General features: G+C 41.1%; 3 protein-coding genes across 3 annotated transcripts in view; 2 read left to right on the plus strand and 1 right to left on the minus strand.

The window, feature by feature from the left end:
- The first annotated feature begins 10859 nt into the window (after positions 1-10859).
- On the plus strand, positions 10860-20947 carry IL1A (interleukin 1 alpha). Its single transcript, XM_063079038.1, has 6 exons — positions 10860-10906; positions 12041-12089; positions 13416-13638; positions 15220-15393; positions 16767-16891; positions 20753-20947. The coding sequence occupies exons 1-6, from the start codon at positions 10860-10862 to the stop codon at positions 20945-20947; spliced, it is 813 nt and encodes a 270-aa protein (XP_062935108.1).
- Positions 20948-29775: 8828 nt separating this feature from the next.
- CKAP2L (cytoskeleton associated protein 2 like) lies at positions 29776-60449 on the plus strand. Its single transcript, XM_063077570.1, has 9 exons — positions 29776-29806; positions 31484-31550; positions 34074-34125; positions 42615-43864; positions 47187-47394; positions 53596-53751; positions 57180-57243; positions 58603-58792; positions 60224-60449. Exons 1-9 carry the CDS (start codon positions 29776-29778, stop codon positions 60447-60449), a joined length of 2244 nt encoding a protein of 747 aa, XP_062933640.1.
- A 7905-nt stretch (positions 60450-68354) lies between these two features.
- NT5DC4 (5'-nucleotidase domain containing 4) overlaps positions 68355-72089 on the minus strand; it is a 7910-nt gene continuing 4175 nt past the window's right edge. Inside the window, 3 exon segments of the mRNA XM_063077811.1 lie at positions 68355-68522; positions 71327-71387; positions 71713-71764. Coding sequence (XP_062933881.1) covers positions 68355-68522; positions 71327-71387; positions 71713-71764 — 281 coding nt within the window.

Genomic DNA, 72089 nt, shown 5'->3' on the forward strand with positions numbered 1-72089 from the left:
TCTATAAACCAGGTAACAGGTCTTCATCCAACACAGAATCTGGCAGCACCTGGATCTTGGACTTCCCAGCCTCCAGAACTGTAAGACATAAATTTCTGCTGTTAGTAAGCCACCCAGTGCATGGTATTTTGTTATAGCAGCCTGAACAAACTCAGACACCACCACAACCACCACCTGTGTATACTACACATGCAAGATATAATCATATGAGGTTAGGAACCATGTGTGTCTTATTTACCACTCAGTCCTCAGTTCCGAGCATATTCCTGAATCAAACATCCCCATCTTCTATGAATGAATATATAAAATTATATCCCTTGATAACTGTTCCAGCCTATTATACCTTCTACAGACAAGCTTGCATTCTACTTGGAATTCCTTCAACTGTACCTTGGTGTTTGGCTAGACATATTTGACATTCCCTGCAGTAAATCTAAGCTTTCCATCTTATGTCAAGGAGGAGCCTGGACTAGCAGAGTAAAGAAAAGTCTAACTTCTCTGGGTAGAGGAAAAAGAATAGATTCCAAAGGGAGAACAGACTCAGAAAAGATGTAGAGATGGAAGAATGCTGGACATTTGAAGAAAAGGGAGAGGAAGGCAACACTAGACTGAACACTCTCACAAACACAATGCCACTTAATCCCTCCAAAACCCTATGAAGTAAGAACTGCTATCCCAGTTTTACAGATGAGGCAACCGTGGGTATACAAGTTACGTAACTTGCCCAAGGCCACACAGTAGGAGACGCAGGCATAAAATGTACGCCCTACACCTTTACTCACCCTATTTCCTCAGCCTGGAATATCCTGTCTCCCCTATGCAAATCTGACTCTTCAAGCTAAAGCACAGCTAAATGCAGCCTCCATGAAGGCGTCCCTGCATTAACACTCCATGTCAGCCTCAGCCACTCCCTCACCTCTCTCTGCTCCTGTCTCTACTATAGCACTTCTTTTATTCTGTTTGCATAAAAGTCATCTTCACATGTCTCCCCGACAAGTTAAAGGCTTGTAAAGGGTACATAGCATTCTTTGCTACTTCTTTCCCCATTTCTTCTGATACAATGCCTCATGCATGACAGAGTCGTAAAGCAGGTTACCGAGCTGGCTCCAGGCAGGTTTGCACGGATGGGCCCTGGTTCCTGCTCCTGAGTCCGGCCTCTCTCATTCTGTCCTTTCTCTCTCAGGGTAGTCACAGTACAGTGCCTTTGAGCAACCCTGCAGAGGACAGAATGGCCTATTGGGCACAGCACAAAGACTCCACGGAAGGAAGAGTGCAAAAAAGGGAGAGTTAAGATCATATATTTTTCCTCGGATGTTCATTTTCTTATCAAAATGTTCCAAAGCTTGTCTAGACTTTCAGACTCAGAAACCTAAACTTCCTTTTGTTAAGGGTAATCAAGGGCACAGATTGTCCTTCACATATATCAAGCTTTCTAGAAAACAAGGCTGAGTCATCATCACTTAACTGATGTTGTAAAATGTCCGTTTCCTTCTAATTTATTGCAACTGTTACATATTTCTGGACTAGAAAAAGAACTTATTTCTATTTATACTCAGAGTGACAAATCAAATTTGCCATTGAAGTAATGAAGAAAAGCAGAAAGAGTTTAGCATGTATCTATTTGCAACTCAACTGTGCATGGGATAAAGATTCTATAAAAGGATAGTAAGGAATGAATCTAGTGTGAGTCCTATGTACCAAACACAGTATTTCAAGAGCATGGGAGTGCCGTGGTCATGTTCAGGAGAGTCATAAAATCTGGAATGGATAGCCAGGTCTGGAAGAGCCCAAGCTGTCAGCCAGTCTGATCTCCTTCCTTTATAGATAAGGAAAGCCTAGAGATATGTGGGAATTGCCAAAGGTCACACAGCTGATTAGTATCGGAGCCAGGATGAGGATCCAAGCCTATTTCCTCTCCAGCCGCACTGTATGTCATGCCAGTCTCTCCCTGCCCTACACCACAATTGCTCTAATCAGGGGCCCGTCTTCCCCTGAAGCCAGAAGTTCACACGAAAGGAGGAAAAAGAGAACTGTGCACTGGGCAGAGGACCTTTGCTATTGACTATTTGCAAGCATAAAAGTCAACTTCTCATCAAATTAAATGCTTATATTTATGTTTATAAAAAATGCTTTGAAAAACTGTAAAGAACCGTATAATTGTTAGATTATTAATGTAATTATTAAATGATTGGTTTTTGAGATATTTAACTCAACAGGACCAGCTTTATTATTGGCCTTTTTTTTTTCTTTCTATTGTAACAAAGTTGATTGTACATATCTGTGAGGTATAGAGTTGAACATCAACACCCACATGCAAAAGGTGATGCTCACATCAGAATAATTATCATATTCAATAATATATACTATTGTTGCTATTTGTGGCCTTTTGCCCATTCCTCCTTCCCCCCTCCCTTCCTTCTTCTAGTAACCCCAGTTGTCCTTTTGAAAGTCCAATGTATTATTGGGAATGCTGTATCTTTCTTTCTTTCATTTATATGTTTATAATTTCAGCCCCCACTTATGAGTGAAAACATGGTATTTCTCTTTCTGTGCATGGTTTATTTCACTTAATATGATTTTCTCTAAGTTCATCCATGTTGCTGCGAATGGCAATATTTCATTCTTTTTTATAGCTGAGTAATATTCCATTGTGTATATATACCACATTTTCCTTATCCAGTCATCTGATGATGGACATTTAGGTTGGTTCCAACTCTTGGCTATTGTAAAAAGAGCTGCAGTAAACATGGGAGTGCAGGTATCTCTTCAACTTGAAGCTTTCCATTCCTTTGGGTATGTACCCAGCAGTGGGATTGCTGGATCATGTGGCAGTTCTATCTGAAGTTGTTTAAGGACTCTCCATACCATTTTCCATAATGGCTGCACTAACTTATAGTCCCACCAACAGCGTAGGAGGGTTTCCCTTTCTCTGCATCCTCCCCAGCATTTGTCATTCTCTGTCTTTTTGATGATAGCCAGTCTAACTGGGGTGAGATGGTAGCTTAATGTGGTTTTGATTTGCATTTCCCTGATGCTGAGTGATGTTGAGCATTTTTTCATGTGTCTGTTGGCCATTTGTGTGTCTTCCTTGAAGAGAGGCCTATTCAGTTCCTTTGCCTGTTTTTTAATTGGGTTATTTGGTTTTTTACTGTTAAGTTGTTTGAGTTCCTTGTATTACTATGGATATTAATCCTTTGTCAGATGCATAGTTTGCAAATATTTTCTCCCACTCTGTGGGTTGTCTTTTTGCTCTGTTGTTTCTTTTGCTGTGCAGAAGTTTTGTAGTTTGATATAATCCCATTTGTTTGTTTTCCTTTTGTTGTCTGTGCTTTGGGGTCATATTCATAAAATCTTTGCCCAGTCCTACTTCCTGAAGTGTTTCCCCTGCATTTTCTTTTAGGAGCTTTATAGTTTCCAGTCTTACATTTAAGTTTTAATCCATTTTGAGTTGATTTTGGTGTATAGTGAGAGGTGCAGGTCTAGTTTCATTCTTCTACATATGGATGTCCAGTTTTCCCAGCACCATTTGTTGAAGAGGCAGTCTTTTCCCCAATATATTTTCTTTTTGCCTTTGTCAAGGATCCATTGGCTGTAGGTTTGTGGGTTGATTTCTGGGTTCTCTATTCTGTTCCATTGGTCTGAGTTTCTGTTTTTATGCCAGTACCATGCTGTTTTGGTAACTATAGCCTTGTAGTATAGTTCAAAGTCAGGTAGTGTTATGCCTCCAGCTTTATTTTTTTTGCTCAAGATTTCCTTGGCTATTCGGGGTCTTTTGTTGCTCCATATGAACATTAGGGTTGTTTTTCTATTTCTGTGAAGAATGTCATTGGTATTTTGATGGGTACTGTAATGAATCTGTAGATTGCTTTGGGAAGTATGGACATTTTCACAATGTTGATTCTTCCAATCCAGGAGCAAGGAACATCTTTCTATCTTTTCATGTCCTCTTTAATTTCTTTCAACAGTGATCTGTAGTTTTCATTGTAGAGATCTTTCACCTCCTTGGTTAAGTTGAGTCCTAAGTATTTTGTGTGTGTGTGTGTGTGTGTGTGTGTGTGTGTGTGTGTGTGTGTGTGGTTACTATTGTAAATGGGCTTGCTTCCTTGATTTCTTTTTCTGCTAATTCATTGTTAGAGTATAAAAACATTACTGATTTGGCCATTTTATTTTCACAGCTAATTTATATTTTATTTCTGGAATTCAAATTTGGCCAAAATGAAAGCATCTAATTAGGTACTTGATTTGTCTTATTGAAAAATTCATCTACCAAAGGGTAGAGAATATGACAAGAGGAATGCTAATCTAGACACAATTCTGTCCAAGAAGAAATTGATTGTGTGAAAGAGGAATTTTGAGATACAGTGTATATCATCTTGGGGTTTGTGATAAAGAAGGGAAGGAGAATCATACATGGTATTAGTCAGAATAGGTTAGGTTATACCGCAGTAACAAATGAACTCTGAAATCTCAGTGACTCACCACAATTAAAGTCTTATTTTTCACTCTTGCAAAGTCTAATACAGGTTGTTCTATTCTCATGCAGTTGCAGCCACACCACCTGGAACACTTGCCTTCCAAAGTTGCTGCATCAGGGGAAGTCACACATGACACAGGCACACACTGGCCCTTGACTGCAACAGCTGAAAAGTGCAACACATCACACATCACTTCCTGCTCACAGTTCATTGGCCAAAACAAACCACATGTCCCCAGTCTAACTGCAAGGGAGACTGGGAAGTGAAGACAAACATTAATTGAGTAATTTGACAGATATTAAATGAGAAGATGGACATTTGGTGAGCACATATATGTTCCCTAGATTTCAGGAAAGCAAATATCAAAAAAGTTCAGAGTATCCCAATTGTTTAAACACAGATTATATACACCTTGAAAAAAGAAAGACTGAAAGGAAATACACTAAAATAATAAAAGTGATTATCTCTAGTTATTAAATTGTTTGTGGATTTTATTTTCTTCTTTATATTTTTTATATTTCCCCAGCAATACTTAATAAGCATGCTTTAGAACCAAAAAAGTATAACAAGTTATTTTTTGAAATTGAGAAACAAGTTCAGACCAGAGATAACCATGACTCTCAGTGAGGAAAATGACTCAAAAGAAAAGGAAATTCCTCAGAAATGCACTTCTGATTAGACAGTCACAATTGGTCAATAAAAAGAAGAGTGAGAGACAGACGCAGACGTTGATTGTTGCCACACAGGAAGCTGTCTGACCATCTCTGATTTTTAAAGAGCATCAATGAGAGACGAAAAGAAGGGCTGGAATGGAAGGGAGACGGCAAGGACGAGGCACAGCCTCTGAATCACCATCTCAAGAGAAGAGAGAAAGGGAACATAGAGACGAAAAGCACAGAAATTAGAGAAAAAATGAACTCAGGCAAAGAGGGGATCACAGCTAAATGGGGATCTGCTGTCCCTTATAATGCAGGCTTCTGCCAACTTGAATTTCTACATCTCCTCCAAGCCACAGCCTCCCCTCTGATGTCTGTGTTTCCAGAGCACCTGCTGTCTTTGTCACACAGTTTGAGTTAAGGCAGCAAGACCGGTTTTTACGCACACTTTATGGAAGCAGTTTCATTTCTCTATATAATCTCTGTTCTTTGTCTACTTGCTTTACAACCTAGACATTGTTTTCAAACGCAAAGGTGATCATTTAAAAGTACAAAGCTGATTACATCACGAACATATATGATCCTTAATGGCTTCCCATTAAACTTTGGGTAAAGACCTTGTGGGGTCCACATGAGGCCCAGCCCATCCGGCTCTTGCTTTCTTTGCCATCCTCATCTCGCCAACCCATCCCCCTGCCCCCGCCTCTCTGAGCTCCAGCCTCAGCAATCTAGTTCGGCTTATTTGGCCTCGTGGCCTTTGTTCAGCCTGGAATGTTCCCTCTCCCACCCCCATTGAACTACCCACTCCCAGTCTAAGACTAGCACCTCTGTTACATGCCTTTCCTGTACTTATCTCGGTTGGTAACTATAAACTTATTTAGGGGATCACTGATGAAGGTCTTCACTGTCAGCTTTCAGGGAGCAGGAAACATAGCTGGTTTTGCTCACTTAATGAATGGAGTTTCGTTCTTTGTAACTCCTTTTTTTACTTACAGGTGAGAAGCCACAGGAGAGGTTATTTTTTGAAGAGCCAGTGTCACTAAGTAGTAAGATATTTTGAACTAGAATTCAAGAAACAGTGGGCTTTAATTTCACTTCCCACTCTCATATGAATTCTCCATGTGACCTTGGGGCCATATTTTCCCTGTAGCCTGTTTCCTCTTTTATAAAAGAGTTTAAACTAAATGGTCTTTGAGGTGCATCTTTCTCTAACATATGATTCTAGGACCTTCGATAGACTAAGACAGAGCAGAAGAATAAAAATTAATTTAAAAGAGCACAAGAGGGGAAGGGGCCACACTACAGAAAAGAGAAGCCCTCGTGGTTGATCGAGTGCACACTCTGGTGTTTGGATCCCATTTAGGCAACTTGGTAACTTTGCATCTTTGGGCACATTGCTTAATCTCTCTAGGTCTTGACTTCCTCTTCTGTAAAACATGACAAGAATACCTACCTCACAGGTCTGATGAGTGGATTAGATGAGATTATGTATTATAACACCTGGAACATGATAGGCTATTATGCAGTCATTTTTTCCTTCTCCTTAACTGTCAATGGAATTTAAAAGCAGATTATAACTCAATAGGGCATGAGTTGAGACTAAAAGGCTCAGTAATCTCTGCATGTGATGGCTTATGTATGCTTTATTTATTTATTTATTTTTTTTTTTTTTGAAGAGGCTTTATACCACCTGAAAAGAAATCATTGCATTCTCTTGAAAATTCACGGGAAAGAGTTGTGCTTTTCTCTACATTCAAATGATTCTGTCAGGTCCAACTAGATGCTACAGTTTTAGAGTTGGTTCCAAAGATGTTTACAAATGTATTCTGTCTTCATGATACAATGGCAAGACCACAACTAAAGTTCACATCCAGACTCCACCACTGACCATGTCCTCTGTTACATTAGTCACTTTCATCCTGTTCCTATACATCATAGAATAAAATGAGATTTCTCTAAAGGAGAAGAAGAGAGAGAGGGGAGATATTTCAAACCTATTCTTTTTTATTTTATTGTATTGTTTGAGGATCCTAGAATCACTGAATGATAGAGTGTTTGATGTGGTAAAGCCCGTAAGGATGGTCTAATTCAGCCCTGTCACTTGGCGTTGGTGGTGATAAGAGACTCAAGCATCTATATGCAGTAGAGTGAGAAGATTGGACTTGAAATCAGAAACTGAGTTCAAGTGCTGTCTCTGCCAGTTCTGTGACCTTACATTGGTCACTTAACCTCTTCAAAGGTCCTCAACTATGAAAGGGGATAGTAATAGCTACCTCTTGTAAGTACAGTGAGGAGCCAATGAGATAGTACATGGGAGAACTTTTTGTGAATTATAAAGCTATTTTCACATGAAAAGCATCACCATGATTCTTTGGACCTACAACCTCCAAGTTTATAAAGCATATCCACTCACCTACCAACATATATTGTCTCATCTTGCATACCTAATTTTGTGGATCATTAAAAAAAAAATGCTGATGCCTGGCAAAACCCATGGCACAGAATAAGTGCACAATAACTTTTTTTCTGAGTGACTTAGATGTCAGTGACTCAGGAAGCGGTTTTTGAGGCCTTCTCAGAGTCAAGAAGTGGGTGCACAGCCACAGGTGTAAAGTCACAGGACAGCCACCCCCCCAAATACCCCAGGCCCCATACAGCCCTGAGCAGTGCCTTCCTCTCTCCCTTCCCTAGAAGAGAGGTCTGGTCAACCTTTGTTCACACTCACAGAAAAGCAGGCTCCCAGAACAATGCAAGGACCTCTCACTCTCTGAACCTCACCTACCCTGTTCTTCCTTTAAAAACCAGGTTCCAAGAAGGTCACCTGAAGGAAGAGGTTGGGTGATAGTCTAACCTGAATTGGCTGTGTAGAGAAAACCAAACTCTCCTTGAGAAATTTAACAACCACTTTTGGGGAATTCTCTACAACACAGGGGAGAGGATGGGGAAAGAATGACATTTACACTAGACTTTCCATCAGTGATGCTAGATGCAAGAAAACATTGGAACAGTATCTTCAAAGGGCTTAGGGAAAGTAAGTTGTACCTCAGAAACCTATACCAGATAAATTATTAATAAGAAAATGGGGGGTTAAGGTATCTGCAGAGAAATAGTGATCTAGAAAGGTATTGCCACTGATGGGGCACCAAGGGCGGGTGTTGTCACTGATGGTGGAACCGAGGGTGTTTCCTGGAGTACCAAAAAGGTGCTATGCATTGCTCCCAGAAATTAAATATCTTCGGGGTTTCAATGGTGGCCTTCACCTGAAAATTTCCTCCCTGATGAAGTTTTCAAACCATTATTTTCATAAGAACTATATTTTGATCTTCAGTGAACTAAGGTGTTATGATGACTGTGCAGGTTCCCAAGTGACTGAAGCCTTCATTAGTAGTGTTGTTATTTTTGTTTAGCTGCATCTCCATAGCAGCCCACATTCACAATGTGTATTGCAATTGTTTCTTAGTAATAGCCCTCACAAAATCCCCAGGAGGCAGAGGGGGTGACCAAGATTAGCATTTCTGTGCTGCCTGAAGGGGAACCAAGGTCAGCAGAAATGTGGAGAGCAAGCTGCCATCACTGCTCATATAGGATCCGTCCTCAGACACTCAAGCTTCTGCCCCAGTCTGTTCCCACACTCACATTGCCTGCATCCAGGATGCCGGTTACTTCTGCATCTCTTGTTTATAACGATGTGACACCAGGTCTATAACCAGGAGAAACCATACTGGGCAACAGAATCACAATCAGAGATTCTGCACCTGGAGTAAACTTTCACAGTCATCTAACCAACCCCATTAGTTACGGTTTAGCAAGACCAGAAAGAAAGCTTTATCCTCCTCATACAAGCCACTTTACTCCCAGTTCTATGTTTTTTATGCATGTTTCTATGCCTCGCCTTTCTCTCTTTACCTTTTTTCTCTCCTATGCCCTCTTCTTCCACCCATTTCCTTTATTTAAAATTTACATGGCTTAAATTCCAACTAGGAAACCTGAAACATTCATTTGCTGAGTCTGGTATTCTACCACCTGAACTGGACTGGCCCCAGGAGACTGAAAAAGTCTTTAATAATAACAACCAGGCAACCCTGATGCAGTGTCATATGTAAGGATCCATGCCTTCCTCCCTGCCGACTTCTGTTCCCGAACTCAGCCCCTGGCTACTAGCTGGGGCTTGCCAATACCTCCCAAAGTCTGCAGCTATCCCACGTTCCATGGGTTTATCCAAGAGAAGACCAGATTTCTCTTGGTGCTCTGATGAAGGGCCACTTTACAGCAGCATGGCTAGGTCTGAGAGTTATCTACTTAAGCTCTGCCACCTACCTCTCTAGGAAATGTGTTGACAATATTCAGAGGAGTAAGAGGATCAAGACTTTTGTGGTCAAATATCACATTTCTTTCCTCCACCCTGCCCTAACCAGGAGGCTGTCTCCCTATACTTAAAGAGTGATTTATGCTTTACTCAAGCAAACCTCCCTCTTTAGAAAAGTTGGCTCATTTTTCCCTCAAATGCCACCCCTTAGCTGACAGAGGCTGCCAAATACTCCACCAATTCACACTCAGCCCTGGGGCACAGTAAACAAATTAAGCCAAAACTCAAACTACAGCTAATAAGCTCCTCCCAACTCTAGCCATCTATAATTCTGATTTCAGGATTTCTTCCTTCCTCTCCCACATATATTTTTAGAAACTTGATAAGTTTCCTGCTCTTCTTCCCTTTTTCTAAGACTATGTGGTTTATAATTGTACAGAACAAAGCAATAAATGAACAAATCAAGGCAATAACTCCTGGAATCTCTGCAAACAACCATATTATCTAGTATAACGTCTGTCATTATTTTAGCCAGTACCAAACTGGAAGAACATAGAAAACTTCAAGTATAACTCTTCCCTGTAAATTCCCCTGACGCACCCTGGCCACGCCCACTCAAGAGAAGACAAATTACAAAAGGCGAAGGCGCCTGACTCAGGCTTACACTTCCAGGCAGAGAGGGAGTCATTTCATTGGCGCTTCAGTCAGCAAAGGTATTGTCCTTATCACATCTCTAGCTTTTAAAATATTTTTGTTTTTTTCCTTGGCTGTTTTCTCTCCGACTGCCTTCTCTAAAGCTAAAGCCTATTCCTTCTTTCTTGTCCCTCTCTGCTGTGGTGTGTGAGCTAGAATCACAGTCCTGAGAAAATGACGCCCTCATTTTACTGATGGGGAGCCAAGGGACAGCAGAACTGGCTTCATATGAGGGCGACGATGGATACAACTGAGCCTTCCCCTGGGAGGGTATCTCTACTGCCAAAAGCTATTAACAGAAAACTGAAAATTTCCAGCTCTGTCTCTCTTTTGCATCTGTGTAAGGCAAATACCTCATTCTTGTGGGGTTTTTCTTTAACTTATCCAAACTTGCATTGAATGTCTATGTGCCGTGCATTGGGTTGGGCACATAAAGAATACAAGATAAATACGACATTCTAAAAGTTTACAATCTAGGAGAGGACACAGATGCATATAAAAATCTATTGATTAAACTGAGATTGCATTAACAAGCAGACAGACATTTTAGGAAAATGATATAAAAATAATCCCAAGGAAAGAGAAGAGCGGAGAAAATGCTGAATGTGGGCTAAGCTGTTCAGTGAAGTTTCTTAAGAAGCCAAAACAGAGGTGCTCCCCCTTGCAGTCGTGTGGTTCAGAGGCTGGCTGAGCTGACAGCCACCGGTGTTCTCTGTTGCAGAAGTCAACATGGCCGAAGTCACTGACCTATTTGAAGACCTGAAGAACTGTTACAGGTAAGGAATAGATTCTCTCCCTTGTTATTTAATGAGGGATTCAAAGCTCACTAGAATCCAGCAAGGAATTTCACTGGGGCCAGGCTGGCAGAGGATACAGAGAAGCAGACTAGCCCTGAAGTCAGGGCAGGTCCAAAGAAGACCCAGGAAAACCAAGAATCCTGCATATTAACTGAGATTACATTGACAGGGAGACGGACATGTCAGAAGAATTATTTTTGAGGTCTGCTGTGTTCTCCATGAACTTCACCCTTGACTTAGACACAGCCTCCGTAGAGTTCACACACTCTGATAGAGAAATGGGAAGGGCTGGCTGGTTAGTTCACTTGGTACAGCATGGTGCTGATAACACCAAGGTCAGGGGTTTGGATCCCCGTACCAGCCAGCTGCCAATATATATATATATACATATATATAAATATTTATATATGTATGTTTGATACAGTAATGGGTTTTAATGGACTGTCTGAGAGAATCCATTCTCAAGAGAACTTGATCTACATCGGGATCAAGCTCCACAGCACTTTAAGCTTGAGGATGCACATGCACAGTCAAACCTCATTCAGACCTAAAAGCAAGGTAAATGAACAAAAAGTTAAAACTATAGAACATTTTAAGCTAACATGATGATAGTTAAACATCATTTAAGCTAATGATGTTCCCATTACCTGTAATAAATACTGACACAAACTAGGCTATCAAAATGCTGCCTGTAAAAATTTGCCAAGTAAAAATTATTAAATCTGTTTTAGTGAATATATGAAAGCAATATGTAATGTATAATTTATTTGGTTAAAATAAAAAATGAGGTGCTTCAAAAATATTTCTTTTCTCTTAAGGAGCTTAACATTTTCCCCTGAAATTCAATTAAAGCTCTTCAATTTGTTAGCCAAGCCCAATTTTTATAAATAAAGCACAGGTAAAGTTTAGGACCTGTCCTGATGATTACTACATCCCAATTAGTGAGGTATGAATTACTATATGTATGTGTCGAAGTCCTTAATTTTGAAGATGACAGTAATGGCTGTGTGTGTGCGTGTTACCCAAAGCTAATGTGCTCATTAAAATAGGTTGCCCAGTGACCACAGTGAAATAACAAACAGAATTTACATTCCCATCCTCTTATTTTGACAGTGAGAATGAAGAATACAGTTCTGCCATTGAGCATCTCTCTCTGAATCAGGTAAACGAACGACTGTAATTTTTATGGACTTGCTATTCTCACACAGTAGTTTCTCCACTAGAAGAGAACAGCAGTGGCTTCTATCTTAGAAGTTTTTGTTTTACCCTCACTAGAGGTCCAGAGACCTGTACTTCTTCATTATAATGAGACTAATATTTGATGGCATTCTTTATGTTCACTGGTTTTTACCAGAACAGAGCAGGACTATCCTGAAACCCTCGGAACTGGATCAGGCTTCATTAGGATGTTAATTATGCCATTCTGAGACAGCTCCTTCAGGCCACTTCACCAGGGGTCTGTCTCCTAGCACAATGTGTGTAGAGCTAGGGCTAGGTCTCACAGACCCCTTGAGCCCATTCGCAAACCCTTCACACGCAGGTCTATGAGCTGGGTAACAGGAAAAGGTCCTTGGGGCCTTGGTTGAAGTAGGAGTAGTCTTTATTCAGCACACACACATCTAAGAGTTAGGCAGTCCAAAGAGAAACTCAGAAACTCAGAAACTCAACTGCTACTGGCAAAGTCCAAAGAAAAACTGAGCAGCTGCCAGCAAAGTAAACATGCTCTATTTTTAGACATGAGCTCTGACTTCTGGCGCTGGTAACAAACTCCAGAACACACAATAGCAACAAACTAAAAAAGATACATGGGTGCACATGCACACTAACTCCACCCACACACAACTTGTTTACAAAGAATGTGCTGTACCACCCCCAACCAGACCTGAGACAAGGGGGCCTGACTAAACTAGTCTATTTTCCTCACAATGTGCTGTGGTTATCTTCTCTGACACCAGCACCAGAGGTTAGACATAACTCTCTAAACGTAATAGCCCTTGAAGCTGAGGTAGAGGAAGCAGGCCAATTCCGTGTGAGAAATCAGCTGCCACTCATCAATCTGTGCTTTTTTTGTTTGGAGACCACAAATAGACAGTATAAGTATTGCCTTGTATGTCTCTGGTTTTAAAAAGTGTTTTAGAGGAGTATTTCTTAAATAATTTGAGCACCATCAAGTAGTTGTTTTACCTCTTAAGGGGGAGCTTAATTGGAAAGCTATCACTCACTAAGATCACTTGTTGATCTATTTAGTTACAACATCTCATTTTTGAGCCTGCATATCGATGAAAACAGTCTTCACAAGAAATCACTTCCTTTTTTCCAGGAAAGAAGGAAAAGGGAGATAGGGAGGAGGGGAAGACTGATAAAATGTGGGCTATCCAAGACCAAAATGGAGAACCTTCTTACAAAGTCTGTTGGATACAGTTCCTACTGAAAAGAGTTTCATTTCATGGCCATGGACAGCCTCTGTTTCCATGTTTCTTCCTCACAGAAATCCTTCTATGATGCAAGCTATGGCCCACTTCATGAGGACTGCACAGATCAATTTGTGTCTCTGAGTACCTCTGAAACCTCCAAGACATCCAGCTCTACCTTCAAGGAGAGTGTGGTGGTCGTGGCAGCCAGTGGGAAGATTCTGAAGAAGAGACGGTTGAGTTTAAATCACCCCATCAGTGATGATGATCTGGAGGCCATTGCCAATGATCTAGAAGAAGGTAAGGGGTCAAGCACAGTAAGGTCTAAGTAGACAGGGACAATAGGGCAAAACAAAACCTGGGGTCATTAACAAGAGGCAACCAGGCATTAGTCTGGTAACTATAAGGAAAGAAAATTAAATTTTGTCCTTCTCCAGAGGGGAGAGATTAGGAGTGGCCTGAGTCTAGAATACTTGTTCATGGGCTCATTTTCTAGCCATAATGGTCATGTGACTTTTTGTGTTTCAGGAGAAAGCAGTTATATATTATTAGTGGCTGACCACTAACAAGCTATGATCCTCTACGATTAACTCTACCTGCTTCACTTATTTGATCTTCCTTGCTTTAGTTCCTCTACTGTGAAAACAGAGATCATCAGAGACCCCACCTCACTGAATTGGTGTGAAGATTAAATGAGTCAGTACTCCCAAACTTCTAGACTAATGTCTGGCACATAGTAAGCACCCAGTAAATGTTAGCTGTTGTTATTATTATTATTGCTACTACTACTATTATGCATACCACCTTTATTAATACTACCAACACTACTAACTTATTAATGGCTGCATTATCTCTAAACCTCATGACAACCCTACATTCTCATTTAACATATGAGGAAACTAAGCTTGTTAAGATAAGTAACCTGCACAAAGCCACACAGTCTGTAAATGGGAGAGCCTCAAATCTGATTCAGTTCTATCTTATTATAAAAATCACGGTTTTTCTCCTGTACCTTTACTGTACAAGCCTCCACATGAAACATGAGCCCAATATTTCTGTTGTTAAGATAGCACTTAAACAATAATATGTGTTCACCTAGAAGGTTTAAAAATACAAGAAAATATAAAAAAGAAAATAAAAAGTACTCATATTGTGACTCAGAGTTTACCACTGCCAGCACTATGGTACATTTCCTTAAAGTCTTTTCTATATACATACACATACATGAATAAACATATTCAACATTATTAGGATCACACTATATTCAATTTTATATCCAGCTTCTTTCACTTAGCAATATATCAAGGGCATTTTAGAGTGCCAACTTTTTACCACTATAAGTAATGCAACAGTAAATATCTATATCAATAAATCTTCATTTCTATCACCATTTATTTCCTTAGAATAGATTCATAAAAGTAGAATTATTCAGAGCCATGAGGATTTGTGAAATTATTAATAGATAACACTTTCCAGAGAGGTGGTAGACCTGCAACCTCTGTGACACATAATTTTTAAAATGTATTTATGTTTTTCTCAGACTGTATTCATTTGAAAATATAGGTGGGGAATACTGGTAGTCTTCCTGGTCACTTAGAAACCTCTAATCAAAAATAAAGTTTTTATTCCTTTTTTTTAAAAATCCCTTTTAAAAAATGACAAAACTATTGCCTGAGAAATTAAAGTTTAAAAAGAAGCAAATCAGTAACCACTAGAATCAACTCTACTGCTGACTGGGTGATTTCCCTTTTCTCTGTCCTCACTTAGATTGGAATATTTCTAATGTCCCTTTCAGAGCTACTTTCTAAACTTGTATTAGAGTGTTTAGATCATTTGTGTCTGTACCTAGACATTAATCTGAACTTGTGATAATGGTTCTAGCAATCATCAAGCCCAGGTCAGCACCTTCCGTCTTCCAGAGCAATGTGAAATACAGCTTCATGAGGACCATCAAACACCAGTGCACCCTGAATGACGCCCTCAATCAAAGTGTAATTCGAGACAATTCGGGTCAATACCTCAGGGCTTTTGCAATACAGAATCTGGATGATGCAGGTAAATGGACGATTCTGTCATCCTTCCCTCCTTTTACTTCCTTAGTTCTTTCAAACTTCCTGCTTTCAAAGAATGAACCTCTCCAGATTCCTACTTTTGCACAATTCTTGCAGAATAGGATGAAGCATTCACATCACCACTGGTAAAATCCCAGGGAAGGACAGAAGTGTCAGCCAAATCTGGAAGTTCTGCAAGAGCTAAGTTTCTTATCTTTGGGAGCACTAAGTGTAGCACAAAGCTCTCTGATGTCCTGTCTCCTTGGTTCGTTTTTCTCTGAATAACGACTTACTCAGACTTACCCAGAAGCCCATGAGGAGCAATCATTCTCCATGAGAAAACCTGATGATCAGACTTATAAATAACGCCAAACTAGGAAGATCTTTGTTATTTTTGATAACATAATTGTGAGGCAAAACAGCCAATAAGCTGCAGATTATCATCTGAAGCATAAAATTTAGTGTCCAAAAAATTTTGTCACACAGGTCCAATTTCCATTGTGGACATGTTTTAGCTCAGGACATGTCACCAGTACACAAAATTATTTTTAAATATACAAAGAGACAACTTCGCAATAAACAAGCATGACTTTCTGATTGGACGTGGTTCAGCTAACATGCTTTCCACTCTATGACATTTACAAACTATTTTGTGTTCTATTTTCCTACTTAATATTATTTCACACAATTTTCTCACATATTGACATAGTATATATATATTTACCATTATTAATGGCACTAGAGTATTCAATCATGTTGCTATGTTGATCCCTTGGGTTTGTTTTAAGTAGCTCTGTTGCAAATATAGTTGTATATATTATTGATTTTTCCCCTATCTGTTATTTCTTTGGAGCATATCCTAAAGTGGAATTCCTAGATCACTAGGCATAAATAATTTTACAGCTATTATTAAACATTATTCTCTAAGGAAAACTGAACTACTCTTTAGTATCATTAGCAACATATGAGTATATCAACTTCCTAAATCCCTCCATTTTAGGTTATTATGAACTCATGACCTAACAAATTGTAGGGTCTTATCTCATTAATGTAATTACAAGAGATTCAGCAAATACTTATTCAGCCCCCAAGCATTCATTCAACACAGAAAATTCTAAAAACATTAAGCAAGTATTTACCTACCTGGAAATATGGCAGATATTGTGAAGGATACAAAGATGTATAGAATTCCGTTCCTGACCTTTAGGTATTTACTCTATAGTTGGGGACCAAACTATTCTCTCTCCTATTCTCTCTCTCTCTCTCTCTCTCTCTCTCTCTCTCTCTCTCTCTCTCTCTCTCTCTCTCTCTCTCTCAACACTTGATTTTATACAAATACAATGAATTTACTTTCTTTTTGGCTCTCCTCTTCACCAGTAAAATTTGACATGGGTGCTTATAGATCAGCGGCAGAGGATTCTAAACTTCCTGTGACTCTAAGAATCTCCAAAACACGACTGTTTCTGAGTGCCCAAAATGAAGAAGACCCCGTGTTGCTGAAGGTCAGTTGTCTTTAGTCTCCAGCATACCCTTGTTTATGCTCTGTATGTTTGTAAATGCTCACAATAGGCAGATGTCCCTAGTAGGGTGGCACAGTCCTCCTCCCTTCCTACCACAGTCTCCAACTGTCCATCCCACCCCATCCGAACTCTCACCTATCCTCAGAGGCAATCCTAGGCAGGGTCTGTGAGAGAGAACAGTGGAGGTGGCAAGAGTAAAGAAGAGGTAAAGAACCTTTCTCTTCGTTTTCCTTTCCCTGCCTGACCCTAGTCAGGCCTGACCTCCTACCCCAGGGCATCCTTTCACTCCATTCATCTTTACTGATATCTCCTATCTGACCTACACAACAGTAGGCATTAGGACAATGGGCCCTGCCTCAGAGAAACTCAAATAAGCTACCTTAGATCAGAGAGGATTGACCACCTGCCAATGGCACAGAGCAAAACGCTGGGAGCGAAGACTCGCTGACTCCAGAGTTTCCCCCTCTTCATTGGTGGCAGCATTATCCTTCATCCCAGCCCCATCTCTACTACCACTGTCCCCCTCAAACACATGGACATACAGAAGAATGCCCACTATAGCCTTAGGCATCTTCTCCACTGATAAGTAGGAGACTCTTAGTCAGTAGATGTGTAATCCAAGTACCCTTATCCCCAACTAGAATTTATGTGGGTGCATGTTTCTCTACTTGGTTCAAGTAAAATAAAAGTGATGTCTATACATTAGGGTAGTAGCTTCATTCATGAAATAATTCAACAAGGACTATTTATTGAGAGACTTCTAGTTTCCAAGCATTGTGCTAAGAGCTATGTAGACAGTGGTGAGTCAAAGTCCCTAGCCTCACAGAACTTAGTCTTCTGGGGGACACAGACAATAGCCAAGCCAAACAACCAACAAAAAGTTCAAGAGGCTGTAAAGAAAATTAATAGAGCACTACAATAGAGAAAAATGGGAAAAGTGCTATTTAGAGCAGAGCTCTCTGTGAGATGAGAGCTGCAGATAGGAAGGAGCCTGCCATGCAAGGGGTGAGTGGGAGTGAGGCCTCCTAAATAGAGGGGTCGGGGGACTTGTGGTCAAGATGGTGGAATAGATGGTCCCCAGTGTCACTCCCTCTCACAAATCAACTAATTTACAACTATTAAAAAGCAATGACAGCCAATCTGGGGCCACTAGAGCTCAGGGGAAGAGGAGGAGAGACCTATGGAGTACATGAAGGTGGGAGAAGCCACAATGAGAGAAAGAAAAAACCGCTCCAACCATTTTGAATCCCAGCCGCTTCCAGGCTAGGGCTGCTGAGCACACAGAGCAGGAGCTGGAAAACGCTGCAGCTGTGCCCTTTGGATGAAGTTGCTTAGAGGCAGCAGAGGAGAAGAGGGCCTTGGGGCCCCCAGGCCAGCAAGACCACTAAAAAGGCTCCCATGGACCCACATAGGACCAAGGAGCCACAACAAATGAAAAAAAGGAGCCACTCAGAGGTCGGTGAGTCATCGCAAGAGACTGGAGCACATCCCATCCCATGGGAAGTGTCTGCAGCATGGGTGATGGGAGAGACCACCCACTGGGAGAACACTGGGGCACAGCAAGGACAGCTGATCTGACTCCCAGTCAGCACAGGACCACTCAGAGGAGACTGGTCAGGAATATAGAATTGCATGGGATGCAGTTTGATGAAAAAACTCAGGCCCAGATCAGAGTTTCTACACAACCCAGGTGCAGCAGATCTCACTAAACCCAGAAGTACCTATAAAGTCAACCATTAAAACATGAGCTGCACAAAATGCCTTCCCCAGGGAATCAGCACCAAAGCAGCAATTAAGCTCAACCACAGAGCTCAAGTACTGGTCCCCACAGGAAGTTCCTCCACTTTAGAAGTAAGCAAAGCACAACAAATTAGTTCCAGCAGAGTTTAAGTGGTGGGAACAGCAAATAATCCAACACAGAACTGAACGAAAAAACAGAGCATCCATTGGGGCCCACCCAGGGTCCTGAGGCTTGCAGCCAGGGACCAGACCCTCTGTCCACAACCAGACACACTGCCAGTGCCATGAGGCCCATGTGGGGTCCTGAGGTATGGAGTCAGGGACTGGACCCACCACCCACCACCAGGCACACCACCAGTGTCACGGAACCTGCCCATGGTCCTGAGACATTGGACCCCCCCCCCACAACCAGGCACACCGCCAATGCCATGGGGTCCACCTGGGGTCCTGAGGCATGGAGTCAGGAGCCACCAGCATCTAGGTAAGGAGCATGTCAAAAATATCACCTCCATGTGGGTGGCCCACCACAACCACCACAATAATGACAGTTGCCATGAAAGCAGCTAGACACCACAACCACTGTGCAGTGGTCCACCGGCCACTGGAGTGCATTGACACAAGAAGAGTCACCAGCAGAGACCAAAGAAAAGAAGAGGATGTCTCTCTCCACAAAGCCTATTCCAGAGAGACAGAAGAAGCATCTGCTCTATGATAATATTGGGGGACCTGATCACACCTCTCAGCATTGGACAGATCATCTAGGCAACAAATCAACAGAGTACCATTATTCTTCCAGAAGGAGAGACAAAATCTAGGGTTATCAGAGGTTGGAGGGGGGAGGGAGAGGGGGATGAGGAGAGATTGGACAAGGGCATAAAGAATAAGTATAATTTTTAACAATGTATATGCAAGTAATATTGACTTGATCAACATATGTCAACATTGAACCCCAAAAATATGTATAATCAATTATGATTCAATAAGAATTTTAAAACTAAGTAAATAAATAAATAGACAGATGGAGGGGTCTGAATACAACCAGACCCTAGAGCTTCCAGAGCTTAGAGGCCAGCTTCAAGAATCAGAAGGAGCTCTCTTGGAGCCAGGGCATTATGCGAAGGAGGAAAGATATGCAGAGGCAATGAAAATCCAGTAAAGGGTTTCAGACAGTGCAACATCCTAACCTCACTTATGTTTCCTAAAATGGAGAATAGATGAGAAGGAAGGCTATGGAGAAAGCAGAGAGCCCAGCTAGGAAGTTATAACAGTAGTCATGGGGTGGGGTAAGAAAAACAGGTGGAAAGAAAATAGTCAGAATTGGATTATATTTTGAAGACAGAACCAACAGGAGGAAGAGGAGAAACTCCATTTACTGAGATGGAAAAAACTAAGAGAGGAATAGGTTTGGGAAATAAAATCCTTGCTGACATTGAAAACCCCAGAGTAAGGAAGAAGGGTCTCAACTTGGAATTTGAAATTTATTTTTTCATGAAAGTATTGTTAGATTGTATTTATACTCATAGGAAGAGTACAGCCTAAAGAGGTTGTATGGAAAGTGTTCAGCTACTGAGCTACTGATACACCTGGGAAGTTGTGTGTGTACGTGTGTGTGTGTGTGTTTATCCTTCAACTACTGACTTAAATGCAGAGATAAATGTCATCTAAATGCTAAATTGCTTTCCCAAAGGTATGATTTACTCACTTAGAGGTCAAAATGTTTAGAGATCCTAGAATCATCAGTACTCAGATTTGATGCAAAATGCCTTATGTCTGTGTTGAATGCAAGACATGCATAATGTTTCACCCCCATCTGCCTGGATATAGCAAGACACTAGTGTTATTGGCAATCTTTATGACTCATTTAGATTTCTCTCTGATTAACTAAGGAAATCAATTCTTATGAACAGACTAGACCATGCATCTAATAGGCATGTAATAAATGCTTGCTGAATTAACAAATGGATGAAGAACCTATACCATCATATTAGAGTCATAGTCCTAACGTGCTGTTTCTCATGAAGGCCAAATGCCAAAGGACTGAGCTTCAGTTCTTTTTCTAGCATCTTATTGTTCTCTAACAGAATTCTGTTCTTCTTATCATAGGAGATCCCTGAGACACCCAAAGTCATCACAGATGGTGAAACCAACATCCTCTTCTTCTGGGAAAGTTACGGCACTAAGAACTACTTCAAATCGGTTACACATCCAACGCTGTTTATTGCCACAAAGCAAGAAGATCTGGTGCACATGGCAAGGGGTCAACCCTCTATCACTGACTTTCAGATAGTGGAAAATTAGCCTTAGCTCTGGAGTCTACCCACTTATGAAGTGTTGACAGTTCGTATGTACCATGTACATGAAGAAATCAAATCCTTTACTCTTAGTCACTTGCTGAGCATGTGCTGAGCCTTTGTAATTCTAAATGAATGTTTACCCTCTTTGTAAGAGAGGAGCAAGGTCTAGTGGAACCAACCCTAACATATGATGTTGTTTGTTATTTAAAGAACACCCTATACTTCGCACAGCACCAATCATTTTAATTATTATTTTTCATAACAATCTTACGAGGACCAGGGCTACTGACTCTGGCTACCAAAAAGACTCTACCCATTTTACAGATGGGTTAACTAAGGCATAAGAAACCTGAGAAATACACACTAGAGCAGTTGGAATGAGAAACCACAGACCCAGGATTTCATTCCAACTGTTTGCTTTCCACTTTAGAGTTGCTGATGGACCCTTAATCAAATATCATAAGTTTCTGGGACCTCAGTTTCATCATTTTTAGGATACAGGAAATACCTATAATCTTCCTGCTTTGACAGTTTTTTATGCCAGTCAGTGAAGTCATTTTAGTAAAATGCTCCTTGAAGCTGGACCTCAAGATGAAGGCCAAGCATGAATGTTATTTTTAAATTATTGTTTATATTTATATGTATTTATAAATGTATTTTAAGATAATTATAACATATTATTATATTTATGGCAGCTCCTTGCATCCTCTGAGTGTGACTAGCCACCCTCAACAACAGCAGACAGTGTTTTCCAGACTTGAGTGAGGTTGATTTAGTTTCACCAGGGCACTTTAGTCCAAGTTGTACTTTTTCCATAGCCATGGATCTCTGAATTCTAATTCTTGGGAGCCCTGTAATTATGTTAATAAATTTATATCAATTACTTTGTTTGAGCTAATAATTGGCCAATCTTTCACTCTTCTGCCCTTAAACTTGCCTTGGCATTCTTGTGTCATTCAATTTCACCTGCAATCAAGTCTTACTAGCTAAATTGGGATGAACTTAACTCTGGCAACTACAGGACCATTGTTATCTAAACTTTCTTTTCTGGGATACAATCAATGTTTTTTCTAGTTTCTAAAAATTGTGATCAAACCATAGTCTTACATATTATCAACAATAATGATTAATGCATTATTACCAATCGTAATTGAATAAAACACAAAAAAATTGATCTGACACATAGAAATTTGTTGTCTTAACCATTATTTTACTACATGGTAATTAGGGACAAATGGTAAAAGCTTGCATAAATAACTATACCTAGGCTACTTTACAAAGCCAAACCCAGATTTTACACTTTTTCTCTCCTCTTTGTATGCATACATGGCATTAAGTATTATAATATTCACAGGTTCAGTTAAAGCTCACATTACACATATACAACATATGTGTTCATATATCCATTCAAACTCACACATGCAGAGCCATATTAAAAATAACTAATGAATTTGTTTGAAAAGCATGGACACCAGATATGTTGAGTTGGAAGAAAGTTAAAATGAAGAGAACTTGAAATTAGATGTGGGAGATATTGATATATTTTAATTGATATATTTTAATGTTTTTAAAAATAGGGAAGTATACCAGCTGCCAAAAAAGAAAAAGAAATAGATAAATACAAAACACTGAGCAAGCAAAACAAATTCAAGAAATATTAAAAAGTATAATAGCTGCTAACTTAGTATTAAAAGTATAATAGTTGCTTACTCAGATCAATACTGAAATATTGAATCATTGTAGAAAGGGCCTTGAGCCAGATATGCATATCTTCTACCTCACCTCCCTCACTGCCTAAATAGTAAGAGAGTCACCATGGAGAGGCTCAACAGTCTTAGCACTGAACTTGTTAGAGTCTACTTCTTTTATTACATTCTTATACATCAGTTTCTATATTAATGAGAGTAAAGCCAAATCCCTGACTTTAAGTCCAAGGTACAGAAGCGAAAAGCCAAGAGGTATTTCCTAACCCTCCTCCCACTGAGTTGCCTCCTCTGACATTTAAGAATATCTACACTTTGGGGGGTAACAGAATTGCTGGGATACCAATAATTATTGTGGTGGATATAAAATATGTTTGTGTATCTATATCTGTTCCTTGATGGCGTGGTAGTTTTACAACTATATATATTTGTCAAAATTCTCCTCTTGAGTCTTGACCAACACTGGCTTGTCAATATCTTTCATAAAATGTGTTGCCCAGAATTGAGTATAGTGCTTAGGATATGGTCAGATCAGCACAGCCTAGAGTGGAATCTTTTCTATTCTGGATACCATGCTTTTGTTAAGACAGCCTAGGCATCAGCTTTTTGAATGCCAACTGACGTTGATTCGTATAGTATTTGTAAGCAACTAAAACCTACAGGTTCTCGACCTAGGTTCAGAACTTTAAATGTAGCTCTGTTGCATTTAATCTTGTTAATTTGTCCCAAGATCTTTCTAGACTGTTCTAGATTCTGATTCTCTTATTTGATACACTGGCTCTTCTTCTCAGCTTGTGACATCTTTGATTTGGAAAGCTGATTTCTATTTTGCTTATAATATATTGTAGAGTATAAAGAACAGGTTATGTATTAGTCCATTTCTGTTGCTTCTAACAAAATACCTGAAACTGGGTGATTTATAAAGAAAACGAAATTCATTGCTTACAGTTTCTGAGGCTGGGAAGTCCAAAGTCCATCTGGTGGTGATGACAGTGACCCATGGGTCTCACGTTGCAAGATGGTGGAAGCAGAGAGAGCAGAGAGAGAAAGAGACAGACTCTCCTCTTTTAAAGCCCTCAGAACCATGCCCCTAACCACCATTATTAATCCATCCACTACTACACAGTCCTACAACATAACCACCTCTTCAAGGCTCCACGTTTCAATTACTGTGATAGGATTTCCCACCCTCTTAACAGTCACAGCGGGGGCTAAGTTTCTAATACATAAAACTTGCGGGACACCATTCAAGCTTCAATGAGTTTTGGGGGGACATAACTCAATCTACTACAGGTTACAACCATTTTTACAGTGTGATTCTATTTTATTCAAAATAACTATTATTTGCATTAAAATGTTTATGGAAGGGTTTACACCAAAATGTTAACAGTCCTTATCTCTGAATGATTGAATGATTTATAAGTTTTATGTAGTTTTGGTTATATATTTTTCTGATTTTTGAAATGAATGTATGATTACACAACAAATACCAATTTACACAAAGCGTATTACTTGAAAATATCTCATTGAACTATACATAAAATGGATGAATTTCAATATGTGTAAATTACACCTCAACAAAGAGGGCTTTTTTTAATTTACAGGAAAAAAATTAAAATATCCCTATTTCATTTTTCCTTTGTATAACCAGATGGTCTTTTTTTGCACCTTCTGTCAGCCCTGGGCATGAGATGTTCACTTACCTTAAAATGCTATATAAGATAATTTCTTTTTCTTGTGAATATATTGTTTGCTTTTTCTTCTCATTCCCTTTCCTATCCTCCACTCTCATTGGCCAAGAACACCTTTGCTATCCCTTCTCAGAAACAAACCTTACCTATTTTTCTATAGAGTGACTGACAGGCAAACAATAAAGGATCTTATGCGACCTTATGAGCAAACAAGGTAAGCCCTGGAAGCGTTTCAGAGTGCGCAGGGTTTTCTAACATTACAGCCTCTCAAAAGTATACGTGCCCAGGCCTCACCACTGCAGATTCTGATTCAGTCAGTCTAGGGTACAGCCTTGAGCATCTTTGTTTTTTTTTAAGCTCCAAAGTTAACTCTCACGTTTATCACTAGTTAAGAACTACTCAATTAAGGCATTTCCAGAGTCAAACATGGTTTATCACAGAGCTAACAATGGCTTCTCTTTGGCAAGTCAATCCAGGGTTAGAAGAGGTAAGAACTCACAAGTTCCATCAATTCAGCAGAGGTCTTCTAACAGCCACAGGGACACAATGGGCCCCATTTGGAAATACAGTACGCACAGTGGAAGTAGCCCCCAATTTCATATATCTATATTTGCACAGAAGCTGAGGGGTCTGGCAAGGAAGTACTTGCCCTTGCATTCACTCTTCCAAAAGTTCTGTAGTGCTCTGCCCGTAGAGGTAGGTCTATGAAATACAGAAGACACAAGTGGACTGTTCCTGGCTTATCCTCTCATCTCTCAATATTCCAAAAGCTAACTTTGGCTCCTAGCATGACAACCAGAAGCCTTGATCTCCAAAGGAACACCCTTCTCTCATCCCCACCAAACATAGAGCTAATTTTCTTCTACACAGCTCCTGTTCACTATTTCATAGATGGTGAAGCCATTTCTTCCTCTTGTGAGGAGAAATGCTGCTACTAATTCTTTTTTAAATGGAAAAGAGAGGATTTGTGGAGATTACAAATAGGCATTCTTGACCTGATTATATTGCAATAATTTAGAAAAGATTATTCAACAGACATTTTGTGAGTACATAGAATAAAATGCTGCAATCACAAAGTCTCAGTCTGGGATCACAGTCATGCCACAGACCTTATTTCCATTTTTGATGGGATTACATGTTCAGTGCCATTGGCAGGTACATCTTTATTGTGGCCAACAGGTAGATTGCAGCTTAATGTCATTAAGCATTTAGATCAGATAGATAACTCCTCTTGTTCTGATCCATACGCACCAAAGGAACTTCTGATTATAAACTGGCTTCCTGCATATTTGCTTCCAGGAAGAGAACTGGCTAGAGGATGGGAGTGCAAGTATCTTCCACAATACTTGCCTGTTGTAAATTAAAATTAGCTCTCTATCTTATAATTCAGTTTCTTGTGAATTTAGAATACTGTAAAGATAAAGAGAACAGACTTTCGAATCAGTACTGGATTCAAATCTCATTCACTTTGTAACTTTGAGCTAGTCTCTTAATCTCTCAATCTGAGTTTACCTGTAAAAATAGAGATAGTAATGACTACATCAAATGGCTTGGTATTAAATGAGATGAAACACAGAAAGAGCTTGGCGCAGCACCAGGGATTTAGAGTTTTTGATTCATTTGTTATTTCATTTAAGAGTAGCTGTTACTGCTTTTATTTAGGGAATTCATCCCAGAAAGACTAATCTACAATCAGGATACCAATTAAATCATGTTCCTGAACCCACAGAGCAGGGAATCTGACCCTGGATGAAGGTGAACACTCTGAAAACCCTCAGGTAAAGTCTCTTAACCAGCCAGTCAGCCATCCTTGGTGACTTCAACCAAGCCATACTCACTTATTTTCAACTTCCACTTTATACCATATTTTGATTTTTACCATGACATTTGGCAAAGTCTCTAATGGTATAGTAGTAGACAAGATGGAAACATATGGGCTAGATGAGCCAGTAGTATTATTGAGTGGACTTGCAGTTACTTCTACACGGTGTGGTTACTGTATTAAAAGAGTCTTTAAAGGGAAAAAGCTCATTCACTCAACATATATTTTTTTGAATTCCTATTTGATGCTAGGCACAATGGATATAATGGTCTTCCCTCAGCTTACAGACTAGCAGGGCAGACGATAAATAATCAAGCTAATCACAAAGTGAGACACAGAAAACTTCCTTGAGAAAAGGATGACTTGCATGAGACTGAAGGATGATTGAGAGTTAAGAGACACTCAATAGTAAATAGACAAATGACCCAATTTAAAAATGGACAAAGGATTTGAATAAACATGCCTTCAAAGAAGATATACAAATAGATGGCCAATAAGCACATGAAAAGATGCTCAACATCATTAGTCATCAAGGAAATACAAATAAAAACCACAATGAGATAGCACTTCACACCCACTAGGATGATTATAATCAAAAAATGGACAATAACAAGTGTTGTTAAGGATGTGGAGAAATTGGAACCTTCATACGCTGCTGGTGAGAATGTAAAACAGTGCAGCTGTATTTGGAAAATAGTCTGTCAGTTCCTCAAATGGTTAAATATGGAGTTACCATATGACCCAGTAATTCTACTCAGAAAGTATATAATGATAAATATGGAAAACATAATGTACACCCAAAAACTTGTACAGGAATGTTCATAGCAGCATTATTTACAATAGCCAGAAAGTGGAAGCAATCTAAATGTTCGTCTACTGATGAATGATAAATGAAATATGGTCTACTCATACAATGGAATATTACAATGGAATGAATACTGATACATGCAACAACATGGATAAACCTCAAAAACAATATGCTAAGTGAAAAAGCCCATCACAGACCTCATATTGCATGATTTCATGTATATGAAATGTCCAGAACAGGCAAATCGATAGAGATAGAAAGTCGATTAGTGGTTTCCAGGAGCTGAGAGGTGGGCAGGACAGGGAGTGACTGCTAATAAGTATGGGGTTTCTTTAGAGAGTGATGAGAGTGTTCTCAAATTGAATTGGTACACTGTAAGAAGGTGAACTGTATGGTATGTGGACATCTCAATAAAGCTGTTACAGTAAAAATAATAATAATAATTAACTAGGAGAAAGGAGGAAGAGGGTTGGATAGAGGATAGAGTGTGGAAAGGAACTGAAGGAAAAGGCAGCGTGATGGGACTACCGTGGGCAAGGGGGTGCAGTGTGGGATGAGGCTGAGAAGTATACGAAGGCCAGGCCCTGCAGGGGCTTGTAGGTCTCTAACCTGAGAGCAATGTGTAGCTGTTAAAGCCGCCAGCATCAAGGCAAGCTACACTGGATACTTTGCTGGATGAGTTGCGATTTTATAAAACCGCCTAGCTTTTTCCCCACATTTTGTGTCCTACAAAATAGTCCTCCAAATATCCAAAGGATAGAGAAAAGGGTGCAGAACTGGCCTATGGTGCACCAACAGACTAGGGCCAATAGCGAGAGGGCTTATTTGAGCTCATTTTAAGGAAACTTTCATAATAAGCAGAGCTCTCTAATAACAGGACAGTTAAGGCAGTTCCTCAATACCAGCAGTATTCCTGCAAAGGTGCGATACCTATATGGGATCTGTAGAGTACTCTAGCATTGGGTGGGAGATCAGGCAAAATGACTTCTAATACTAAAACCCATTCAATCACTAAGATTCTATGAAGAGCAACCGAACCCCTTTCACTTTTCTAAAACTATTCATGAAGAAGCCCCTTTCTTACTCATTAACAAAGAAGGCTCTTTCCCAGTTGCTGGATTTAACCATTAGGCACAAAGTCATAGTCCTAGTCAAAGAGCACAACCTTTCATTAAGATAATTATCAATTTTCCTATTTTAAATGTATTTTATACTACTAATGTAAATGCAAAAATGCATAAATCCAGAAACCCCAGCACAGCTGTCTTCCGAACCTGGGGACAAAAAGAAGGGCTGCTGCAATGGCTTCATGCTCTGCTCTGTACCCAACTAGTGAAGTGACCCTGGCAAACAGGGGCCCAGATGTGACTGCCCCTCCCTCCCCTCCACCTCCTCAGTACCCAGGGAGAGGAACCCTAACATACAAGGTGCCAAGAGCATTTCCCAGACCTCTTCATGAAACCAGAGAATAGCTGAAACGGGGTAAACTTCAAATGAAAAATTTTAGGACTGAAACTAGAGGAATGAGGTATGTCCAAGAACTGAGGACCACAGGGCCTGCCCTCCATCATCGCTTTGTCAGTTAGGCATACACCCAGCTGAGGCCAAATCAAAAATGTACATTAAAATGGAGCCACCCTGAAAAGAGTATGGTTGTTCCTCCAAAGATTAAAAATAGAATTACCACAGGATCTAGCAATAACACTTCTGGGTATATACCCAAAAGAACTGAAAGGAAGATCTCATAGAGGTATTTGTACACCCATGTGCATGGCAGCATTATTCACAACAGCCAAAAGATGGAAGCAACCCAAGTGCTCATCAATGGACGAACTGAAAAGCAAAATGTGGCATATACATAACAATGGAATATTATTCAGCCTTAAAAGGGAAAGAAATTCTAACATACGCTACAACATCGGATGAACCTTGAAAACATTGTTAAGCGAAATAACGCAGACACAAGAGGACAAATACGTATGGTTCCACGCATATGAGGTCCCTAGAGTTAGTCACATTCAGAGACAGCAAGTAGAGTGGTGGTTGCCGGGGGCTGGGGGTGGGGACGATGGGGCAGGGGATGGGGAGTTAGTATGTAATGGGCTCAGGGTTTCAGTTTGGGAAGACGAAGTTCCAGACACGGACAGTGGCGACGCTTGCACGATAATGTGAATGTGCTTAATACTACTGTACTGTATGGACACTTTTAAAAGCGTAACAATTAAAAATGGATAAAATGGTAAATTTTATGTTCTGTATATCTATCTACCACAAGTAAAAATAAAAAAGGAGCAACCCTGCAGTAAGTACGAAGAACCTTTACATTCACCAGACCCTTAGCGAGGAGAGGTAGATACTCGTAAGGAGGCGCCCAACTCAACAGTTTGGTTTTTTCTTATTTTTTCACCGCTCCTGGGAACCTGAGGGTGTGAGACGAGGGAATCGGGCTGAGGCCCCAGCAGCCCGGAGAGCGGCTCCGTGTACGCGCGCAAGGGCTCCGGCAGCGCCAGCCCCACGCCTGTAGCGTAACCGACACCGCAACCGCGCGCCCAGCCCACCCCGCCGACAGCGGCTCACAAGCCCGGGGCCCACTCAGAGGACTGCGCGTTCTTCCAATCAAAGGGCCTCAGGGGAGGGCTCGGAGGGCTATAGCCAACCGCAGAGCAGCTATTTCCTGTGATCCCGCCCTCCCCTGCTTCCGACTGGCGAGTTTCAAACCCGCGGGAGCCAATGAGAGTGCGCGGACGCGGGGCGCGCCGGGCTTGTCTCCAGGCGCGGACTTTGAAGAGAAACTGTCGCAGAGCAGTCATGGTGGGACCCGGGCCCGCCGCCGCTGTCGGTGAGTATGACCGCGAGCCCGTGTTTCAGGAGCTGGAGCATGGGCGGGAAAGTAGGGCGACCCCCGAGTGAATTCTTCCCGCGGAAGTTGCCCGCCCGCTCTCTTGCCTGCCTCAGTTTCCCCCGGGCATTTCCGGTCCTGGACCGGAGACGTCCGGGCCTGGGATGGGGGAGGTTGTGCGCCGCGCCCAATGCCTCACGGGCATCTTATGAGTAAGTGCAGCAGCAGCCCTGCAAAACGATGTCATCACCACGTTCTAGATAGACGGAGGCCCCTCGTGGGTCACAACACCAGTGCGAAGCGGCGCGCTCCTTTGACCCACATCGCTCCAAGCCGGGCCCGGTGTGGTCCTCTGCTCCGTGGTCCGAGCTTTGACAGCTGCCGGGAGGCGGGTCTCACCCGAACCCGGTCTTTTGCCGGCGCCGGGCGCCTTCCTCTACACCTCTCGAGCCTCTGCGGACTGGAAGTTGATTGGTTAAATCTGCACCCGGGGGCTAAGGATCCTGCCTTGACTGACCTCTTAGATATGCCTGGAGCCTTCTCTGCTCTTCAAACCTCTCAGATGCCACCTTCTCCGATATGCACACCGTGTTTCGATAGTTTCGTCAATTACGCCTGCTGATATCTACTAGGCAGTTTACATAACAGCCCTTAACATAGTGTTGACATAAGTCGATGGGCATTTCTTTCCCCACTTTCTAGGCTCAGCAGCAGCAAGACTTTGCGAACTTGCTAGAAGTCACAGAGCTGGGACTCCAACCCTTTATGTCAGACTCCACAGCCCCTGCTGGATACTGCCTGGCATGAACCTAGTGTTCTGTTTCTCTCCTAAGGACGCATCAGAGTCAGAGAATAAAACACATGCAACTCAGTTCACATGAGGTTAAGCATGGATTTGCACCCCTATGGTCTTTCTTTTTTTAATCATTATTTAATTTTAGCCTTTTCCAACCACCTGCTCCCCTCACCCATTCCCACCTCTGAATTCCCATTCTTTCTTTGACCCTCTCTTATGGCACGTAGGTTTTGCCTTATCATTGTAATTATTGTTGTGTTTACGTATCTCCACTATTAGATTGAAACTTTTTGAAGGAAGAAATATTGACTTTTCATCCCCCCCAAATGCCTTGCTTAGAAAGTCAACATGTAGATGTTTTCCATGAGTCGCCTAACCTGACCTATTGTTTCTTAGTCCCAAAAGAAACTGTGTAAGGGTTTGTGGGTAAAAATCATCATCCCAGTCAGAAAAAAACAGTAAGATCAGTCCAGGCTCACCAACTTGGTCGGGCTGAGACAGAACTTCTTCATGCAAAGCATAGTATGTCATAGCTGAGAACAGTGCTCAGCTGAGAACAATAGCTGAGCAAGGTCTCTGGGATTAGATAAACCTGTTATCAAATCCTGGCTTTGCCACATATTAGCTGGGTAACTTTACCTCGTAGGACTGTTGTGTGGATTAAAACAAGTAATGTAAGTATAAAGAGCTTAGTATAGGGCTTGGCATATAAATTATATTGTTGGCGTTGATATTAACTTGAAGGCAAACTTATAGAACTATGGACTTGATAACATGCTGCAAAGCCAAAATCATTACAAAAAAGTGTCATCTTTCTGAATATTAACGAGCTGGTTAAAATCTTGAACTCGAGTTCTGTTTGTTTCTTGCCTGTTTCACAGAAGAGCGGCAGAGAAAGCTCCAGGAGTACCTAGCAGCCAAGGGAAAACTGAAGAGCCAAAACACAAAGTGAGTTTGTCTACCCATAGTTAAGCAAATTTTGTTGGCCTCGTTGCTAATAGCAATTTAAAGCCTTTTGAAAACAGCCCTTTTGCTGGCAGTCTACTCAGACTGCATTGGAATTCTATTATAACTCAAAACGGACATTTCAGTCCAGGCATGACAATAACCCCAAGCAGTGCCTAGTCCACTGGCAAACATGTAAGCATCATTATTGTGACAGTCTCCAAAAGAAGGAGGGAAGGGTCTACAATATTACCCACCATGCTGGAAGCTTTTCCTCTTCCTGTTTTTTTTTTTTTTTTTTTTTTATCCTGGGAAAGTTGATTTTCTGAAGGCAATTTTTGGTCAAGGAAACGGATGACCCTGGTTCTGGTGTTTCTTGCTAAAGCAGGAGAGCCAGTTACAATCAGTCCTCTCTAGTGGCACACTGACATCCTCTAGCCTGACGGTGCTCTTGGTCATTCCCAGTATTTACTCTTGAGATGTGGCAGAGTACCACTTCACTTTTTTATCTTGTCAGCATCTTACCATCTTTGCTTAGCATTTCTCCTTCCTTGGGTTACTAAATTTTTACTTAAAAATTCATTTTTAGAAAATTAGCTTTCACCCTTTATTTTACCTTGGGTTTTTACTCAACTCTATTTTCTTGATTAGATGAACCTAATTCATTTATTTAGTATCTTTAACGTATCAGTCACTTTTTTAAAAAAATTTTATCGAAACATTTATTGTACATAAGAGGTACAGAGTTATATTTCAATACACATATACAATGTGTGGTGATCTAGTCAGGGTAATTAGCCTATTCATCATTGTAAAACAATCATTTCTTTGTGATGTGCACATTTGATCTTTTCTAGTCATTTGGTTACATGCAGTAAATCTATTGATTATAAATTTCTGGGTCGACTGTACATGAATAGGGCTTATTTTTCCTGTCTTGCTGTACTTTTTATGTCCATTGATCAGCCTCTTCCTTCCACTCTCCTTCCCTTTTCCACCTCTATAACAACAGTTTTTCTCTCTCCCTTTAACAGTTCAACTTATTGTTATTATTTATTTGGTTTTTTGTTTGTTTTGTTCTCTTTTTTAGCTCTCACGTATGAGTGAGAACGTACAGTATTTCTTTCTGTGCCTGGCTTATTTCACTTAACATAATTTTTTCCGAGCTCATCCATGTTGCTGCGAAAGTCAGAATTTCATTCTTTTTGATGGCTGAGTAGTATTCCATTGTGTGTATGTACCACCTCTTCTTTATCCAATCATGTGTTGTTGATGGACATTTAGGTTGGTTCCATATCTTGGCTACTGTGAACAGAGCTGCAATAAACGTGGGAGTGCAGGTATCCCTTTAACATGACGACTTCCATTCCTTTGGGTATATTCCCAAAAGTGGGATTCCTGTATCGTATGGAAGATCTATCTGTAGTTGTTTGAGAAACCTCCATACTGTTTTCCATAATGTCTGTACTAATTTACAGTCCAACCAACATTGTATAAGGGTTCTTCTTTCTCTGCATCCTCACCAGCATTTGTTATTTTCTGTCTTTTTGATAATAGCCAGTCTAATTGGGGTGAAATGGTGTCTCGATGTGGTTTGATTTGCATTTCCCTGATGATTAGTAATGTTGAGCATTTTTTCATATACCTGTTGGCCACTTGTATGTCTTTTGAGAAATGTCTACTGAGCTCCTTTGCCCATTTTTCAATTGGGTTATTTGCTTTTTTACAATTGAGTTGTTTGAGTTCCTTGCATATTCTGGAAATTAGTCTCTCGTCAGATGCATAGTTTGCTATCAATCACTTTTGATGCTGGAGATATGGTGTTTAACAAGACAGAGGTCCCTGGCCTCTCAGGGGTTATGTTCTAGATGGGAGAGAAAAATATCAAACAAGTCATGATCAAAGTCTCTGTTAGTCTAGCAATTGTTTTTGGTCCATGGAGATTGAATCCTTCTAAATTCTCCTCTGTTATTCTATCTTTTTCCCTTTTTTTTTTTTTTTTTTTTTCCATTTTCTGCCTCACTAGCTAGATTTCATGGTGTCCCTGTTTTGTTTTTGTTTTTTAAATTATATCTCTTTTTCCCTCCGAAAACCCACTATTTGAAGACACTTAAAACAAGGAAGTTTTTTAAAGAAGCAGTTAGTTGTCTTATTTGGCATTGTATCTCCAGTGTCTGGCACATTGCAATGTTCAAGGAATGATGTTTGAATGAATGAGACTATGAAAATATGAAGAAAACACATATACTCATATTTCATTAATATTGTTAGAACACTACATTTATGCATAGGATGTTTCTGAAAGGATCACAAAAAAAAATGGGTAAGAGCAGTTATGGTCTTTGAGGAGGAGAATACAGGACTAAGGAAGCGATGATAAGGATATTTTTTATTGAATATAATTTTGAATTATTTTCCCATATACAGAAATTCTGAGTTAAAAGTCTAATCATAATTTTCAATTACTATACTTCCCAAGCCTTGCCAGTTCTATAGTAAGGATTAATTTTATTTTGTCTTTTATAGGCCCTATCTGAAAGCCAAGAATAATTGCCCGAATCAAGCACTTTCTAAATCTGTAAGTAGAAATTAGTCTTCCAAGAAATATTCATTTTGGAAGTATGATTAGTAATAAAAATAACAAAGATGTTAGCAACCTAAAGAATATGTATTTCAAAGATATTTCTTATGAATATAGGAGCACTTGGGTTTAATGAGATACAATAATTTTTTGAAAAGTACAACGTATCGTAATTTCGTTTTATTAACCAAGAAAAACCTTAAGTGGACTTTGGTTCTCTTAACAGCTAGCATTTGTTGAATACTTACTGTATCTGACCTGCATTAACTCATTGAGTCTTCACAACCTTATGAGATAGGTACTATGAATAGCCCCGTTTTAAAGATCAGGGATCTGAGTCACAGAAAGGTTAAGTAGCTTCCCAAAGTCATATAGCTATTAAGTGACAGCTCAGAGCCTGTGGTCTTAACCACTTTGGTATGCTGCCGTACAGTTAATTAGCTTAGTAGTCATTAAAAGAGAACACCTGTGTTGGGTCTTCCACACTGCTTAACAAGAATATGCTTCCTAATCAATTCAGTTCAACAAGCTGGTAGATAGAATGATAAAGGGTCCTAACATACCTAAATTAGCCTTCTGGAAGGGGCACAAATTCTTCATCCGCAATAAAATAACCCACAAAAATCCCACCATTCATTTTTAAAACCATAGTTTTATCTAAGCTTTAAAGTGTAACTGAAATTGTGTTGCCCAAAGTGAAACATTGGTGTCAGTTTTAATAAGATTTAATGGTTCATGCACTGTGTATGTACACACACACACACACACACACACACACACACACACACACACACACACACACACACACACACACACATACATATACACACACGAGAGTACTTCAAGAAGTTCATGGAAAGGTTTGTATTATCTTTTAATTCTGTCTTTCCACAAACTTTTTGAAGTGCCCTTGTATATATATATATATGCATACACATATGTGTATATGTGCATATATGGACATGTATATGCCATGTGTATATATGACATCATTAGATACTGGAGAATAGAAAAATATTAGGCAAATTTGGTGCATGATGATGTGAATAGTTGGGAAGCACTTGGTTCAACTTCTGCTTCATGCAGATTGAACCAGTGTAGGATGCAAAGCTTAAAGGAAAAATTTGCCGGAAAGGGCCCTTACTCAGAGTTCCCAGAGGCTTCTCTAGAAGCTAACAGTGCTGACTTTAGTAAATCATCTCTTAAATGGGGGTGATTCCTACCTTATCTGCTTTACACAGTTGTAAAGATAAAAATAAAGTGGGGAGGGAAATTATGGAACTTAGGAGAAACTAAAAGCAGTATACAAATAATAGTCATCACGACAATTGTATAATGCTTTACAATCTATAAAACATCCAGGTACTGGGCAAGACACACATCACCTCAGTACTTAAAACAACCTTATAAGAAGGTTGGCCATATGATTTGATGTTCAAACCAGGACACCTTCAAGAATAAAAGGAAATGCTGTTAATAATTATGTTGGGGGCTGGCCAGTTAGCTCATTTCATTAGAGTGAGCCTTGTAGCACCGAGGTCATGGGTTCAGATCCCCGTACAGGCCAGCCACCAAAAAAAAAAATCTTCCTACAACAAATATTGGGCCAAGAAGCATAAATCAAAACTGTCTTGTGAAAACCAGGACATATGGCATCCTTCCTAGAAGACAGATATTATTATAATTATTCCCATTTTACAAATGAGAGGACTGAGGCTCAGAGAGATTAAGTACTTGGCCAAAATTATATAGCCAGTGTATTAGTCTGTTTCTTTGCTTATAACAAAATACATGGAACTGAGTGATTTATATGAAAATAAAATTTAATGCTTACAGTTTCTGAAGCTGGGATGTCCGAAGTCCAGGGAACACATCTGGTGAGGATCTTGGTGGTGGCAACAGTGACCCAGGGTTCTCACATTGCAAGATGGTGGAAGCAGAGAGAGAAAGACATAATCTCTCTCCTTTTAAAGCCCTCAGAACCACGCCCCTGACCACCATTTTTAATCCATTCACTGTGGCATGGTCCTACAATCTAATCACCTCTTCAAGGCTCCACCTTTCAGTTACCATAATAGGATTTCCCATCCTCTTAACAGTCACAGTGAGGGCCAAGTTTCTAAATCATGAAATTTGGGGGACACAGTTCAAGCTTTTGCAGGATATAATTCAGTCCAGTACAGCCAGTAAGGGTCAGATTCAGGACTTGAATAAAGCTTTTCCAGAGTACCTTACTACAGTGTTACTACCTAAAGGAACTCACAAAGTTGTTTTTTTTGTTTTCCTGTTCCTATCCAAGAGTTTTCACATATTGACTGGGATTTGAAAAGAGTCCTTGGAGCCATGCTCTTAAATTTACTCAAGAAATAGTAACGTACAATAGTTAAAAACTGCCTAAGTCCACATCCTAACTCCTTCATTGTCTAGCTAAATGAGCTTGGGCAAGTTACTTTATCTGTAAAATGGGAATAATAGGAGACATCTCATAGAGTTGTTTTAAAGGATTAATTGAGTTAACTATTGATTTACACTTAAGAATGTCTACACATTGGTGTATGAGTTCCTCTGGAGGTACATGTTGGGTATGCAGGGACACTCTTTAACAGAATCACATCCAGATCTTCAACTTTCACACATGCTTTTACCTAAAATTGATTTGTTGAAGAATGTGCCTCACATACAGTTTCTCCTTTCCCACTTCTCTCAACATTGTCATCCTTCTTCCACTTTCTAATTTTTTCCTTCTCTGCCTGAGTTAGGCAACCACTCTCTCATCACATCCCTAATCTTGATGTTATAATTTACCCTGGGATGGAAATATCTCCAGGATACAAAATCAAGGAACAACTCGAAATAATAGTGTTGACATTGAGAAAATCTTTTGTAGTTCAAGTGGCTTCCAATTCTTTGCATTCAACGTTGTCATCAGATAGAACATTAAAAATTATTTTTTTGCCAAGAGATTTTTAGCACATACCTTTAGATGAGTTCAAAAAATGGAGTGTTACTGCTGTAACAAAACAGTTTCTTGTTCACATTAATAAGTAGATGGGATAAGTTTTCTAATGTTTTTATTTAAAAAGAAAAAGGAAGAAAATTAATGCAGAACACTGTCTCATTCTGGCGATAAATAGTATTGAATACATGAACTAATTATGGGGTACAGAGTTTGTCAAAATTATCTTGGGAGTATATGAACAAAAATATTTGAGAACCACTGATAAAGTGTGCTGTGCAGTCCCTTCTAACTCTACAATAGCCTTATTTTGTTACATCATAATTTTCTTGTGTTTATATCTTTTCTACTAGAACTCCTCAGAGCCAAGTGTCATCTCTCATGTTTGTATCACCTTAAGAGTCTAGCACAGTGCCTTGTATACAATCAGCATTCAGTAAATCTCTCTTGGTTTAAACCCTAGTCCTATCCTTACTAAATTTTCTCCTTTCTCTGTTGTCATATTTGGTACAGAATGAAGAGACCAAATTTGATTTGAATCAATTGTTTCTTCTTATGCTTTCTGTCTTCGGTTTTTTTTTTTTTTTGACTGGTAAGGGGATTGCAACCCTTGGCACGGTGTTGTCTGCACCACACTCAGCCAGTGAGTGCACTGGCCATCCCTATATAGGATCCGAACCTGAGGCCTCGGCACTACCAGTGCCTCACCCTCCCGAAGGAGCCACGGGGCTGGCCCCCTGTCTTCGTTTTTTATCAACTCAATCCATCAGTTCTGAGGTGGGTTGAAAAAGACCAGTAGTTGGAGACCAGGGTACAGAGACTGAATTTCTAACTCTAACCCTACCTCTTACTCCCTGCCTAACCTTGGGCAGCTCACTTTCCCTCTCAAATGAAGGGGCTAAATTTAATGATCTCTAAAGTCCTTTCTAGTTGTAATGGTCTATATTCATATTTTGGTTGCAGGCTATTCTGCTAGCCTGATGACTCTTCTAAGCCCAGCTTTTCTCTCTCAAAGGAGTGCCTAAAACTGCATGACCAGTTCTACTACCTATGATAAGTTAGCAAGGTCAAGCTGATCTAAAATGAAGATAAAAAAATATGCAAGAAAGAAAATAGTTATAAATCGTATATCTGATAAAAATCTAGTATTCAGGATACTTAAAGAACTCTTACAACTCAACAATTAAAAGACATATAACCCAATATAAAATTAGCAAAGGATCTTAATAGACATTTCTCCAAAGAAGGCATACAAATGGTCAATAAGGACCTGAAAAGATGCTCAACATCATTAGCCATCAAAGAAATGCAAATAAAAATCACAGTGTGATACTACTTCACACCTGCTAGGATGGCTGTGATCAAAAAGACAGATAATAAGTGTTGGGGAGGACGTGGAGATACTAGAACCCTCCTTCGTTGTTAATGAGAATGTAAAATGACACAGCCACTTTGGAAAACAACTTGGTGGTTTCTTAAAACATAAACATAGAGTTACCATATGACCCAGCAATTCTACTTCTAAATATAAACCCAAGAGAATTAAAAACATATGTCACATAAAAACTTATTCACAAATGTTTGTAGCAACATTGTTCATAATATCCAAGAAGTGGAAACAACGCAAATGTCCATCAGTTAATGAACGGCTAACCAAAATGTGGTATATCCATAATGGAATATTATTCAACCATAAAAAAGTACTAAAGTGTTTTTGTGGAGATAGGTATATGGGAACTCTGTACCTTCTACTCAATTTTGCTGTTAACCTAAAACTGCTCTAAAAAATAAAGTTTGTTAATTAAAAAAGAATAATGAAGCACTGATACATGCTAAGATATGGGTGAATATTGAAAAGATTACTCTAAGTGAAAGAAGCCAGACACAGAAGGCCACATATTGCATGATCCCATTTATATGACATGTCCAGAATAGGCAAATTGACAGGGATATGGAGACAAAAAGTAGATTAGTGGTTGCCGGGGTCTGCAGGGAGAGGAGAACGGGGAGCGACGGCTAACAATCGCCAGGATTCTCTTAGGGGTGATGAAAATGTTCTGGAACTAGATAGTGATTATCATACACCTTTGTGAATCTATTAAAATATACTCAACTGTACACTTTAAAATGGTCAATTTTGGCTTCACATCAAGATGGTGGAATAGACGGTTCCCTGTGTCACTCCTCCCACAAATCAACCAATTTACGACTATTAAAAAGCAATGACAGCCAAGCTGGGCCGCTAGAGCTCAGGGGAAGAGGAGGAGAGACCTATGTAGTTCATGAGGGCAGGAGAAGCCACAGTGAGAGAAAGAAAGGATCGTTCCCACCATTTCGAGCCCCAGCTGCTTCAAGCCTGGAGCTGGTGAGCACATGGAGCAAGAGCTGTCAAAAGCCACAGCTGTGCCTTTCACATGAAGTTGCTTGGAGGTGGAGGGGAGAAGAAGGCGTTGGTGGTCCCAGGCCAACAAGACCACTAACAGGGTTCCCGCGGACCCACATAGAAACGAGGAGCCATAGACAACAGAAAAAAGGAGCCACTCAGAGGTCAGTGAGTTATTGCAAGGGACTGGCGCATGGCCTGTCCCGTGGGAAGTGTTTGGAGTACAGGCATTGGTAGAGACAGGCCCACCAGGGGAACATTGAGGTACAGCATGGACAGCTGATCTGTCCCCCAGTCAGTGTAGGACCACTCAGTGGAGACTGGTCAGGAATATAGAATAGCAGGGGGTACAGTTTGCTGAAAAGACTCAGGCCCAGACCAGAGTTTTCACACAACCCAGGTGTACTGGACATCACAAGACCCAGAAGTACATATACAAGGTCAACCATTAAAACCTGAGCTGCACAAAAACCCTTCCCCAGGCAATCAACAGCAATGAAGCAGTTTAGATTAGCTCAACTACAGGGCTCAAATACTGGTCCCCACAGGAAGTTCCTCCATTTTAGAAGTAAGCAAAGGACAACAGATTAGTTCCAGTGCACAGTTTAAGTGGTGGGAACAGTGAATAATCCAACACAGAACTGAAAGAAAAAACAAAATACCCACAGACCAGAGGCAAAGTTTGATATTAACTAGAAAAGGTCTAACACCACCAAAGAACACCTATAAAACCTAGGATTGGAAGCCCCCTGGGCTCCCAAGCCGGGCGAGCAAGGAGGGCCAAGGGCCTCAGCCACGCCCCCCTGACATCCACAACCAACCCAGGGATGACCACCAAGCCACCACAGGAAGTGCCCTGGGCTACCAAGCTGGGGTAGTGGGGGACCAGTGGCCTCAGCCACACCCTCTCCCCCAACATCCGCAACCATCCCAATGATAATAATTGAGCCACAGCAGGAAGCATCCCAGGCTCCCAAGCTGGGATGGTAGGGGACCGAGGGCTTCAGCCGTGCCTCCCCAACATCTGCAACCAGCCCACCGACAACCACCGAGCCACTGCTGGTGGCCTGGACTCCCCAGCTGGAACAATGGGGGCCTAGGGCCTCAGCCACACCCCCCTGACATCTGTAACCAGCCCAGTGATGACCACCGAGCCACTGGAAGTCCCTGGTCTCTCCCACCAAAATGAGGGGGGGTGCCACGGGCCTTGATCACGCTCCCTCTCCTTTCTCCTCTTCCCACCCAATTTTCCTCCTCTTCACCCCATCCCCTCTCCACCAGCTGTTCTGCAACAACATCTTAAGATAAGGCTCGGAGGTGGGGGAAGATGAACCCAGTTGCAACTAGGCAAGCTGCTGCTGCTGCTGCTGCCCCAGGACTCTATCAGGGCCTGAGGCATAGAGCCGGGGGAAGCCGAATCCACCTGCACCCAGGTAAAGAGCACACCGATAACACCATTTCCACAAGGTAGCCCACCATAGCCCCCACAATTGCCATGGCTGCCACAAAAGCAGCTAGTCTCTATAGAAGCAGTCACAGCCACCATGCAAATGGCATGCCAGACTCTCAACTGCATTGACACAAGGAGAGGCACCAGCGGAGACCAAAAAAAAAAAAAAAGGTCCTCTCTCCACAAAGCGCACTCCAGAGTAATAGAAGAAGCATCTGATTTACAATAATAGAGGAGGACTTGATCACACCTGGGCAGATCAGCACTGGACAGATCATCTAGGCAACAAACCAACAGAGGAACAGTTGTTAATCTATCAGTTGGAGAGAACAAATCTGTGGTTATTGGTGGAGGAGGGGGTTTGGATAAGGGGCCTAAAGAATAAATATGATTTGTAACAATGAATATGCTAATAAAAAATAAATTTAAAAAACAAACAAAAAATAAAATGGTCAATTTTATGTATGTAAATTACATCTCATTTTTTTGAATATATAAGAAAGCAACTGAAAAATAACACACAGCTGGAAGCTTTCATACCAATATCCCCACCTTTTCAGTAAGCAATGATGGAGAAATCTAAAGCAGATGTAAATGTTGGGTCTCAATGAGTAACCCAAATATAACCATGTGGATATACCTATCCATCTTTCTGTCTCCCACTCCCAACCTCTCCCATTTCACTCCCAATAACACCACACACACTGGTACCATTCCAGGGTAGATATCTCTTTGCCCTGAATGCCAAATGGTCTGGTGACAAACTTCCTTTACACACTCATCAAGTTTACATAGTGATTTCACAATATTGTTGGGCCAAAAATAGAGATGGTAACTCTAGCACTGCCATATCTTCCCCTGGAGACTTATGTTCTATAGATCTCTGCCGAATTCTCCATTCCGGGTAATTGCTTTCACTATGGATGCTCTGGAATCCACAGTGGCTTGCCCAATTATTTGCCCTACCAATTCTAAATTCTCCTCCCTAGTTTTCAAAGTTCTCTGTAACCTAATTCTACCTTTCTTGTCAAAAATTAAGTCACATGACTAAACATTTGCTTATTATAGCATAGAACCTAATCTTAAAACCCTGTCCTGACTGACTTCACAAATATGACTAACTTTCTACTGAGATGTTAGATGATTACTGAGACCTGTTTGAACATATCTCAGGCCTCCCAGCATCTACCACCTATCTATCTCGTCGCTGAACTCTGGGGTGAGACAGCTTCTCGAGTGATACTGTGACCTTTACAAAGGCAGTGGTTTTGTTTTTTACAAAAAATATAGTTTTACAAAGTAGTAGGAGGAACTTGTTGGAAGGTACCCTGCATGCAGCTATGTTTTCAGAGTCCTTAGAAGGACACTTTATTGAGATGTAATGGGCAGTCAACAAGTACTGTTCAATTGAGGCAAATTTCTTTTCAAAACAGCAGCTTTTGTATCTTTACTGCATCTCTGCTTAATTCTGTCAAGCCAAAAGATTCTGATATATTTCTGATGCTAACTCAAGTTATAAAATCACCTATTAGTGAGTCTTGCTTTGCTTTCTCAAGATTCAACTTTCTTCAGTGGAATTCTAAGTAATATAACTAATCTTTTTCTAGCATGTGTTTAAACACAGTTATTTCTATCATTATTTTTAAAACAGTGAACTGTTATAAATTTTTTATATATTCTTTTCTTTGCCTTTTCAGACCATTAGACCAAAAAAGGATGTTACCAACCATGTTGTTTTGCCTATCAGAACTACAAAGTCCATCAGCGTTAAACTCCAGCCCAGAACAGCCAATATCACAGTGTCCCAGAAGCCAAAGTTGGAGCCACCAAAACTTGTGAACAAAAGGCTGACTTCAGGATGTGTTTCTTCTAACCCAAACTGTAAGCCTTCCAGAAAAAGTCATCAGCAACCTGAAGCTGGATCTTCCACTACAGGGGAACTGTCAGAACCCATGGGGTCACGTAGTAGGCAGGAATTGAAAACTGCAAAGCAGCAGGTAACAGATCAAGGAAATGCTAAATGTACAGACTCTGTGGACAGCACCCATGTTAAAAACAAATCTTTGGATGGCTTTCTAAAAGAGATGAATAAAGAAAATTTGCCCCAAACCTTATCAGAACCTGAGAGGAAGCCAGGTCCTGAATTATGTATTATAAGTAAGCCAAAGACTAACTCTTATAATCAAACCAAGAGCAGTTTGGCTCCTAAACAAGCTGTGGGCAAAAGTTCAGTAAATAGTGCTATACTGAAAAACAAAGTTAATAAACAATTTGTTGGAGAAACACAAATTAGGACTCTACCAGTAAAGTCACAGCAACTCTCTAGAGGAGCAGATCTTGCAAAACCAGGAGAAAAACCCCCAAGGACAGTTCCCTCTGGCTTTATTCAAACCCTCAGTAAGACTCAAGCATCAAATAGACCAGTGGTGAAGGACATAAAGAATATAAAGGTTAACAAGGGTAAATGTGAAAGACCAAGTGAAACTAAGGTATGGTCTTATCCTGTTACTGAACAGAAAGTAAAATATGCCAAGCCCAGGACATACCCCAATTTGCTTCAGGGAGGATATAACAACAGACATCCAAACATCAAGCAAGTTCAGAAATCCACTCAACCATGTTTTAGACCTCAGACATCATGTCAAAATCAAAAATCAAAAACCATAAGCCAGAGGCCTAATTTGACAGTTGGCAGCTTTAATTCAGTCATTCCACGCACCCCTAGCATAAGAGCAAATGGAATCAACAGTAGTGAATACAACAGCAGCATTCAACAAAAAGCACAGACTTTAGACTGTAAGTTGAAAAAGGCTCTGCCCCAGAACCATTTTCTGAATAAGACAGCTCCCAAAACTCAAGCTGTCACAACCACGAATTGCAAAGGAGTCCCAAATGGGGCCCAAACTAATCCTAATATTAAAAAGAAGACAACAGCAGAGGATCGAAGGTACTTTGCTTTAATTCCAAAATTTTTGCAATTGAAGATGATTAGGCAAATTGACAATCAAGAATACTTGGTCAGGAAATAAGCCATAAGTAATGGCTCCTAAGTAATTTTTAGCTATAGCCTTGAGAGAAGATTTGAAAGCAACTGTAACAAATATTAAGACTTGACAGAGCTGGGTGGTACATACAGGTGTTATAAATTATTCTCTGTTATTTTCTGTATGTTTGAAATAGTTTATTTTTAATAAAGAAATTGAAGCACAGAGAATAGATGGGTGAGAAATAGGAGATGCAGATGTAGATTACTCATTCAAGAAGTACCCCGCAGGGGCTGACCAACAATAGAACATGGCAGGTTAGAAGGAGCCAGTGTAGTTAGTGAGTTCACATAGCTAGGGAGTGAGAAGGTGGTAGTCCCTTGTCAAGCAGACCAGTGATTAAGTCCAGAAAAGTTATCAGGGAAGAAGGAAGAGGAAGCTTCTGTGAGTCTGAGTGGGCCAAGTTTTAGAAAGTAAGCTAAAGCATAGAGGAACAGTCGGTTCAAATACAAAGTTCAGATTGCAGAAATAGGGATCTCAGGTTGCTGGGGGTTAATATTAACATACATGGTTCTTGAAACTAAGCCAAAAGATTTTCTGCACTTTCAATATTAACATACATGGTTCTTGAAACTAAGCCAAAAGATTTTCTGCACTTTCCACACAGGACCAGACATAGTCTCGTGTGAATGAAACTCCCAGGGGAGGAACATATGTATATCTGGTTGAAGTAGAAAAAAAGTAAATTCCTGACAAGGGTGAAAGGAGCATGTAAAATTGGCTGGTAGCTAAAAGGTGTAGCAGGGTGAGGTGTGGGCAGGATTTAGTCTCTGGACAGCACTGAACACCACCAACAATCTCTGCCCTCCTGAAGATACAGAAAATAAACAATTCAGGGTGATGTGGTCAAGAGAGTAGGGCTGGGATAGCTTCTTTAGGTAAAAGGGTCAGGAGATGTACTTTCAACAGTGACATCTGAGCTGAGAGCTAAGGTTTGGAAAAGGCTGGTGACAAAAATGATAAGGCTTTTGAGCAGAAAGAAGTGAGTGCAAAGACCCTGAGCCGGTGAATGAGGAAATCAAAAGACTGTTCCTAGGACAGTGTGTTGCGTGTTGAATAACATCGTGTTGATTACAAAAGGGAAGGCATATGTGGGGAGAGCTGGATCTGTTCCCTTATTCCTCAGGTGTTCCTTCAGTGCCTGCTATGCGCCAGGCAATAGGAGGTACAGTGGTGAGCACACAGTCAGTCACTGCCTGCACGGAGCTTATTGTTTGCTGTATATATAGAAAGTACTAGAGAAATAAGATTAGGGTGTGACGGCCCTAGGAGTAAGTTAGCTTTAGAGAAGGAAAGTTCCCTTTCTGTTTATGGTCAGAAGGAAGGCTAAGGAGATAGGAAGAATACCAGGAACATAGAAGAAAAGCATGCCAGATGTCTCAACTTGGACCATTAAGTAGGCAGTTAGAGTGAAGGTAAGTGGGGAGCAGTTGTATGGATTGTGCTCTGGAGTCAAGAAGGGAGAAACGAGGTTTAGCATTCATTCATTCTTTTAAAAATCAGTTATTGGCATTCTGGAAAAAGCAAAACTACAAGGACAAACAGGTCAGCAATTGCCAGGAGCTGGGGGTGGGGGACAGGGTTGACTACCAAAGAGCACAAGAGAATTTTTTGGTGGTGTGGGAACTGTCTTATGTCTTGATTATATAACATCGTGAGTTTGTCAAAACTCACAGAATTGCACACTAAAAAAGGTGAATTTTGCTGTATGTTATTGAACACCTGTGCCAGGCACTATGCTAGGCACTGGACATCCTAGGTTTCTTCCTTCATAGAGCTTGCATTCTTATGAAGGAGATAGAAAATCAACACGTTGATTAAATATGACAGGCTAATTACAGATAATTATCTCTTGAGGGATAATTATCCCTGAAGTGTCATTTGTGCAGGGGACAGAAGATGCAAGACCCTGAGGCAGAAATGAATGTGGGTCAAAACACTGAAAGGATGCCAGAGCTCCTGGAGGGTAGCGGGCGAGAGGGAGAGTGGTATGATGAGGTTGGAGAGGTAGGCAGGAGCCAAATTGTACTATGCATTTCAGCCATAGAATACACTTTGAATTCATTTCCCAGAGCCATGGGAAGTCCTTGGCAGTGACATATTCTGGTTTACATTTTAAAGATCGCTCTAGCTACTGCGCTCAGAGTGAATTTAATAAGGGTTGGAATGGGAGGATGTGAGTTTGGAGGCTGCTACGTCATTTCAGACAGAAGGCAACAGTGATGTGGATCAGGATGGGGGTAGTGCAGATAGAAGCAATATTGACCAAATACAGTGAGGTGTCAGATGCGAGGGGAAGAAAGGAACTACTCAAAGACAACTCCTACTTTTGGCCCTAGCAACTGGATGGATTGGGGTGCTATTTACCAAAGAAAGGAAGACTGGGAAAATATTTGGAGATGAACATCAAGAACTTTGTTTTGGACAGTACTGAGTTTGAATTGCCCGTCAGACATCCAATAAAAGATATCAGCTAGGCAATAGGTTTTACAAAGTTTAGGACCCCAGTGCTGAAATGTGCATTTACAAGTCATCAATATATAGTTGTTATTAAAGAAACTAGAGAGCCTATATCCAAACTCTTGGGTCTCCACGTCTTGGTTCCAACAGTGGTCTATGGTCTGCTTAAAAGCAGGAGTGGACAATGTGAACAGTGAGGGAGAGCAAGGGTTATTACTTGTCACCATCAGAAACCAGCTACTTAAGAAAAGAGCCCTACAATTATTGATCTAGTTTATGAAAGAAAGGGAGGTCACATGTGGTCAGGAGAGAGCAAAGGAACTGGGTGAAGTGGGTTACTTTGAGCACCAAGACACTACTGAGGGCAGAATGCAGCTGTGGTTGGTCTGGGTTGAGTGACAGATAGCTTATGGTGGGAGAAATGGAGTGCTGAGTTCGTGACTCAGATGGAGGGATGTCTAAGGAAAGCAAGTGTCAGAGGTAGCATACAGCGAAGTGGAAACTTTCAGAGAAAAATAACAAAGAACAGTCAGAAAGTCAAGGAATTTGAAGACTGAATTTCTGGCCACCTATAGTCCTGGCATCTTCCTTCCAATGGGTGGAAGCAACCCAGTGCTACCATTACCCATTTGTACAATGCTTTTGGATTCTATTCTCCTGACTTTGTCTATAGTTGAAGGTGCTTAGTAATACTATACTTTAGAAGATTGACTATGTTTTAAAAGTATATAAAAACTAACCCCCCTCCCTTTAATTGCATAACAGGAAACAACTGGAAGAATGGAAGAAATCTAAAGGGAAAATCTATAAAAGGCCCCCAATGGAACTTAAAACAAAAAGAAAGATAATAGAGGAAATGAATATTTCATTCTGGAAAAGCATTGAAAGAGAAGAGGAAGAAAAGAAAGAACAACTTGAACTGTCCAGTAAAATTAACAACACTCTGACAGAATGTCTGCAGCTCATTGAAGGGGTAAGTGAGCTTTTAGAGCTTTGGCCCAGAGTCTTGGAGTTTTTTAAACATTTTTCTTAAATATATTATAGGGGAGATAACCTTCGTCTAAGCAGAAATTAGCGTCTCTTTTTAATATAGAATAATAATAGCAATAATAATAATGACATACACTTAAATAGTGGCTGTTGTATGCCATGTGCTATTATAAGCACTTTGTTTATCTTATCTCATAATTACATAATGACCATTACCATGCCCACTTTACAAATCAAACTGAGGCACAGAGAAATTGGGAAACTAACCCAAGCAGTCTGACTCCAGAGAGATCCAAAAAGAACTCTACCTTCTTTGGGTATCAAGGTCCAAAGAGTAAACATTTAACATTTGGATATAAGCTGAAGTCAGAAGGCAAGGTCATATGTAAAGTTGGAGTATCCTAAATACACTGAGTAGCTATAAAGGGTGCCTAAATTGTATCTTGTTCTCTGCAGGTAAGATAAAATAGATGGTAGACAAAGAGTATGATCCTTAGAAGATTCCCCAAAGGAAAAATATATTAATAAAAAATGGTGGTGTGGATTTCTGTACTAAGGTCCTTGCCTAAAGCAAGCCCCATTCTGTCCTTTGGCTAGTATGTTGGACATCAGCAAAAAAAAAAGGAAACCTTCAGTTTAGGTCACTCCAGGCAATATTTTCACAGCATTCAGTTAAACACTATTTTTCCTTTGTGAAATTAAACTTCAGTTCTTATTTTTACTTTTTGCTCTTTCCTTTATTTTCATTGTATTAAAAAAAAAATCACATTCTCATTATTAAAATTATTTCAAACAATACAGATACACACACACACACACACGAGGATACTTCAAAAAGTTCATGGAGGGCTGGCTGGTTCTCAGTTGGTTAGAGCACAACCTTATAACACCAAGGTCATGGGTTTGGATCCCCATACCGGCCAGCTGCCAAAAAAATAAATAAATAAAATTTTAAAAGTTCTTGGAAAGATTCGTATTATTTTTTAATTCCATTTTTCCACAAATTTTTTGAAGTACCTTGGTACTTAGGGATCCCAAGTGTATCTCTGAAGATAACCGCTATTGCCAGTTATCCTTCCAGTTTTTATGCATGTATATACGTATAGGTACATAGAGAAAAGAAGTACAAAGTTTTGAGTTGCAATTATTTCAGATTTTTATGAATGTTCTTTGGTTGTCTTTTCCTGTCTTTTCCTGGTATCAGTGTTATGCTGACTTTGTTAAATATGTTGGGTATTTTTCCTTGTTTCCTATACTCTGCAAATAGTTTGTACAACATGAGAATTATTTTGTTTTTTGAAAGTTTGGTAAGAACTTGCTTATAAAATCATCTGAATCGTGCTTCTTTGGGGGATAGTTTTGTGTATATCTTTCCAGTTTCTTGTATGGTTTTGTATTTCTTGAGTCAACTTTAGTTATCTTTGTGTCTTTTTTAAAATCTAATTTGCCAAAGATTTCTCTGTTAATCTTTTTATTTTTTTATTTTTATTTTTTGTTTTTGGCAGCTAGCCAGTACAGGGATCTGAACCCTTGACCTTGGGTGTTACAAGGTGACAAACTGAGCTCTTATCCAACCCATACACACACACACACACACACACAATTTTTTTTTTTTTTTTTTTTTTGGCATCTGGCTGGTAAGGGAATCCTAACCCTTGACTTTGGTATTACCAGCACCATAGTCTCCCAAGTGAGCTAACTGGCCAGCCCTCTCTTAATTTTTTTAAAAAGCTATGTTTATCACTCTTTTTCCAGCTTTTTTTTGGAAGCTTATATTATTTGTCAGTCTGTCTTGTTTTCTTATAAGTACATTTGATACCATATATTTACCTCTGAATTTTACTTTAGTCATATCCCTTGGATTTGACTAATGCTCTTTATCAGTCAGGGTCAAGTGAGAAAAACAGAAACCACACAAGGTATCTGATTAGAAAGAATGTAATGTGGGGGTCGGTTACACAGTGTCTTATGTGGGTTCCCTAGAAGCAGACTCTAAGAGGAGGATTTCTGTGAAAGTAATTTATTAGGAAGAGACTCCCAGGGAAAACTGGGAGGGAAGCGAAGTTGTGGGACCAGAAAGGGAAAGAAGGCAAGCAAGGTTAGGTATCAGACAAGTTCATAGAGGCTTACTTTGGCACAGTTCCACAGCAGAATTCTGGAGACAGTGTAAGTCACACCTCTCAGAGTCATCCTGATCAGGGGCAAGGAAGCTGCAGTATTAATATTTCCACAGTCATTTGTTAATGTCTGCCCCTGGGGGGACAAAAATTCCTAGACACTACTGAATCTCTGGACACATACAAGAAGGCACAGGTACTGGCTATCGGAAATGAAAGCACACTGTGAACCTACATGCAAAAATGGTACGGGATCAGAGGCAATACAGTGCTACACACATAGACGACATCTGCTACGTGCAGAGCTGACAGCAAAAAGGAGCCTGAGGTGGCAGTGGCGATAACCACAACAAGCAGCTAGTACCTGCTGGATCTAGGGGAACAGAGAAAGGTTGGGGGTCTCAGAACCTAGAAGCTAGGAGAGATGAACTTTGGTAGAATGGGACCCCAACCCTAAGGAGGGCATACTACCCAGTAGATGCTGGTACCAGAGGAGCTGGAGGAGGGCCCCTGTGGGGCTGGGTCTCACACTTTGAAGAAGGATGCTACCAGTTGGTTCAGCTGCCTCTGAAGGAGCACAGTGAGGTGAAATCTCAGAAAATACCAGAAAAAAGGTGAAGGCTAGACCCAACTGCTGCTGCCAGGGTGAGGGACCATTGCTGGGGTGATGAAAGCACATCGGAAGAAGGAAGTCTGTCCTCCCTTCTCCACCCTTGCATTCTCCCTCCCTGGGGTTCAATTAATTTGCTAAAGTGGCTCACAGAACTCAGGGGAAAACTTGCTTATGTTTACTGGTTTATTATAAAGGATATTACAAAGGATACTGATGAACAACCACATTGAAGAGATGGATAGGGTAAGGTATGGGGTACGGGGCTCAGAGCTTCCATGCCTGCTCCTGGTGTCACCTCTCCCAGGGTGACGGAGACGCAAAGGATTACTCAAAGCCCATTTCTCCAGAGCAGTGAGAGGCCCAGAAGGGGTTAATCCCAAGGATGATTTCTTCAAGAGAGAAGAATTCCTAGGAAATAACCCCGATTCTCTCCGTTTTTATTCTCCAGGCAAGAAAGTTATGAAAAAGGATCATAGGTGGTTACAAAAAGAACAATGAGATATTTGTCATAGCAACAATCATTAGGTTTAGCTGCACGAAGGACAATGCTTATAGCAAGGCATTTTTGCTGTGTTACAATTTTTTTTATCTACAACAGAGACTTTAGTCCTGGGAAACTTTTCTGCTTTTCCCAAGCTTAGCATTTCTATGTGCAGTACTAAAAGGTTAGACATTTGCTTTATTAATGTTGGTACCCTCCACAATTGGAGCTCCACCCTTCAGGAAGCTCACTTCGTTTGACTATCTAGAAGCTCATGTGAACTCTGTCCTTTTGGGCTTTTATGAAGGCTTCATTATGTAGGCATAATTTATTAAATCATTGGCTGTTAGTGATCAACTTAACCTTCAGCCCCTCTCCCCTCTCTGGAGGTTGGGGCTGGGGCTGCAAAGTCCCAACCCTCTAATTATGCCTTGGTCTTTCCCGTAACCATCCCCCATCCTGAAGCTACACAGAGGGCTGCCAGCCACCAGTCTTCTCATTAACATACAAAAAGACACTTACCACTGTGGAGATTGCAAGGATTTTAGGAGTTGTATGCCAGGAAACTGGGCAAAGACCAAATACAGATGGTCCCCAGTTTACTTTGTTTCCACTGATGATTTTCTAACTTTACAGTGAGTTTATCAGAATATTATAATGCATTTTCGACTTACTGTATTTTCAACTTATGGTAGGTTCATAGGAACTTAACTCCATCTTAAGTCAAGGAGTATCACGGTATCACGGTATTCTGTTTGTTTACTTCATCTGTTGCTTTCTGAAAGAAATACTTTCAAAACATCTGGCACTGATTAGTCATCGATAATTTCTCTTTGTATTTCTGTCAACTTTTACTTTCTTTTTCAAAGCTTTATGTTTTTAGGTACATAAAGACTCATGATTTGCTCTGATTTCTCTTTTGTCTGATATTAACCTTGCCATACCTACTTTTTGTTGTTAGAATTTGTCTGGTGAATCCTTTTTCATTCCTTTATTTTTAGCCTTCCTGGGTTGATTTATTTTAGGAATGTCTTATATGCATGCGAACAGATGAATTTCTTTTACTTTTTTTTTTTTTTTTTTTTCTTTTTTGGCAGCTGGCCATGACAGGGATCGAACCCTGGACCTTGGTGTTATCAGCACTATGCTCTAACTGATGAGCTAACTGGCCAGCCAAAAGATGAATTTTTTTTAACCAAATCTGAAACTCTGCTTTTAAAAAGCAAATTTAACCCAAATGGATTTATTGTGATTACTCATATGTATAAACTTATGCCTGCATTTTATTTTGTAATTCAATTTACATGAATTCAGGGCTTGCTGGTTAGCTCAGTTGGTTAGAGTGCAGTGTTATAACACCAAGGTCAAGAGTTCGGATCCTTGAACTGGCCAGCTGCCAAAAAAAAAAAAAATTACAAGAATTCTTTTTTGTTTATTTTCCCTCATTTCTGTACTTGGTACAGTTTTCTTTATTTCATAAAGAAAATAATAAATTGAAATCACAAAGTAAAGTGATAGGTATAAGTTCAAACATGGCTTGCAACTTTTTTATTATACTCTACGGTTTTTGAATGGTGTACTTTCTGAGTCCTTATGCTTCTGAAAATGTCATTATTTTGCCCTCATGCTGGAAACATAGTTTGGCTGGGTAAAAATTCTAATTTCAGATTGTTTTCTCTGGAAATTTTGAAATTACCTCTTCATTTTCTCTCTTCAATCTGGAATTGTTGATTTATTAAAGTCTCGTGTCATTCCTCTGTGTGTAATCCTTTTTCTCTCTCTCTGGAAACGTTTAATATTTTCTTTTTATCTCAGTTTTGTAAATATAGTTCTTTTTTCATTCATCCTACTTGATTCTCTGAGAACCTTTCAGTCTGAACAATTGTTTCTTTGTCCAATTGTTGAAATTTTTCTTCTACATCTGCTCTGAGTATGTGTTCAGCTTTGTCCTATTTTTCCTTCTAGAAATGCTCTTAGATGGATATTGGAATTACTGAGTAATAGATGTATCCTCCAGAACTCTAAATTTTTCTTTCATACTGTTCATGTCTTTGTTGCACTGGGTTCTGAGAGAATTCCATGGCTGAATTTTCAGCTCACTGACTTATTCTTCAGTGATGTCCATGCCATTGTTCTGCCCTTCTGTTGGTTCATTGTCATAACAGTCCACTCTAGTTTTATGATAGCAATATCCTCTCTTATCATTCTGAAGATAATGACTGTAGTACTCTTAAAATTTGTTCCTATTTGCTCCAGTATTTATTCTTGTTTGTTGAGTTTTATGCCTCTTTCAGGTTGTGTTGGTTTTCCTCAAACATTGGTGACTTGATTGTGAGCTTACCTTTGTGTGCCCCGCATCTTGAGAGGAGCAGGAGATCCTGCTTGGCTGAGTGTGCCAGCACCTGGGTTTCTGGACATGGTAGTTCCCCCTTCCTCCTGGTCCATGTCACTGCCCTGCTCTGGGCACAAACCAGAAGGGGAACAAACCAGTGAAGCCATTTCAGTGTTCCTTTTTGTGGGATTTAACCCTCTTTCATATACATGTGCACCTCTTTGACCTTTGCATCCTTCATACTGCTGTTAGTCATCTAGAAATTCTGGCCCACTACTCATTGTTCACATTATTATGAGTTTAATGAATATGTAAAAAATGTTGATTACTTTTTGTTTTTGCAGTACATAAAAATGTAGGACGTATTTCTTACCTTCAGCCATGATAAATGTTTTTCTGTCTATTTGGTCTCATGTGACTCTTAAAATTTAATGATCATTGCCAAAACTCATTAAAAATACAGAATTAAAATGTGTGCATTTTATTATATGTACATTATACCTCAGTAAAATTGAAATTTTTTAAAAGTTCAAAAAAATTAGTGATCAGGTGATTTCTACATGCCTACTGTGATAAAATATCAGGAGACGTGTGAGTAATAGTGAAATGATAATAAGTACCTCTGGGTATTTTTTTCCCAGGGTGTACTTTCTAATGAAATATATACCATATTGTCGAGCATTCCTGAGGCTGAAAAATTTGCTAAATTCTGGATCTGCAAAGCAAAGTTGTTGGCAAGTAAAGGTGCCTTTGATGTTATTGGACTGTATGAAGAGGCCATTAAAAACGGGGCAACAGTGAGTATCTGTCTTGGGATGGGTGACTTCTTAAAATTCTCTTTCATGTGGGTTCTTCGTTTGCAAAATGGCAGTTACATAATGTGTTAAACTTCTAATTCATTTCATAAAGTTATACACAAAATAAAAGAAATACAATATGTCCTTTATGAACATTCTGATTAAAATGTTTATAGGAAGTTGTGTTATATGTAAACCAACAGAATCACTTGTCAGGTGACTGTGTCTCACAACACTCATTGTAAAAATATGCACTTATGGAAAGTAATAGCATAGAAAGTTATAACATAGCATCAATATCCAATTCTTGTAAAGTAAAGGCATACCTTACCATAATGAACCTAAAAATATATTAAACTCAACACATCAATATTCATAAGTCAATAATTGAGAGCAATTGTGTGAAATAACTTGTAATTCTAAAACCTAGAAAAAAATATTATGTAATATTTTTTAAATGTACATCAAATAGTTTTATAACTCTTTTCTCTTAAATGTCATTTTCCATGTCATACTCCGTATTCTACAGTACCTTTTCCCATGATTTTTCAAAATCAGAGTTGTACATGGACATAGTTTAAAAAGTCAAATAGTTTGCTAAGTTTCACTCAGTAAGGCCTCTGCCTCCCTATTGTCCCATTTCCCACTTCCCAGAGCCTGATTATTTCTATATCTACATCTATAGTTTCAGAAAATATGCTTATGTTGCTGTTTCTTGATTTTTCAGTTTTAGAAGTGATTTGTGGACTTCTAGCTATGCAGGGTGAGGATTGAACCCTCTTTCACATACACCTGCACAGATCCCCAACACACACACATATACACCCCTGTCTGTCACTCTTGCAGGTCTTTTCCATCTCTCCTACTTCCATTAAAGTCACATAGAAATTCTAATCACTAGTCAGTCTTCACATTGTTATGATATGTAAGAAATATATTAATACATTGAGCCATGTATACCAGAGTACTTCAAAATGTTTGTGGAAAAATAGAATAATCTTTAATTTGTATTCTTGAAGTACCCTTGTGTACTATGATTACTTCGCCTTACAAGCACAGCTGTCTACTCCTGGAATGAATTGGAGTCTTGTTTTGCCTTTGCCTGGTTTTTCTGAGTTTTTATTATGTAATTAATTCCCAAACTTCTCTAATTGTCTAAATTTCTCAATATTTTCAAAGCATCAGATATTCTATTTCCTTTTCTTAGAGACCTTTCTCCTACACCTTCTGTTTTATTCTAGGCTGCACAGACTGTCACGCTTGGGACGCTCTTCACCATCCCCCTCAGATTCCCTAAACATTCTTCTTCAATTGGATGGATCCCTTGTTTCTCAGAACCCATATCGTTTTTTTTTCTTCCTTCATTGTCTGCCTCTTCTCCGATGCTTTTCTTTTCTTTCTCTTTCTCTTCATTGTTGTTGTTATTGTTTGTTTACTTGTATTGTTTTGTTTTGTTCCCTATCATTCCTTAAAGACTTTACTCAGATGCTGGTGAAACTGGGCTGTTTGCATATATAAGAGGTGGGTTTGAAAAAGCTTATTAAAAGCTCTGGACATATGAATGGGGCTTCTGCATAGGGTGATCTGGCTGAGTTGATTGGTTAGAGAACCCTCAATATCAGTATCTTTAGGTCTTTCCTATTAAACCAGTCAGATTCTCTAGAGAAGTCTCTTCCAATCTCCTCCTTGGGAGCCAGAAACCAGGCTGCCAGTGTCACGAGGGACAAGAGAGCTGGGAGTCTCAACCCTCAACATGGAAACTTTCATTTGTCCCCTTTTTCAGGTGGCACCCCACCTCCAGTCTTGCATGATGCCCCCCAGAGACTTGGAGAATATGGTCCCAGTTTTCTGTTAGGATAAAGGGTATTGGACACAGTCACCAGGCTGCGTGGAGTTTAAGGGTATAGGGTGGATTTGGAGGTCTGAATGCTCTTTGAACAGATGCTCGAGTCCTCCTGATTTGGGCCCCACCATCCATTCCTGAGCTCTTCAGAAGCCCTGTGATATGAGTCAGGCTGTTTCTCAGCCACACTACCAGCTTAGGACTCGCTCTCTCAAATTGCTCACCTCTCTTCCTTCTGTATTCCACCTTCCAAAATCTTGTTACTATTTCTTCTCTCCTATTCTTTGTGATTATTGCCTCTTTTTAATCCCTTTATTATCATTTCAGTAGTTTCAATATGGATTAGAAATAAATGTGTATTCAATCCACCATTCAGTATACCAGAAGCCTGTAAAAACATAAAATACACTTGATGAATTTTTTATATAATTCAGACTCTTTGCAATGTGCTCTGTACATTTATTCTCTTTTCATTAAGCTTAAAGCGTAATTCCTTTTTAGATTTTGTAAAAATGTACGGAAAGCTTTGCTTATTATGCTCTATCGTCTGTTTATATCTATTATTTATTTGATACAGAGTCCCAGGCCACAAAGACAAACCTCTAAATACAAGACTGCTTCAAAAAGTTTGTGGAAACATAGAATTAAAAGATAATATGAATCTTTCCGTGAACTTTTTGAAGACACCTCATATTATGTTTCTATAAGAAAGTAGTTTACTTTCTGATATTGTGCTTCATGGCATAATTTACATACCTTTGAAAAGTGAAGTCTATCTCATAATTTTATCAGAAAATTGCTTTTCAATAAAGTTTTTTGTGTTTTTTTGGTTTTTGTTTTTTGTTTTTTTAAAGGTATGTTGTGTTACCAAATAAAAGAAGAAAGAAGGCTGAAGAAAATTGCCCAAAATACTGACAAAGATTGTATTTGAATGATGGGATTATGGGTGATTTCCTTTGTTAAGTTTAACCTATTGCTCAATTATTCTGTAATGAGGTATATGACCTTTAGGATAAAATTAAACAGTGTTGGGCCAGCCCCGTGGATCACTCAGGAGAGTGCGGCGCTGGTAGTGCCGAGGCCGCGGGTTCGGATCCTATATAGGGATGGGCAGTGCGCTCACTGGCTGAGCGTCATACGGACCGCACTGTGCCGAGGGTTGCCATCCCCTTACCAGTCACAAAAATTTTTTTTAAAAATTAAACAGTGTTGATAACACCAAGGTCCAGGATTCCATCTCTGTACAAGCAAGCCACAAAGGAAAAAAAAAAAAACTAAGCTAAGACAGCGCATCATATGTTTTTACATATGATGCCTTTTCTCAATGGCTAGCTTTACATCTTTGAGCCAGAATCTCTACATAGGAACACATTTTCAGTGGCATCATACAAATCAATAGGAAAATAGAGTCTGAATGAGAGAAATTTCATTATAAACAACTTTAAATACATCTCTTCATTAAAGTCAAGTGTGTCAGCATTTAACCAAAACTTCCAGTTTATTTGAAGTTATATAAAGTTTCTTAGCTCATTTTTTCCATGACTATTTTTAATACTATTCATGGATTTTTCTTCCTTTCTTCCAGCCAGTACAAGAGTTACGGGAAGTTGTTCTTAATATTTTGCAAGACCCAAACAGAAACACAGAAGGTACTGTTATTTTTGTATTCAAATTAATTCCCTCTAGCTGTACAAGTGAAAAATATCCAGGACCACATGGGGAAAAAAAGAAAAGAATTACAAGTCCCCTAAAATACCTCTCACTTCTTGGTTTTCACGGCCTGTCCCATTCAGCCATTGTCATCAGCTGATATATTTCTGTTATTGAAAGTAAATACACTGCTCCACGTAGAACAAAGGTGGTTTCCATCAGAGCAGCCTAGACTAAAGTGTCCTGCTTCCCCAGAATCCTAGGTGGGAGAAGACAATGGCTCCTATCAGGGAAGAATGAAGCAAAAGGGAGAAATGTCTTGGCTTAAGTTACATGTTTAATCATAATAAATCCACCAACACTTACTCATCTAACTTCATGTTCTCCCTTTAAAAAGAGCCATCTCAGGCTATTGTTAACCATTACTATCACTGGTTGAACTTTAGAAGACTTCTGTGAGAAATACTGTGCCAAACACAATGAGTGACATATTATAATTATGACACGTTATAGGAATGAAAAGAAAAAAGAAGCTGTCTTTAGAAAATAAAATAGTCTTCTTAGTATCTTAGAAGGTGACAGGTCTTTTTCCTTTAAGAGTAGATTTAACTGGAGAACTGTCAAGTCATGTGAATTACAACTAAGTATCCCACTACTTTTGGGAATAAGGTCATAGAGTAGATATACTCAATGGTAGACTCTTGCTGGGAATGAGGCTAACATTCATATATCTGGTTATATATAACCATATATTCATATATTTGGTTAAAATTCATATATCTGGTAGTGTTCTTCAAAGGACTAAAAAGAGGAAACAGGAATCCATGCCTTTAATTCATGTAGGCCCTATTGACCTCCCATAGGGTCTCAGCCTTTACCTACAGTGTCTGGCTCTCTCAGTCTAATTTCTTTCATTTTGGTTGTTGTGGTTGGGCTGTCATGAAAATTGTGTTAATGCAATACATTTTTCACCCACTGTTCAAAGTAATAGCCATGTGGTCATCCCTGGGTTGGGAAGGAATTGGGAGGTGAGTTAACTGTAGTGAGTTAAAAAAATTGATCCAAGGTATGGTGTAAGGGTACAAGCCCAGTGATTAGTTCCTAAGTCATCTCTCTTGAGAGTGAATAAGAGATTGGGTATGTGTTCAGAGTGTTGAAAGGGTATCGAGGATCAATCTTCAACCATCTGGAGGGCTCATTAAGAGAGTGGCCTGAATCAATCACTCTTTATTTAGTATGTGGAGTCCATGAGGATTATTGGGAAATCATTGTATGTATTGCTTTTTCATTTTATTGATTTTTTAGCTTATGTATTACAATGCTACATCTTACTTTCCCTCCTGACCTTGCATATACAGGAATTACCTCTGACTCTTCAGCTGCTGAAACTAATATAACATTAGTGGAAGAGCTGGCCAAGAAGAAGGAATCTGGAAAGTCTTGTCTTTCTCCGAAAGAGAGGGAACAGGTTACAGCAACACCCCAGATAACCAGGGCAGAACAGGATAATCATCTTGGTATCAAATTACAGATTACTCCAATCCCTAGGTAAGCAAACTCTAAAGCAGGCCTAATTGTTCTGTGTTTCTCAGTTCTCCGCAGATCCAGAGCAGCAGGAGTTTATAGATACTTCTTCCTATGATGTCCACGTAGCCTAATCCATGTTCAGCACTGAGGAAAGAGCTTAGGGTGAGGGGAAGCTGGAAACATTGACAGGAGGGTCTGTGTCTTTTCTCTGCATGCACACCATCCCCCTCCCACTACCCATGATGAGACCTGACCTGCAGTGAGAAAGGTGCTGCCCAGTCAGGAGTATTAAATTGGATTCACTACCCTACCTCCCAGGATCGGTTCTACCACTTCACTCCCATGCATCCTGTACTTGCAGATCCCACCTACCTTTCCTGCCAGTCCTGGCACAGATGGGAGAAGAGGGAGAGGAGTAGGCACAAAGTCCCAAGCAGAGGCCACCTTTAGCAGTGGGAAAGAGGGGCAGCAAATAGCCCTATAAGAAAAGGGAGGGCAGTTGAGTATGTACTGTCAAAGACTGCTCATAATATCAGAAGCCTTTTGTTTTTTAACAAGTTTAAGGCAGAATTGTGGTACTTTAAGGAGCTATGTCAGGGTGTCAATGCCATTTTCAGAAATGTTAGTGTAGTGTCACTCTTCTCTGTTCATGATCTTGAAAGGAGAATTCCAAACAAGAGCACCAGGACAAAAGTCCTGTGTTTTAGTTCCCCGGAAAGCATGGCTGGGTGTCTTCCAGTCCTGAACTCCTCTCTCAGACACAATATTTCCTCACTGCAGTCAGCTCATGGGTGAATGAAAGCAGGCAGTCAATCCAAAAACCACCTAGATTTTATTAGGAAAGCTTTTTAGCAGACTTACCTGTCAGTTTTTTTAGGCTAATCAGCGGTTTTGTGACTTATAGACCAGATTCACAACCTGGAAAGGTCTCGGCATCCTGTCCTCCAGGCTACTTTGTATTGTAATGCACTTACAAGTTTACAAGGAAGATGCCCAATTTGTTCCAGTTTCAATCTGTGGTTTAGTCCACCATCTTAAAAGATATTTTTTGAATAATTCACTGTCAAAGCTAGAAAGAATGTTAGAATTTACCAGTCCAACCAAATTTGGTGTTAGGCCTAATTTCCTTAATGAGTCAACTCTTTTGGAAGTTTATAGAATAAACAAACACCAACTACCAAGTAATTGACTTCAGATAAAAACCACACTTAACATTCATTTAATAAATCCCTATGCATACACCATTCAAGAGCAGGTGGCCACCGCCCAATACATTCTGGAAATCAGGGAAAAGCTGCCTTAGGACAGGAGCTGTTCTAGACGTGTCTCTTGTATCAGCCTACCTTGAAATGTCCATGGTGTTTTATTATGGCATAAAAACAGAAAAGGAATAATAAATAGAATATTTTTAAAAGATATGAGGTTTTGAATGCATCTCTTGCTGTCTCTCAGAATACAGAGGGTGCCAGGAGTGCCAGACATGAAGCTTATTACTCCTGTACGGCGCTCATCGAGGATCGAGCGAGCAGTGTCCCACTACCCACAAACGCTGCAGGAACACGATTTAGTCGTGGCTTCTCTGGATGAGCTCTTAGAAGTGGAAGAAACAGAATGTTTTATATTCCGTAAAAATGAGGCTTTGCCTGTAACATTAGGGTTTCAAATCCTTGAATCATAATTTCTTGATGCTTTTTTTTAAAAAGGTGTTTCAGAGCCTCCATGAGATGAGAAATGTCCTTGTCCAGTTGACCTGGGAAAAGAAATATAATGGAGAGGCATCATGGTTGCAGATTATGGATTCAGGACCTAGGAAGTAATTCACTGGACTTTCTTTCAAATTTTATATCCCCATGGGAAAGTCTTTGGTTTATGTGTTGAAGACTGTAGTTTGCCACAGTTTTACAGCATACATAAATTTTAAACCATTGAATATTAATTTACCCCACAAGTGTGATAAAAATTTGTACTTTATTTATCTACTTTAATCCCAACATAGTTGTTTTCTATATCAGAAGGTTGGTCCCACGTGATAATGAACTTTCTTTTCTTCATCCACCTTAGCAGAGGGGGAAGTTCCTAAAGCATGGAAGAGCTGAGCTTTGAAACTAGCTGGCCAGGCTGGATGGGATGAGACAGACGGCTGAGTCAAATGCCCTCATTTTACAGATGAGTTTATACTAGCTATGTCTTTGCTCAGAGATCACAAATGACATTTATATGTCAGCTTTGACTTCCATCACAGTATCCTCGTAAATGAGGGGTGGTTATTGTCCTTTCTGTGCCAGGTCTCAAATGAAACACAGTCCTGAATTGGGGTAGTCATCTAGCTTTTTATATCCAAACCTAATTTTGCATTTTTTCTTTAGAAATACTTATGTAAAAACAAAAGGGGGCAGGAGAGAAGTGTGGGAAGGGGACACTTGCTTCTTCATTTCAGTTCTTTGCTCTGCCAGGGGACGGCTGGCCTGAGAAGGCAGTGCAAGCCCCAGAGACCATTATAGGTTGCTTTTTCTTCTTCCTGGGCAACTGCACTTGGAAATGTAAAATCAGAGTCAGTATGTATATATAATGTATAGAAAAACCTAGTCAACACATTTTAAATATTAGCTTTCTTAATATATAAGTATATGTAGAACAAAAATAAAAACCATTAAATTTTTGTTCACTCCTGCGTATTTGTTTATCTTATTTATTATAGAAAACAGTAATGATGATTTGGCCTGTAGGAATAGAGTTTTGTCTGGGGAAACACCAATAGGCTATTCCAAGAGGCCTCACAGGGACAATTCATTATCATGGAGAACTTACCTTGATCAAGGGTCTGACTGTCAACCTCACCCAGGAACTGGATTTTTTTATTGTGAGGGAAGCAGATCTATTTCTGAAGGTCAAATTTATAATAACAAGGTTTATAAATCTGAGCTACAAAACCATAATGCCAGCAGACAATAAGAAATAGAAATAGACTTTTGTAACTCAATAGCAGAAAAACAACTTAATTAAAAAATGGGCAAAGGACATGAGCAGATATTTCTCCAAAGAAGACATAAAAATGGCCAACAGGCATATCAAAAGATGCTGAACATCACTAATCATAAGGGAAATGCAAACTAAAACTACTATGAGATATTGCCTCACACCTGTAAGGATGGCTGTTATCAAAAAGATAACAAGGGTGTAGAGAAAAGGGAACCCTAGTACACTGTTGGGAATGTAGATTGGTGCAGCCATTATGGAAAACAGTGTGGAGGTTTCTAAAGAAATTAATAATAGAACTGCCATTTGACCCAGCAAATTCCTCTTCTGAGTATACACCCAAAGAAGATGATATCACCACCTTGTAAAGTTTTCTACACTCCCGTGTTCACTGCAGCATTATCCACAGCAGCCAAGATATGGAAACCTAAGTGCCCATCAGTGAACAAATGGATAGAGAAAATGTGGTACATATACACAATGGAATATTAATGAGCCTTAAAAAATGAGATCCTGCTATTTACCACAACATGGATGGACCTGGAGGACATTAATAAGCCAGAAAAAATTATTTCATCTCACTTAAATGTGAAGTTTGTTTTTAAAGGGGGCTCAAATACACAGAGATAGAGAATGAAACTGGTTACCACGGGCTGGCGGGGATTGAGGGGGAAGGGGAGATATTGATCAAAGGATACAAAATAAGAATGAACAAATCTAGAGATCTGACGTACAACATGAGGACTAAAGTTAATGAAATTATACTAGAGATTTTTGTTAAGTAGATTTTAGCTGCTCTTGTCTCAAACTAACTGAGATTATCAATAGGTCAATAAGCTTCACTATGCTAACCATTTTGCTATCTACATATATCCCATAACATGTTGTAAACCAGGCATAATAAAATTTATTTTAAAATTATTTTTTGAAAAAAAGATTGTCACTACAACTGAAATGCAGGAATCCACACAGCCAGCCCTCTCCTTCCATGTGAAGAGGGTTGCTGAGAGATCACGAAATCTGAACATGGACTGAGAGGAATCAAATATTCAAAATCAGCAGGCTAAGACAGCCTGAAGCAAGTCCCTCCACGTTAGAAATGTTCTTGCCTCGGGCTCAGACGCTCTGACCTCAGGTCCCCGTGATTGATCCCGCACTGCCACCCTTCACTTGTGCTTGTACCTTTTCTTTTGCTTCTAGAATGTTTCGTCCTTGCTACCTAATGCCCTCTCCCTACCCCTTGACCTAGAAGTCAGCTGTCTCTTTATGGGGGTTTTACATACATCTCCTCAAAACCACTGTTGCGATATCACAGCTTAGTTCTCAAAAAAGCAGCTTTATTTTCTTTATTGCCAGTTACTCGCAGGATGTGTCACAGTACCACCCTGGGTACTAACAGTAACACTGTAGGTTGAACTATTAGTGTCTGATAATGACAAATTTTCAAAATGACAAATTGGACATTTTGAACAGCCTGATCAGAGCCTGACAGAGCCTTTTTGGGTACAAAAGGATGTGGAGATGATTACGGATGCTACAGCAAACGAAGAAAATTTCACCCTAATTCTGGGGCTCTTTGTGGATACTCAGTAACCCTTTTGTTTAGTAAATAGCTGTTCCTAGCAGTAGGGAGCAGGAGGAGAGAATAGGAAGGGGAAAATCAGGCCCAATCACTTGGGAGGAAGATCCGCAAGGAATTGTGATGGAAATATGCACCTTTGCACAAATCAAGCCTAATGTTGTTTAGGGACAGTATTTTAGAGGAGGCGAGTGTAAAGCGAGTTTTAAAGGAAGACATACAAGGAGGATTATACACAGCATCACTGCAGAGTGACAAACCAGAAGACAACAGTTCACGTTGACCAGTGTCTCCTATGCCAGGCACTCTGCTGCATCTTTTACATTCTGTAAAAGACTTTTTTGCCTGCCTGGCATGTACTCTTCTAATACAAGCTGCATAATAATTTCCTTAGAACCACCCCTTTCCCACACACAGCCTATGTGGTTTAAGAGCAATGGACTCCATCCAGGAGTGACCATGTGACCCAGGTCTGGCCAACCAGATCCCGGCATCTCCTGGCCAGTGGCACTGACTGGAGGGTGGGCTCGTGTCTCAGTCAGAAACAATGAGACTCCATTTCCCAGACTTTCATTGTTAAGAGACTTTTTATGGCAGAGTTGCTGGAAAGGGAAGATGGAAATCTGGAGTTTGAGGGCAGCTATAACCACATGGACAAAGCCTGCCAGACAATAGTACCAACACAGAACAGACTTGAGAGCTGGAGACAGCAAGGTTTTGTCCAGTAACATCAATTTGACGCCCCAGCTAACACTATGCCTGGAGCTGGCCTAGCCTTAGGCTTTTTCATTATATGAATAAATTCCCTTTTTTCTTAAACTGGTTTCATTTAGGTTTCTGTCAGTTGCTTGCAAAAAAAATCCTGAGTAATGTATATACACACACGTACACACACAAACACACACACACACACACACACACACACACAGTATTGAAAATTCTTATTTATTGCTTACTCTGGCCAAGCTCTATGAATATCACCTCACTACATCCTCACAATAACTTTATGACAGATGTGGAAACAGTAGACAGTCAGTGACATCTATAATTTCAAACTCAGGGCTTTCTAGCACCAGGTCCAGAGCTTTTTAACTCCTCTCTCTAAAGTAAGGGAACGAGGACTAGGACGGTGATAAGGAAAGAGGAAATCTGCGAGAAGGAAATTCTTGAACTGTTTGCAATTTACCAAACAAGAATCACTGTGACAGCCAAAGTTCTGTCATTTCTTCTACCAATAAATGATCACATTATGTAGTTCACTACCCCAGGAATGCTGCTGCTGTTCTCTTCATTTCCTGCCTTCTCAGGACTTGGTGCCAGAGTTAGGATATTGATTCAGCTGCTATAACTAGTGCAAATGGAAATGTCTGTCTCTCACACATCAGCATTCTGAGTGAAAGAGCCCAGTGCTCTTTCAAGAGCCAAGCCCAGGCCACGTCTGTCTTGTGACTCCACCACCCCTAGGGTGCAGCCCCCAACCAAATTCTCTCCCCAGCCAGTGGGAAGGGGGAAGAGAAAGCAAAAGGCATGCCTCTTCTTCCAAGGCCACAATTTGGAAGTTGGATAGCTTACTTCTGCCCAGGATGGAGGGGCCAGAGAAAGCTGGGAAACCTCTATCAGATGGCCACATGCCCAACTAAAACTTCTTCCGTAAATGGGAAATGATTATCAGTATCTGCCACACACAGTCTTAGGAGTAGTGGTGTACATCTCTAAGGCACAGAAAAACTGGAATATATAGGTGACATCAGGTTTGTTAGAAAAAAAAAAAAAAAAAGCCTGCTGGCCAGTTATCCCAGTGGTTAGAGTGCAGCATTATAACACCAAGGTCAAGGGTTCAGATCCCCATAACAGCCAGCAGCCAAAAAAAAGAAAGAAAGAAAGAAAGGCTGCATAGAATTAATAGCTCCCAAATAGAAGTATCTGTCCACCCTACCCAGATAAATTTCTGAGTTTATGTGAGTTCTAATTCAAAGCTTTGCAGCCTTACCTCTTATCTCTCTTTGTCCCACCCCTTCCCCTGCAGTTCTATAAGCAGACCCAGAATAACAAGAAACTGGGTGGCGTGCTTCATTCAATAAAATATGCAGGACCCTGTAGATGACAGAGATACAACGGTGAGCCAAAAGGACCTGACCCCACGGAGCCGAGAGTCTGGTGGGGAGGGACACATGTCAATCAAAGAATCACAAATGTAAAAGTCCTGAAAAAGAGAGGCCTTCGGGAGAGGGACTAAAGGAACTGATCTAGTCAGGGAGATAGGGAGGCCCCCAGATCTGAGGGAAGAGCAGGCGTGACATCGGAGAAGAGGCAGGGGAATTCTAAAGCAGCAGGAAAAGCCAGGGGAAGGCCTTTGGCTCCCTCTCCCTCCGCCCCCCGTCCCTCCCCCTCTTCCTCCTGACCACTAAGGCACTTCTACCAGGCTGTTTTATCCCTCAGCCCTTTTTGCATTCTCTCTACCCTAGGTGTGAATTCTAAGAGTTGACTTCTGTAGTATTGGCTGCTATGCTATATTTCAGGACCTTTCCAGAAAAGCATGGGCCCTAGGGTCTGACCAGTTTTCCTGAAAAAATACTACCCTCTAACCTTGAATAAGAATCTAGTGTTTAAAGATACATAGGCCAGCGATGCCTGGTCCTTGCCTGGAGAACCTGCCCCTGCAGACTCTGGGGCCTGAAAGTCAATGCAAGGAGAAGGATAGGCCTTAGCAGTGCCAGACCCGGAAGCTTCTGAAATGCACAAGAGATGTAAAAAAATGTAAACTCTCTGAGCACATGGCCTGTTGTCCCTTATTTATCCTCAGATTTTCCAATTGTTGCCGTTGTTTATCCACAGAAAATGAAACCAGTTAACTGCATCAGACCTGTTCCTTCAAGGGTTTGCTTTGTCATTTCAAACATGTGGATTAATTCTAAGCCTTCCTATTAGCCAGTTTTCTGTTGCTTATAACAGAATACCTAAAATTAGGTAACTTATTTTTCAAATAATTTATTTCTTACAGTTTCAGAAACTGGGAAGTCTAAGGTCCAGGGGCACATCTGGTGAGGGCCTTCTTAGTGGGGACTGTCTACAGAGTTGCATGGTGATGCAAGGAGTCACATGGTGATGGTTGAGCAAGAGTGCTCCCACATGATTCTTTTTCTCCTTATAAAGCCCCCAGTCTACTCCCTGGCAACCCATTAAACCAATAACCAATTAATCCATGAACAAATTCATCCATTCATGAGGGCATAGTCCTCACGAACCAATTACCTCTTAAAGACCTCACTTTTCAAATACCATCCTGGGGATTAAGTTCCACGTAAGCTTCGGAGGGGATAAACATTCAAACCACAGCAGCCTCCGTAACGCCAGATACTACCACCAACAGGCAAAAAGTGAACTGTAGGAGTGAATTAAAATCAGTGATATCAGAACAGTGAGGGCCAAGGCTTAATACCACAGAGAAGCTCCACCAAAATAATCAACTTTTTAAATCAAGAGTATGACTTTTAATATGTTTTAATGCACGTATACATCAAGCATAAAGACGTTTGGGCTGCCTCATTTAATATCTTTCATAGTGGCCTGCAATGAGAAAACAGTTAATAAGGCAGTCTCCAGCCCATCATGTTTCATGTTATTACTAGTAACAGAATCAAAAGGGCACGGAAATGCTATTTTTAAAAACAAATGTTTAGAGATAAAGTTGGCTGTGAAACACGATGCAGTCAGGAGAACTGGGTAAACTAATTCCACTCTCTACACACATTTCCAAACGGCTCAAAGGCCAGGGAGGATGCCTTTCTAGAAGAAGAGGAACACTCCTTCCTCCTCCCTGAAAGAAGTGGTTTTTAGGCTCCAAATCTGTTACATTTAGAAGATTTCAATACAGTTGCTTCCTCTCTCTTCCATACTTTCCCTGCTATCTGAAAACTATCCCAGGTGGAAGACGGCCCCTGACACCGGCCCACGTCTAGGATGCGTCCTCCCAGCTGCAGCCTCTCTCTGCCCGCAGCCTTGTAAGAAACGAAGAAAGTGGTTGTGGAAACCTTCTTCCCAGGCTCAGCCCCAAAGACTCCCAGCCAGAGGTAGAAAATGTGTCAAAATGCCCTAAGCTGGGTAGGGATGGGGCTGGGGATGCAGGGGGAGGGATGAAACCCCACACTACCTGGCGGGGTGGCATCCAGCCCTCTGGTGGACTGAGAAGGAACTGCATTGCAAGCTGCTGATGAAAGATCATGAAAGCACTTGAACTCTGAGCCTCTCCTAGGCAGGAGTGAAGTAGCCTACAATTACAATTCATTTTCTGCGTTGTCGTGCATGCAGGAGGCGCTCAGTACGCACCGTTTTGTTGGAAGGAGGCACACTACCTGGTACACACAGCTAAAGGGAACCTACAAGATGGACATTTTAAACAGCAAGCCCCAAGAGAGCCAGGGTAGAAACAGGAAACCTCACGCAGGGTTGGCAGATGCAGAGCCAGGCTAGGAGAGACTGCCACTCATGAAAGCTGGTGTCTCAGCTCAAAGGCGGGTCGGGAAGCACAAAACATCAAAGGGATCTGAAGCCGGAACTCCTACTCATTGGTGTTTATTAAGGCTGTCTGCAGAAGACACCTCAGCTTGGGAGGGCGCATGTCTTGCAACCTCTCCCTGAGGGATGGATTTGTAAGACAGATTGGCCAACAGCAGTCTGCAGGGGTGCAGGGTACCAACACAGTCAGCCATCCCCTGTGGGGCAGAACTTGTGGCCCTAGAGGACCCAATGCACCATCTGAAAAACAAATATTTTCATTTCCCCTTTTCTATCCTGAATTGAAATTCATAGATACCATAATTATTGTCTCTATAATTTTAAAAGTAAATATAAGGCCCTAACTATAACAAAAGAGAAATAAAAAGAAAAGCAATTTATAATAACACGTATTTCTACATAACTACTCAAGAATGACTACACTTGAAAACAAAAAAAGGACCCACAAATTTCCAAATGCCGCTAGGGTTGATACCATCCCATGGGAAACCAATTCTCTAGCCCCTGGCAGTCTCAAGCCACCAAGCTCCTTGACCAGCCACAGCGTGGTGGCTCCTCCCAGCCCTGCCGTGGAGAGAGCCCTGTCGCCAGCCAGCCACTCACCCCCTGGCTGTAGGAGAGGAGTCAGGAGGCAGGGTCCAGACCGGCCTGTTCTTGCTGCACAGCCGATTCATGTGGCATCTGCAGAGACAAATGCAGATGGAAGTGGAGGAGTAGCTCCACCACTGGTAAGGCCTTCCAGGATTCCTCAGCTATGCACAGACCCCGCCATAGCTGCCAGCTTCCTGCCCAACGATGCTGCGGGAGGGGGAGCCTGGGAAGGTCAGCAGGGGAAGGAAGATCCCGGCAGCTGGACTTCATTTCCTCAAAAATCCCAGGCCAGCTCGGTTGGTAAGGCCAGATTTCTTTAAATGTTTCCCCTTGTCACTTGGGGGGTTTTCTTCACCTTTCTGGTCTCTACTTTTGCAATGACGTCTAACAGCACAGATGGCTATGCAGGACCCCCAGCTTTGCCAAATGGAGCTCTCTGTTCCAGCCCATTTAAAAGCCCAGAAATAAGATGAGGCTGCACAGTGAGAGCTCAGGTGCCCCAAGCATGTGGCAGCACAGTGCAAGGGACAGAGCATGTCCCTGGAGTTTGACAGGTTCAAATCCCATCTCTGGGGTCCATTAGCTGTGTGATAGCGAGTTACTTAGATTCTCTGCACTTCCATCTCACCAATGATAAAACAAGGATGATATAGGGCTGGCCCGTGGCACACTCGGAAGAGTGCGGTGTTGATAACAACAAGGCCACGGGTTCGGATCCTATATAGGGATGGCCGGTTGGCTCACTGGCTGAGCGTGGTGTTGACAACACCAAGCCAAGGGTTGAGATCCCCTTACCGGTCATCTTTTAAAAAAAAAAAAACAAGGATGATATAACCTATTTTGCTGGCTTATACTGAGCATTAAGCATAATCAATGAAAAGCGCCCAGCCCAGTGCAGGAAACACGGAAGACATGCAATAAATGTCCCAAAAGGCAGCCAAGGGCTGCAGGAAAAGCAGGAGGCAGGGAGCCCCAAAGACCTAGTTTCAACCCAGATCCTTAACCACAGACTCCACCTCTTATAAAATGGGAAGAAGATGCTTCATGGGGAGGACTGACACATGAGGGGAGCCCCCTGCTGGGAAGCCCCACGGCTCCGCTGAACCCTGCTCAGTGCATCACAGCCCCTCCACCTGCCAGGAGCATCCTCAGGTCTCCCAGAGGGAACAACTGGGGTATCTCCTGTGTCATCTGCTGCTTCCTCCACCTCCTCAGAATCACTTTGTGTTTACTGAGGGTGGAAGCACTGTACCTTCCTCCTTGCAGCTGGTGGCATTTCTACCAAGGATATAATGAGACAGTGTAGTCTCATTTAATGTAGGGGTTAAGGTTGGTGTGAGGAGGAACACCCCAGCAGTCATCGTATCTGTACTATCTTAACTCTTCCCATGCGCTTTTTATGGTATGGACAGTTATCTGCAAGGCTTTGATCTCCTTGCACGTAGAGGTACAGGACTTTGCAAGCTCCTGTCAGGGCTGGAGAGGGATGAGTGGATCCTTCTGGAGTGGATGGTGAGGAATAGCCAGGGAGATTCTGCAGGGACCCACCAGCTCCGGGACTGCCTGAAACAGCGAGCTGAGCAGGTAGTGCAGGAAGTTGAGGCAGGTGGCGTGTGGAGGTCGGAGTAGCGCATCAGCTGGCTGGAGAAGAGCGTCTGGCAGAAGCCGCAGCAGAACGGGCTGCCCCATGGTGCCGTAGCACAGGTCCAGCTCCCGGGTGACCCTCTAGCCAGAGAGGCAGCACGCTGAGTTGAGAGCCTGGCCTACCTTGACCTGCACCACCCGCAGCACTGGCCCCCCACCCTGGGGGCAAGCACCCCCGCTGGGCCAGGCCTGGCCCTGCCCTTGCCTACGCTCTCCCTGGACAACCCAGCCCACCCTGGGTGGCTCGGGTGGGGACATTGAGGCCTGTAACCAGCAGTAGGGAGGAGCTGCATGTTTAAACCCACAGGCCATATTCTTGTGCACTTGGAGGTGAAGCATCTCCATTTTGCCACAGGCCCTGCTCTGGGCTCCCTCACAGTTACCTGCCCCCAGAGAGTGACTCCCCAGGACTAAACCCACAGTGTAATCTACTTTCTGATGCCCAACAGAGGACATGGCAAAGGCCCACACACCCGGCCAGCTCCTGCTCTCCAGACAGGCCCCCGCCCCACCACCAGGCCCTGCTTTTAGAGTCTGGAGAACTGTCCTGACATTGACTGCCAGGGTGACCAACAGCATGCTGCTCCCCCATCTCTAAGCCTCAGTTTCCTCATCTGTAAAATAAAAGTGACAGTCCCTGCCCAGGCTGTGGAAATTAATCAAGTGCCGTGCTTTCTATGCCCTATGCTTTATAATCTGCAAAAGGCTCTACGAAGATCCTTCATTATTGATCCCAGTTGGGCTTGGGATTGCCATGTGGTCTCACTCCCTCTGACCCAGCTGGCCTGTGGGACTCTCCCAGCTTTGGTGGCTGGTCAGTAATGCCAAGAGGGTGTGTGTTTTCCTTTCTACTCTTTTCCCAGGACCCATCTGCTCACTGGCCCTAACGCTCATATTCTCAAGCCACTTATCTGGCTGACCCCAGATGCTGATCACGGCTGGCTAGTCAGTCCCATGAGGACCCACCCCAGCAGACAGGCACGTCTCAAGGCGGTTATTGGTGAGGACTGAGGGACTGGAGGCCAGCCAGCCGCACAAACCAGGCTCAACTCTGCCCTTCAACAGCCACTGCTGTCATTTAGAGCAGAGGCCAGCAGAGGGGGCTGGCTGACAAGGACAGGCAGTGCTGCCAGGGCGGGGAAAATAACTGAGCACCGGGGACCAGGACAAGGCAGATCCTGGCAGGCAGCTGGGGCACAGCTCTTCCCCCACTGGGCCTGTCCCCTCCTCACTTACCACCCAGCTCTTACCTGCATCTCCCCCTTGGTGGAGTTGATGACTTGCAGCCCGCAACTACTCCCATCCGTGTGCCTGGTGCAGAAAGGGCCCACGGGGGTAAGGGGAGGACACCACACAGGCATCCATTGGGGGTACTGGGCTGGGTGCATTCATGTGTGTGAGTGGGCAGGCCCCTGAGTCTGAACTGGATGGGTTAGGAGGAAAGGCCTGGAAGTCAAGGGGGCCGGGGGACGTAGGGGGTCTGAAGTCTAGTGTACTAGGGAAGCCCAGCCTAAAACAGATCTTGATTTCCTGACGACCTTGGCCAGGACCTCGATGCCAAGCCTGGACGTGGGCAGCCACGACTCCATCCCTCTCCCCAATACCTGCACATCCCCAGAAATGCCCCAACTCTCACTGGTACAGGTCTGCCGGGTGCATGTCCAACCTCTTCAGCTCTTCTGAGCGCTCTGAAAAACGGACAGGAGACAGCAGGGTGAGTGACAGCCCATTCACCCACCGGCCCTGCCCACCTTGTCTGCCCAGGCCCGGCTGGGACTCTATGCTCCCTCAGCTGTGTGCATAACATCCATGAGACTTCATCCAGAGCAAAGCAGGGACCGGGTAGTCCCTGTGGGACAGGTGAGGGAAGGCATTTGGGAGTCGCGTGACCTCCCAAAGTCACATGGCGATGACTCAAACCCATATCTTATAACAAATCCCAAATTGTTTAGGCTCACGGCAACTCCCGAGGATGACTTTGAGTCATTCCCGGGTGTGGAAACGTGTACCTTC

The sequence above is a fragment of the Cynocephalus volans genome, chromosome 14, assembly GCF_027409185.1.
Source record: "Cynocephalus volans isolate mCynVol1 chromosome 14, mCynVol1.pri, whole genome shotgun sequence".
NCBI classification, from domain to species: domain Eukaryota; kingdom Metazoa; phylum Chordata; class Mammalia; order Dermoptera; family Cynocephalidae; genus Cynocephalus; species Cynocephalus volans.

Bases quoted from the DNA above. Each gene is read 5' to 3' on its own strand.
- IL1A (XM_063079038.1), top strand. From the start codon at position 10,860: ATGGCCGAAGTCACTGACCTATTTGAAGACCTGAAGAACTGTTACAG. The intron at 12,090-13,415 runs GTAAACGAACGA...TCTTCCTCACAG, and splicing joins AGCATCTCTCTCTGAATCAG to AAATCCTTCTATGATGCAAG. The intron at 16,892-20,752 runs GTCAGTTGTCTT...TTCTTATCATAG, and splicing joins AAGACCCCGTGTTGCTGAAG to GAGATCCCTGAGACACCCAA.
- CKAP2L (XM_063077570.1), top strand. From the start codon at position 29,776: ATGGTGGGACCCGGGCCCGCCGCCGCTGTCG. The intron at 29,807-31,483 runs GTGAGTATGACC...CCTGTTTCACAG, and splicing joins CGGGCCCGCCGCCGCTGTCG to AAGAGCGGCAGAGAAAGCTC. The intron at 58,793-60,223 runs GTAAGCAAACTC...GCTGTCTCTCAG, and splicing joins CAGATTACTCCAATCCCTAG to AATACAGAGGGTGCCAGGAG.